This window comes from Diadema antillarum, unplaced genomic scaffold (genome assembly GCF_040938485.1).
Source record: "Diadema antillarum isolate AM-2024a unplaced genomic scaffold, OU_Dant_1.0 seq00002303_RagTag, whole genome shotgun sequence".
Taxonomy (NCBI): domain Eukaryota; kingdom Metazoa; phylum Echinodermata; class Echinoidea; order Diadematoida; family Diadematidae; genus Diadema; species Diadema antillarum.
In genome coordinates this window covers 1-72,089 of record NW_027272925.1, presented here as the reverse complement: position 1 = coordinate 72,089, position 72,089 = coordinate 1, and the positions used below count along the sequence as shown (strand labels likewise).

At 37.5% G+C, this 72,089-nt stretch overlaps 1 protein-coding gene, 1 non-coding gene and 1 pseudogene across 2 annotated transcripts; 2 read left to right on the top strand and 1 right to left on the bottom strand.

Moving 5' to 3' along the window:
• Positions 1-772, top strand: part of LOC139714512 (inosine-5'-monophosphate dehydrogenase 1b pseudogene) — a 2,000-nt pseudogene extending 1,228 nt beyond the window's left edge.
• Positions 773-13,435: 12,663 nt separating this feature from the next.
• On the bottom strand, positions 13,436-13,510 carry Trnaa-agc (transfer RNA alanine (anticodon AGC)). The gene has a single exon. It is a non-coding gene; the product is annotated as a tRNA-Ala (tRNA).
• A 9,214-nt stretch (positions 13,511-22,724) lies between these two features.
• On the top strand, positions 22,725-71,027 carry LOC139714511 (guanine deaminase-like). Its single transcript, XM_071626217.1, has 12 exons — positions 22,725-23,162; positions 30,252-30,340; positions 36,513-36,684; positions 41,147-41,234; positions 42,182-42,284; positions 50,602-50,737; positions 52,605-52,712; positions 56,634-56,731; positions 59,293-59,360; positions 62,067-62,228; positions 68,469-68,599; positions 70,875-71,027. Exons 1-12 carry the CDS (start codon positions 23,025-23,027, stop codon positions 70,908-70,910), a joined length of 1,329 nt encoding a protein of 442 aa, XP_071482318.1. The 5' UTR covers positions 22,725-23,024; the 3' UTR covers positions 70,911-71,027.
• Positions 71,028-72,089: the final 1,062 nt, after the last annotated feature.

Here is a 72,089-nt window from a genome sequence, read left to right as displayed (position 1 = left end):
AATACAGAGGCATGGGCTCTCTTGAAGCAATAGAGAAAAACAGCTCTTCAGCGAGCAGATACATGTACTTCAGTGAACGGGACAAGGTGAAAGTGGCTCAAGGAGTCTCTGGTTCTGTCGTAGACAAAGGATCCATCCAGAAGTTTGTTCCCTATCTCATCGCTGCTATCCAGCAAAGCTGCCAAGATATTGGGGTACGCAGTCTCATTAAGCTCAGAGAGAAGATGTATGCAGGAGAAGTCCGCTTTGAGAGAAGATCTCCTTCAGCTCAAGTGGAAGGTGGTGTTCACAGCCTTCATTCATTTGAAAAGCGCTTATTTTAGGATTGGACATCACCAGCTTTATACCGTGGGATGATTGACTAACTTTGTGTTTGAATCTTTTTTTTAACCTGTTTCCAACAAGTATGAATTGCAAAGTTTTTAGACTACTTATTGTGTCTGTCTATGTCTGTGCATATTTTTGTTACTTTGGTGCAAGGAATACGAAGTACATGTATACATTCTGTGATACAAATTGTTTCCTTCACTTTGTTCTAATCACCTAGTCTTGCGTTTACTGTGTATGTCCATTTTTAGCGATTTTCTCACGGTGTAATTTGACCAAAGAAAACAGTACAGAATTCCAGTCTGTTGTGAAGCATAACATGGTCCTAAGAGAACAGACTGCTGGTATTTTGTGAAACTAAGACCATTCTTCCTCAGTATTTACTTGTTTGAAAGAACTCTATGATTGGCTACCTGAAGAAGTCACCTCAATCTTTTGTTCCCCAGAAGTGCATGTTGAAATCTTTAAAGTTTGAAGCTCTGCTGATCTGACAAAAATGATCGCAAATTTGTTGCTATCAACAGTCCTTTGTGTATGTCATTTGTAGGTGACATAAAACGTAGCTCAATGCTATCAGTTGGCCAGATAACCCTACTGACCCTGTTGCTTGAGGTTCCAACAAGTACAAAGGAGTCAACATTAAATGTGCCTTTCTTTTAATAACATAATTATATCAGAAATGGTGGACTTTGCATTGTTTGCGCTGTGATTTGAGTTTGCTAACTTGACATTCTATTGTGTTTTTGTATATACCGATATATTATATGTGTGTGTGTGTGTGTGTGTTTTGTGTTCCATTTTCCCTTACATTTACCGTCACATTAATGCCCATGTGAGGAACCTGTCCTTCATTTCCGGATAAAATTAACCGTTATTTCTATTCGCGTATGTAGGTTGAAAACAAATATGAGAGCAATCGATCTTGTAAATGATAATAATATAAACAAACAAACAAACAAGATCTAACTTCAGGTTTCTATCATTTATTGATGATGAGATAATGAGAAACCTCCTATGAAATGTGAAAGATCATGTGATTTCAAAAGGTGATAAGATGATTTTTTCTTTTACTCAAATATACCATGAAATGAAAGTTATGAAATTTATTTTCTTAAATATATAGTCTAGTGGGATTTGGGGAAAATATGACTGTTAGAGGCATTTTTTAGTAAAAGTTGGGAACCGATCTATTTTGTATAATTCAAGTACGCTGAATCCAAAAATTCCGGTTCCCAAGCGGAATTTTGAGTCTAAGAGCATCTAATTTGCATAAACAAAATGGCCGCCAATCCATTGCTTTTTAAGGTGATTCGATAGTCTAATTTTCATAAAATCTCCATAGACGTGCACGTCTATGGAGATTTTATGAAAATTAGAACCGGTCTTGATACAATGATAACTATCATCAGAATTATGATTCAGATTCATATATTGCAGCAATGCGTCGAAGAATCTAGAACCCCTGCCAGTATTGTATCCTCTCGTATACCAATTTGCATAGATATTTGCATAAGTGTTATTCAATTCTTTTGAATTGATTGATTGCAGGACGTGCTTTGATTGGACTCTGACGACACCACATACTTTTTTTTTTGCCCGATAACTTGTTAAAATTATTAAAAACAGAAGTGAACAAGTAGGTATAACTATTATACATGTGCATATACGGTAATGCATTGCTGTATCAGCGGCTACTCCTAATTTGCATATGTCACTTCTTAATTTGCATATGTAAGTGATAGTTGTGAATAATTGATAACCTAGCTATTGTCTCTGCATCTTAATTTCTGAAATCATTACTATTTTTACATGCAAAAAGTATTATTATTACCAAATATGTAATATATTTACCAATTTTTTAATGCATATTTACCACCAAAACAAGGTCTTGCTATCAAAGTTGTCAGGCAATCACATCACCATACATTGCTATATAGATTAGTGCAAGGTCACTTTATATTTCCCTGTACTTTGTCTACAGTGTTTACTATTTATCGACCGCACTGGACATCCGCACGGTACGGAGCACGTACACGTTTGCATGTACGTGTAGGGTCTGTGTACAGCACGTTACTTCTGACCAATCCATTTTGATAATGCGAGCCCAAGTGCGAAAAAAAAATGGAGGGGCAAGTTTGTAATTTTGCCCACCCCCCCCCCCCCTGCAATTCCCGAGACGAGAAGATTTTCTTGCTTTTTTTGTCAGAAAAAAAAAAGGTTCACCCCCATAAAAAACATTGGAAGGGCAAGCATAATTTTGCCCCACCCCCACCCCCATAATTGATAATTAGTGAGATGAGAAGATTTTCTTGCTTTTTGACATAAAAAAGTTGCCTCCATAAAATGTTTGAGTGGTAAGCGCACCATATCTGCCCCACCCCACATGATTATGATTCCCGAGATGAAAAGATTTTCTTGCTTTTTTTTTGTTGTTTTGGTAGATATCTGTCCAATTATTTCACCCAAAGTGTGCACAAGATGGCAGGTTGCTGAATTTCAATTCTAAAAAAGCAAAGTCTCAGATCTCTCGTGTGGGAGGGGTATACCTCCTCCCATACCTTCCCCCGTTCGATCTATTTTCCATGTACTTAATACACCTATAGATTGACAGATTTACAAAATTTAATGTTTCATCGAAATGCACCAAATCTGTCTTAATTAAAAAAAAAAACACGCAAAAGTTCCGTCGTGTGGGAGGGGATACTATCTCCTTTCAATTAACAATTAACCCTTTCCCAAATGGCGTAGCCAATGGAGAGGAGGAGGGGCGATGGGGCAATCGCCCCCCCCCCCCCCCAGATTTTGACCGGGGATTTGGAAGGCGGAAAAAATATAATCGAATATGGGAGAGATATCTTCTTACCACCCTCCCATTGCATTGTCCCTTCTATAGACTTAGACTATGACTATAGACTTAGACTGTTAGACAATATTCTGATTTTCCACAAAAAGTGTGCTTCAGATCGCTTTATTTCAATTCTAAAAACTCAAAAGCTCCGTCGAGCGGGAGGGGGATACCCCTCCCACATCCTCCCCCTAAGCTCTATTTGTAATACCTCACTATTCTTTATACATACACAGTGATGATGCACAGTCGGAATAAGAGCCATTAACATTAGTGGTCTTTCACCTGGAAAAAAAAAACAAACTTTTTGTTTAAATTATTATTTTCTGGAGAGGGCTGAAAAATAATTAAAGTACAGTTGTATTGCACCGAAAGTTTGCACCACATCGCTGAATTTCAGGTCTGAAAATACAAAGTCATCTTCGTTTGGGAGGAGAAATGCCCCTCATGTTCACCCACGTGTGCATACTTTTTTCTGTTTGATTGCTTTATAACAGACAGTGTTCATATATTCAGTGTAAGAATTAACGCAAGAAGTTTATTTAAAATTGCACCATTTTATAGGCAAATTGTTTAATAATGATTTACATCAATGTACTGCTACCTTAGTGGGACTGTTTCAAGTCGATAAAACACGCAAAAACCTGCATCAAATTGCACCATTTACAACATCAAAATGCAAAAAGTTCTCACCGTCGGAGGGGGACACCCCCTCCCACATCCCCCCCTCGCTCACTCCGCTCGCTCTTGTTTCGTCGCGTTCATGATATTCAGTGTAAATACAAAAACAGGATGTTTATTTTGATGATACTACAATGTATTTTATAGGCAAGTTGTTCAATAACAATATACATAAAAATATGCTGCTACCTTAAACAAGTGGGACTGTTTCAAGTCGATAAAACAAGCAAAAACATGCATCAAATTGCACCATTTACAACATCAAAATGCAATTTCAGTTCTCACCGTGCTATAGGGGGGACGACCCCTCCCACCCCCCCCCCCCCCCCCCCCCCCCCCCGCCCTCGCTCGCTCCGGTTGCTCGGGCTCGGTCGCGTTCATGACATCAGTGTAAGAATTAATACAAGAAGTTTATTTAAATGATATCATTTTTATCATAGGCACATCGTTCAATAACACTTTACATCAAAATGTACTACTACCTTAAGCAAGTGGGACTGTTTCATGTCGATAAAACACGCAAAAACCTGCATCAAATTGCACCATTTACAACATCAAAATGAAAAAAAGTTCTCACCGTCGGAGGGGGGACAACCCCCTCCCACACCCTCTCCCCTCGCTCCCTCCTCTCGCTCTTGCTTGGTCGCGTTCATGACATCAGTGTATAATTAAAACAGGAAGTTTATTTGGATGATACTTTTTTATATGCAAATTGTTCAATAATAATCTAGAGCTACATCAAAATATACTGCTACCTTTAAAAACAAGTGGGACTGTTTCAAGTCGATAAAACAAGCAAAAACATGCATCAAATTGCACCATTTACAACACCAATATGCAAAAACCTCTCACCGTAGGAGGGGGACACCCCCCTCCAAATTGCACACCCTCCCCCTTGCTCCCACTTCTCGCTCTTGCTTGGTCGCGTTTTTTCATTTTTTTTTTTTGATTTTCATTCTTCTTCTTTCTTCTTTTTCAACAAAAACATAACACAAGATAAACAGGTTTTACATCATAAACAAAGAACATTTGTCTTTGCAATTGATAAATGGTATTAATAAACATAAACAAGCGTTTATGATATTCAGTGTAAATAATAAACAACAGGAAGTTTATTTTGATGATACTATTTTATAGGCAAAATGTTCAATAGTAATCGACATCAAAATATACTGCTACCTTAATAAAACAAGTGCGACTGTTTCAAGTCGATAAAATAAGCAAAACATGCATCAAATTGCACCATTTACAACATCAAAATGCAAAAGGTTCTCACCGTGGGAGGGGGGACAACCCCATCCCACACCCTCCCCCTTGCTCGCAGCAGTTCGATCGGGCTCGGTCGCTTAACAGCCCCCCCCCCCCCCCCAAAAAAAAAAAAAAAAAAAAAAAGAAAAGAAAAAAAGATGAAATCCTAGCTACGCCGGTGCCCTTTCCCTGCTTGGTTTCCCTAAAACCCCTAAAAGTCTGGGGATTGAGAGCTTCCTGACTTCCAAATGTCTGTCCAAAATATCTCGTTACGTTAGTGTCAAAACGCACCCGCCCCCCCCCCCCCCCCCCCCTTGAAAAAAAGCTGGTGACGCCCCTGTATCTGGCAATACGAATAAACACATGTTTTAATGCATTCAATACAAAACAAAGAAATTGATGCTTCCGCCGAGGGTTGTTTGACGGACCATTCTGGTCACCTTGATCTCACTATCATTTTGGTTTAACACGAATTCCATAAATTGAGTATATGAATATAAGAACGACCCAAGTCCAATTTTTGGCCAAATTCAGTTTGACATGGGAAATTGTAGCTTATGCATGGACTCATCTTGTGTGTAAATGATAAATCCTAATTACCCCGGGAAGTGCCTGAAATGAATGAGTTAAATCTTATATTAATGTAAGAATGAAGGACTTGGGTCATTCTTACATTCATATAATAGCGCCCTCTCTCATCCTTCTCCCATCTCTATAGCAGAATATCATGTATATGAATCAAAGAACGACCCAAGTCCATATGAATCAAAGAACGACCCAAGTCCACCACACAAAATGGCCTCTCCACAATTAATGTAAATGTTAATTGTCATAATAATATACGTTCTAATTTGTATATACAATGTTGCCTTCCCATCACAGTTAAATAGAATATTATTGGACAAATAAAAAAGATACGAAGTTTTTTTAGTTTACTCGAAATGATCTTCCATGGACTTGGGTCGTTCTTATATTCATATACTCAATTGTTACCATTGTCATGGCAAACTTACCGGTACGCATTATGTTGCTCTGAATACGAGTGAAGAGCCTTGCCATCTGAGAATAAAGAAAGGTCATTTGTACCAACGTGCACATGAGCTAATTACGAACTGGCTTATTCTACGAGCTTAACTTCCCAATTGATCCTTCTCCAGTCTTAAATATATGAAATATAATTTCCTCTAACGGACTTACATACAATGTAATTTTGTTTACTTGTTGGGGCATCAGTAATGTTTGTTGTAGATTAATGATGGTTTTCTTCGACTTTCAAGAAAAAGTATATAATATATATATATATATATATATATATATATATATATATATATGATTACCATCCTCTGGTTAGCTGAGAAATAGAATTCCCGCCCTGATGCTACAGATTTGCATATTGGAACAATACAATAATTGCACACGAACAAAATGGCACTGATCGATGACATTTTCCACCCCCCCCCCCCATTAAATTGGAGTCATGATTCGCGTAGAGAGAGTTTATATCGATTCGTTTTGCGCATGTCGATGTACTAAAACATATTTTCATTAACAATTTTATGGCAATATTGAAGCTATTTTGTATGTATTATGCAAAGTTGATCAAGGCACATGCTGAATAGATGTGATAGATTAGATGTTTTTATGAATGGTAAACCAGTACAACAACTGTATAGGCCATGTTAAATACTTCGGTTTCATTGTTGATAATAAATTGAAATGGGATGTTCATATCGAGAATTTATGTAAAAAAGCAGGGAAATTAGTGAAGTATTTAGGCAGACTTCGTCATTTCATCAATGAATCTAATCTGAAATTGATTTATCAGTCGATTATCTTACCACTTTTTGATTATGCTGATATTATATTTGAGTCAAGTTATAAAAAGTATCCTTCAAAATCGCGCTGGGCGAATTATCATGAAAACAAACCCTTATGAACATGTGTCTAATTTACAAATTCATTCTTATTTGAGATTGGTCTTCTCTTGAATCCAGACGTAGGAAGCATTTCAACATGTTTGTATTTCAATCAACTCATAATATGTTATCCTTATCTATGAATGATATATTCCAGCCTTCCCGTTACTCATTTCTCTTCGTAACGCAGGTAACATTCTTCTCCCAAAGCTTCGTACTGATTATTGTAAAAGAACAACACATTTTATAGGGGATCAATGCAATACAATGCACTGCCTTATACCTTGAAATTGACCTCAAGTCCAGATATATCTTTAAAGGGATTAGAAAATTGCGTTTCTGATTTTACGTGACTATTGTTTATGTAACGTGTAGTTGTATATTCCGCATTCAGTTTCGTTCTCTGTTGAATGTACGTTGGTCTTTTTTTTTGTGCGTGTGTGTATGTGTGTTTATATTTCATCATCGAAGTTCATCATTGTATATAATTCACAGCTGAAATACTTCTCTGAATTTCTGTATTTTCTTCTTACAAATAACTACGTAGATGCCTGTTTTTTTGTTTGTTTGTATATTTACCATCGAAGTTTATAATTGTATATAATTCACAGCTGATATATTTCTCTGAATGTTTGTATTTTCTTCCTATGTAACTATATTGTTTGTTTATATTTCTCATGTAAGGGACCCCTCTGTAAAACAGCGCTGTTACAATAACAGAGCTGAGTAGGGTCATCCCTCCGTTGAAGGTCTGTTTTATGCAATATATCTTTGTTTTGTATATCTTTTTAATGACGGAAAATAAATACAATACAATACAATACCCGCTGTATGCTAAAGGATTAGAACCAACGCTTGCTGTCGGGCGAAAGCTCGGTGGTCTAGTAGAAATGACGCCTGTCCGGTGATCGGGAGGTCGTAGGTTCGAATCCTGCTCGAGTATGTACGCCCATGATTTTTTACCATGGCTGCTACTAAAACACTGATCAATTCAGTGCATATTTACGTTTTGCCGATTTGGAACGTTGTGCTTTTGCATTCGTCGCAGCTGAATACCAAAATTCAGAGCGTTACGTAACTGACCCGGTGTGAAACTCATTGTTTTGTACAAGTCTACTTTTAAGTTCAGGCCTGTGGCCTTGCATTCGGCTCGGTTCATGCTACCGATTTGACTCGGTCTTGATAAATGCCATTACGGATTCCAACAGCTCTCTTTATGACCATATTATTTGCAGAATGTTGAGTTGTCACGGATGTGTATTATGTATTCATTGTTCATTTAAAACATAGCTCTGGGATCGCCACTCTGGTTTCCCTCACGGTATTCCTATTATCGATTTGACATCTTTGCTGTGGAGCCATCTGGCATATTCTAATTAAGTATCTGTCGTTCCCTCGCTGGTTTGTCACATGTTTGTTGGGTTTTTTATCATTAAATGTACGCTCATTATGTGATTATGTTTGTGTAATGGAAATAAGTCAAACATCTTATGGTAATTTCAGTGAAATTCTGCATAAATTTATAACATAGTGCGAGGGATCTCGTGAGACAATCCTGTGTATCAGCATGTACCCTGTTCAGTCCGACATTGTTTGCATTGTTTGGATTGTCTACACATGCTATTGTTATCATTTCGGAAGCCCACTGAGACACTTCACGTATCCTTGTCTACTTGTGTGTGTTCCATGTTTGTCTTCTTCAATGTTACTGAGTATTCTCGTCTACTTTCTCTTTTCCATTTTTCGTTCTACTCCGCAGGGTTAGCTTGTTCTGATTCTGACGCCGTTCATGTCCGTCAATTTCTCTCGTATTCTGCCACATTTCTTTGGCTGGTTATTTCCTCTTATCACGAATTGATTCATGTCACTATAGTTTTATATGTAAAGCTGATTCTAATACATACCTTTCCCCCCGCATCTTTAATGGCTGATTTATATTACATGAATGCGCCGTTTCATTCCGTTTCAAATAATGACCTCTTTGAAGTATTTAGGCATACAATGTCTGAATCTGGTTCATTTAGTGGGACAGATAGTACACGAATTACCCCTTATGATAAACTTGTCGCTGATAATTTGAATTCTGATTTAACTCAGAATGTTTTGTGTAATTATATCACTGTGAACCAATGTAAAGATAATTATGTACACTAATTTTTTTTTTCTAAAGATACGTTTTCCTTGCTGCATTTGAATATAAGGGGTATAAGTAAGCATTTCGATGAGTTTAGATTTTTACTGGAATCTGATATGAATCAGCCATTTTTAGTCATTGGACTAAATGAAACTTGGTTAACTTCTAATTCTGGAAATTCTTTTGCAGTTGATGGGTATAATATGTTTGCCAATAACAGACCAGATACGAGTGGTGGAACTGTCGCGTTGTATGTATATATCACATACTTTTGAATGTACTATTCTTGATAATATTTCTAGAATGGATAATTTTGTCGAATCACTTTTTCTAGAAATTTGTGTCCAAGGAAATAGAAATATTGTGGTAGGCATATTGTACAGACCACCCAACTCAAGCATCAAAGATTATTTTTTATTCATCTTTCAGATTTGGCGCAATCCCCGGATTTTCGAAATGAGGACTGCTTTTTACTCGGTGATTTTAATATTGATTTATTGAAACTAGATAATGATGATATTTCAAATGAGTTTCTCCAAACATTTTTGTCTTCTTCGTTTCTTCCGCTCATTTCAAAACCTACACGTGCAACAGATCACTCTGCTACCCTTATTGATAACTTTTTTGCAATGTTACTAACCCCTCCCCGATTCTGTTATAATTCTTTTAGATATGACTGATCATTTTCCAATTATGATTTATTTTACTCCTAAAGCCTCACCTAACATTGTTAAATCTTCTGTATTTCCTTCATTTAGCCGCAGAGTGTCGAATGAAAAGCTAGCTAGTTTGGACGCGGCCCTTGATAATACTGACTGGTCGAGAGTGTTAGATAGTGATGATATTAATTTGTTGTTTGATAATTTTATGGAAAGTTTTAATTACCACGTGGACGAAATAATCCCTAAAAAAAAAGAATAAATCGGCTTACAAAAAGACACCTATAATAGGTTACCGTGGATTTCAAAATCTCTTCTCCGTTCTATTAATAGGAAAAAAATCGATTATACTATACAAATACAAAATGAACAGAAATGAGTTATCTAAGAATAAATATACATCTTATAAAAAATATTACACTAAGTTGTTATTATTGAGATATAAGTTTGATATGAAAAATACTTGGAAGGTTTTAAAACAGGCTATGGATGTTTCTAGTAAAAATTCTGATATTGATACAAAGAAGAATGATGAAATAATTCCTGACTATGCTGGTGCACTTGAGGTTATACTGGGCAACATTGCGCCTCTAAAGGCGTAGACAGTGACACTGACTGGCTCCTTTACAGAAGCAATTTTGCTGCAGTCATGGATCAAATAAGCACCACATAGGTGCAACATTATACCTATATAATATGGCACAAAATCGCACCCTCAAGAGAGGCTACAATCTTGGAACTTAGGGTGCTTCTTTGCACCCTCACGAAAGGTGTAAAGTTGCACCAAAAGTAGAGGCAAGAGAGGGTGCAAAGTTGCGCCGAAAATTAAAGGGAGAAAGATCGCACCCTCGAGAAAGGTGCAACTCGGCACCAATTAGTGTGGGTGGAAAGATGCACCCTCAAGAAAAGGGTGAAACTTAGCACCACTTAGTGTGGGTGGAAATATGCACCCAAGGGAAGAACTTCGCACCCTCAATAAAGTGTGCAATGTTGCACCCTCTATGGAGGGGCAAAGGTGCACCCACAGGGTGCAAAATTATACCATTGCACCATGGTGCTACTAAAATTTTTTGCACCAATTTCTTGAGGGTGCAAGATAACACCCATAGGGAGCCACCAGTGTGACATCACTTTGCACCCTTAAAAGGTGCAAGAATGAATCATTTTTTCTTAGTGTGTACCTTGATCGGCATCGCTCCTGCTTCCTTCCCGATAATTTTGGACATGTCCAAAATATTCGAGTAGGAAGCCCGAACACCAACAGCTCGGGTAGTGATCGAGAAGAGATAGAGCTGATCGGGAATCGGTCGTACAGAAATCTAGTGTGGTCGGGACGGATTTTCCCCCGAGCTCAGTTCCCGATCATCTCGAGTTATACTCGAATGCTACACGATTGATTTCAGATCATCTCGATCCAGGATTCATCAGTTTCATGAATAATTCGACCGCTATACGACCGATACAGGACTGCTATCGATTGATACTCGACTAAACTCGATTACGCTTCGACCGGCACTCGATCAAATACCGAGCACTTTTGACAGTGGTTGCAGCATGTGCAGACGTACTTTCTTAGTACTCATTTTTTGTTCAGGTATTAAGAAAAATTACATGCAGTCCTTGGTCACGTTAAAAAGTTAAATGTCGTCAGTATGTTCAGCCACTCCTGGCCAACTGAAGAAAAGAAAAGGGCCACGAAGAGAGAAAAGACAACAAACCCTAAACAGCAGACTTGGCAGAATTAGACTCTCCAGACAAAAATACCAGAAGAAAGGAAACACGACTGAAACTGAAAAAAAAAAAAAAAAAATCGGTATTCTGGCAATATGACTATAACGTGAAAGGAGATTTTCTAGATCATTTACTTTACTTATAGACTGAGAAAAATGTTTCTTGGATTCTTTTGCTAGCTTGTGTGTTTCAAAGTTGAAGTTGGTTACGTTGATATAAAATCTATTTCTTACGCTGACGTGTTAAAACAGCAGTTGTAACGTAGATTCATAAATGCTCAGTGTCTTACTTTACTTCTATTTACGTAGATGTTACACTTTTGCTTCGCTTGATAAGGTTTTGGTTATTGAGAGTTGTATGTACATTGCTTAAAGTCCACCTTGATATCGATTGGCTGGGATGTGTTGACAAAAAAAAAAAACAACAACCAAGATTTTCATCATTTTTTGCCATTATGAAATGATATATTGTTTTATTTTCGTAATAATATGTGACCGTGCATCACAAAACGAACATAAAGTTGCACCCCTTGACTTTAAGAGGACTAAAAAAAGGTGAAATAGGTCAACCGAGTCAATCTTGAGTTTTTCATATTTCATGAAAGAGCTATCCTTCTTCTATGGTATCCTTAAGTTTGGGATCATAACATGAATGGGAAAGTGCGTTTTGAGCAGTTTTGCTACAACCCTTTTTTTTGGGAGAGTAGAATGATCAGCTATGTCTTAGAGGCCCCTTTTCATTTCTTGAAATCCTTTTCTTACTTTTCACTTTCAAGTCTAACAAATTTTAAAAGGATAATGCTACTGCTTTGAAAGTTGGCATTAATTATGGTCAGAATGTGTGAATAGAGCATATTCAATTTCACTTTAATTTGATAATTTCATCATGGTTGTCGCTCCGGTTGTTTACAACCTGTGTTTTGTCCCTCTCATCACAAAGCCAGCACGTCTTAGTAAAGATTAAGCGCTTGAATAGACGCTGTACTTCAGAGCCTCTTTTTTCAGTTCACACGTTTCCAGAGTGTGTGCTTTCTTTCCAGTATTTAGATTGGTTAGGGGAATCCATTTGAATTGAGTTATACATCATTTTAAAGCTTAGAGTCTGCTCTTTCAGAATCTACCCTTAACTAAAATTTCATACTTGGCGACTTTTTGTTTGTTTTGTGGTGCAGGGTCACATGTACTCTGTTCCACATATTAGCACACTTCATGAATTTAGAAATCAATATGATGCATGTATTTTCTTTTACACACTCTTGGGCCTATACTTTATTAATGAATACATATATATTTTTCATTCACTTTTTCATTCTTTAACAATGAGAACAATAATGACAAAGATAAAACGACTCATTAGGGTTGTAGAACAGTCAATTTCTTTCAACTCTATATTATGATGCATTTATGGGCATATAGGCCTATGTTTCATTTTAGATCAATTTAATTTCAGCCCACCTATGTAATGCACTTACGAAGCTTGGAGGTTTGACTTTTTTTTTTCAATGAGACATCAAACTTAGATTTGCTATTCTTCTTATATATCATATTAGTGGAAAAATGAGCAAAGAAAATAGGATTCCATCGGGATTTGAATCCGAGACATCGGGATTGCTAGCCTGGTGCTCTACCGAATGAGCTATAGAAAGCCCTAGTTCAGTGCTCGTCCCAGAAACCCTTAATTCTCAATGCTCGGATTTTCAGAAGCTATAGCAGTGTGTTTGTGTGTGACATACACGCGCACACTTAAACCTGGCATAAACCTGAAGGATAATTTAACTTGGGGATGAATGCGAGGGATCACCGGAGTGATGCAGCTTTCTGATATGTAACAAATAAAGACAGAATTAACTGACCAGAAAAAATATAAATTATTAGTGGAAAAATGAGCAAAGAACATGGAATTCCATCGGGATTCGAACCCGAGTCCTCCGGGTTGCTAGCCCGGTGCTCTACCGACTGAGCTATAGAAAGCCCTAGTTTAGTGTTCGTCTGTGAAACCCCTAATTCTCAATGCTCGGATGGTCAGAAGCTATAGCAGTGTGTTTGTGTGTGACACGCACGCCACTCTTAAACCTGGCATAAACCCGTAAGGATAATTCAACTTGGGGATAAATGTGAGGGATCACAGAAGTGATGCAGCTTTTTGAGTTTGTAACAAATGAAAACAGAATAAACTGACCAGAAAGAATATACATTTTTAGTGAAAAAATGAGCAAAGAAAATGGGATTCCATCGGGATTTGAACCTGGGACCCGAGAGCTGTCTCTTATTTAAAAAGATATGACCGACTGAATGAAATCGTTGCATTATTTGATAGAAAGAACACTTCAAATTTTATTTGACACATTGATAATCAACCTTCGTGCAGGCGCTTTGATCTCCCTGAAAATTTGTGATTTACAAAATCTGTAACTTTGGGCACTGATATCCTACTTGACCGAGCGATAGTGAAGCCATAAAAAACTGATAACGAATGCATCCAAAATAGCTACTGAAAACGGATAAGATGAATGAATACAACTGAATGTATTTTTGTACCTTTTTGAGTGGCTCACAAACAGTAGCGATCAGTGTTTGTCATCGTTTTATAGACCAGCGCAGCAATTTTTGTCGGAAGCTTTATCTTGCAAAGTTGACAAAGTTGTCCCTCAGTCAAGAATGGCTAGGGCGGCAAAAGTATCAAAAATGCAAATCACAAGACTTCAGGAAAAATTATTGTAGAATCGAAACGCCTGCACGAGAATTGATGATTGTGGTTTCAAAATATGAGGTGTTCTTCTATCAACTACTAAAGATAATAATTTCTTTCGTTCATTCATGCTTTTGCAATTGAGAGTCAGTTTCATAGCACTCTTTTGGGCCACGCCGTAAACAAGTATAAATTCTTCTATCACTCCATCACTGTACGAACCTGCCGACCCGTTCGATGCAAGATCTTACACAGATCGAGTCACGTCGACCTGGTCTAAGAAGTCTAGTAGAAATCGAGTATTGACCGTGAAGTGATCGTGTATTGATTGTGTGTAGATCGGGATGTTCGAGCAGAGATCTGTGTGGTTGTCGAGGAGAGATTCTGGAGATGTCGAGAATGGTCGGGTGTGGATCGTAAAAGATCGAATAGCGGTCGGGAATGGATCGTGTTGAAGGACGATCGATCATTATTGGTCGGGATTGCTCTGGTAAAAATAGGTGATCGGGATTGATCTCACTAAATGTCTTGATCGAGTTGATCTGATCGGCAGTGGGAACGGGGTATAAGGGAGAAGAAATGAAAAAAAAAAAAGACGTGTGGCACACATCTACCTATATCTTTCTACATCTGTTATAAGAATGTAACTTAGTCAACTTCCAAGACAGTTTGAACTCTGAAATTGCCTCGGCCAATGCAATCTGCGAAATAAGGGGTTTACTCCTTCCTGTTCCTTTTTATTTTTGTTTTCAATATACGTGGATAACATGCCGCCAGTGATAACCGCCAAGTATGATGCATTTCAATTTATTCATAACTGGACGACGCCACGCTCCCTTGTTTGTCTGACTTATGATATATCTCACCAGGTGTGATTCAGATCATAGAAATGACACTCTCAGCAAACAGGCCTCTAGCTTTAAGGGCCAGTGGATTGTAAGAACTAAAGAATAATGAATACTCATTAGAAACCATGCTAATACATACAGAAGATTCCACTTCATATCAGACGTAAATGGTCGCCATTTTGCCTCTCAATTATGCTTTATCAAGTATAGTTTTTGAATATCCACGTTTCATTTGAATTTCTGCCCAAGAATTAGGATATGGATCTTTTCATGGAGGACCTGGGTTTTCCACCACCTTGCTAACATGAAGTTACTTCTGTTCCCTTGAGAGATAACATCCATCCAATGGCTACCTTAAAGAGGCCTTCTTCCGTGTATAGATACTGTAGTTGTGCTTTTTCTGCCAGACTGATACTGACAGTAGCACTCTTATTAAAGCAAGTGATCAATGACTCACAATCGTCAAGGATATACAACTGCTCGTACGAGAAGAAAACTAAAGGGTTCCAAGAACGTGGTTGTTATCAGTCGTCTTTATAAGAATAAACTTATATTCGATTCAAAAGATGCATCACACAAGCTCGTTTGGCACAATGTCTGTTCCGTCATTTTACCGACAAAAGTATACTGAACGCTCGCGGAAGCAGTTCAACGACAATACTCCTGTATTTAAAAAAAAAGATTATAAAAAGAAAAAAATCCTGCTCACTGTGCCAGACCTGATCTTTCTTCACCAGTAGACAATGGGTGGGAACGTTTTGATCTGGTCCAGCCTGTACAACTGATATATCTAGCTCCAACCCTGCAAAGTTGCCTTGAGATGATTTCATGTGCATGCGAAAGCAATGCAGAACATTTCGATGGAAATGTCACAAATCATGCCTACGATGTACAGCAGTGTGTGCATGTTAGCAACAATTTGATGATGCAAACCTTGCATGAATGTAGATCGATTTAGCTCGATAGAGAAATAGACTTTTCGACTCAGATTACGTTTCTTTTAAGCCAAAATATAAAGGTGTTGATGACTAGAATTACAAAGTTAATCCTTCGTTTCTGTTTCCGACACTGTCCGAGATACCAGGATTTTCCTTACATTTTTTTTTTGCTTGAGCCTGCAGAGTGGGTGAGGAGATAGATAACCCCCCCCCCATAGATTATGACGAGATTTATGAAAATTGCCACTTGATTTTAAATTCAACCTATTGAAAACAATTATAAACCAATCTATCCAATGAAAACGACAAAGTACAGGGAAGAATAAAGTGACCTTTCACTAATCCATAGAGTATATAGTGTATAGTGATGTGATTGCCCAATAACTTTGATGGCAAAACCTTGTTTTGGTGGTAAATATGCATGAAAATGGGTGAATATTTGCATAATTTATTATGCAAACGAGATAATAGATGTGTGTTGTTTAGTATACTTGCAGTTAATTTTTGCATCTCTTAATCACACCAGGAATCATTAACAGGTCTTGATGTTAAAGCTGTTATGAAACATATTCATATATTGCGGCAGTGCGTTGTAAACTCTCGAAACCTGCTTGGTCTACGGCCTCTTGAATATCAATTTGCAAACATATTTCCTTTTAGTGTCATTCAGTTCTCCTTTATTGATTGATTCCAGTACTTGATTTACTTCGGACTCTGACGACATCATAATGTACGACTTGTTTGCCTGATAACCTAACCTGATAACTTTTGATGTTTTAGGGAATATATCCATAGAAATGGCCAACTATTTGTATAATTTATATGCAAATTAGATTATTAGGGTATTTCTGTAATACCTGTTTTTTTTTCTTGTATCTCCTTATCACAAAAGAATCATCAACTTATGTCTTGATATTATAACTATAATGATTCAGATTCATATATCGCGGCAATGTGTTGTAGAATCTCGAAGCCTGTCGCAGTATAGCCTCATGCATACCAATTTGCATACGTTATTGCAAATACTGTTATTCATTTTTTTATTCTGAATTGGTTGATTCCAGTACTTGATTTTCCTCAGGCTCAGATGACACCATGTACACTTTGTTTGACCGATAGCATATCTATTTTTTCACTACGCCAAGGTACATTTTGATAGCAAAACTTTGTTTTAGGGGAAAATAATGTTGAGAAAATAGAAAAACATTTGCATAATTTACTGTGCAAATGAGATGCATGTTTTATTCTAATACTTTAAGTCGGTTCTTGTATCTCTTTATCACACTGGGAATCGTGAACCGGTCTTGATACAATGATAACTATCATCAGAATCATGATTCAGATCCATATATTGCGGCAATGCGTTGTAGAATTTAAAATCCTACCAGTTATGTATCCTCGTGTATACCAATTTGCATAGATATTTGCATAAGTGAAATTCAATTCTTTTGAATTGATTGAATTCTTTTGAATTGATTAATTTTGATTCGACTCTGGTGACACTAAGTACTTTTTGTTTGCCCGATAACTTATTAAAGTGATTAAAAACAGAAGTGAACACGTAGGTAAACATGCGCATATTATCAACATATGCGGTAATGCATTGCTGTATCAGCGGCAACTCCTAATTTGCATATTTCACTTCTTAATTTGTATATATAACTGAAAGCCATGAGCAACTGATGACCTAGCTATTGTCTTTGCACCTTAATTTCTGAAATTATTACTATTTCCTCGTGTCTAGGGAGATTTTGATGAAAATTAGATCATCGAAATACCTTAAAAAGCAATGAATTGGTGGCCATTTTGTTTATGTAAATTAGATGCTCTTAGACTCAAAATTCCGCTTGGGAACCGGAATTTTTGGATTCAGTGTACTTGAATTATACAAAATAGACCGGTTCCCAACTTTTACTAAAAAATGCCTCTAACAGTCATATTTTCCCCAAATCCCACTAGACTATAATACTTGCCTTGAATAATAACCTTTTTCCATTGAAGGAGCATGATACCGGGTTATGTGAAAGATGTGATATACCAGAAACAACGAAACATTTTCTAATCGAATGCTCTAGATTTATAATAGAAAGAACATTATGATTTGAGACTCCTAAATTCACCAGAATAGGCCTATTTACACAAAAAGCAATGGTGGCCTTCGTAAGAAGGACACAGAGATTCTCCATATATATATAATCATTTACAATAAATTGTTGAACCCTGGGAAACACTTTTGAGTTTGACGCGTCAATACCCAATTTCATTTTTTCATTTCATTTATTTCCACATCCTGATAAAAAGCATTAATACAAAGGATACTAGGAACGATACATACACAGTATAACATTGGAACAAAAGAGGAAATGTTGAACCTATTACAATTACACAACAGACAAACACAACATAAAGCAATCATTTCAGTTTGTGGGGGGATCAACATAGACCATTGGTCTTTCTACGGCTGATCCCAAATATTACAGCTAAAATAGATTACATTAATGCAATAACAACAGAAAACTATACAACAGAGAGAACACTATACATATAAGAAGGCAGGAGTCATCAAAGTGTGGTGCTTATACAATGAATAAAACTTGAAATTTATCTAATATCTTTATGAACAAGAAAGAATTTGTAACTTCTTTTAAATATTGAAAGTCTATTAGACAACTTTATTGCATTTGGTAAATCATTCCATAAAACAGGTCCCATATATTTGAAAGTGTATCTTGAAATACAGTACTTAAAATTTGGGATATACAATCTATCAACCTGTCTAGTATTATATTTATTCTTGTTTTGAATAAAAGAAGTATCAAGAAACCTTGGCAAAATGTTATTCATATATGAGTACATGAAGACAGCGAGAAAGAATTTATTCATATCAAAAATCGTCAATAATTTATGTTCTTTGAATAAAAGACCTGTGTGACTTAAAAATGGCCTATTACTTATCATACGGATTGCACGCTTTTGTAAGACAAAAATACGCTTTAAAAGATACTTTGCACAATTTCCCCAAACTATATTACAGTAAGATAAATGAGGCATAATCAAAGTGTGATATAACTTTAAAAGAATTTCAGAGGGCATGATTGCACGTATACTATTGATTGCACCTATTGCTCTGGAGACTTTACAGCATACTTCATTGACATGATATCTCCATGTTAAATGATCATCAATGATAACTCCAAGAAATTTGGTAGAACAAACAACTGGAATTATAAAATCAGCAATCTTAACATCAAAATCATCAGTATTTACTACTTTATTTCTTGGTCTAAATATCATGCATGATGTTTTGTCTGCATTTAATTTCAATTTATTGGCTATGAACCACTGATTAACTTTCTCTAATTCACAATTTAAGATTGCACTGATACTTTGTGTATCTTTACATGAAATAAAAAAACTGGTGTCATCTGCATATGAGATCAACTCCAAATATTTGCTAGCATACTGTAAGTCATTTATATAAAGAATAAAAAGTAATGGACCTAAAACCTAAAACCGACCCCTGATTTAGATTTAATAGGTCTAATGGAAGTGTGAAGGTGAGCAAGCGTATATAGGTACATTATAGGCATGTGCATGTGGATATGAATATTAAAGGACAAGTTCACCTGATAGACATGTGGGTTGAGTGAATGCAGAGACTCCAACCCCAAGCACCTTCTGCATGATCTGGAGATTCTCCCGCCCGAAACCCCTATCAAACGGGAGACTCCAAGTTGATGTGTGCGAAGCGCTAAGTTCCTATAGTTCTAGATGCTTTTGGTGCTATCTAATAAGGCTTATTCTTTCAACATACGGCGATAGCAATAAGTAAGAAATCCTTTCCACCGGGAGACACAGAGCCAGGGAGAAATCAAATCTCCGAAGCAGGAGAACGGGAGATTTTGAAAAAAATGGGTTTTCGGCGGGAGATCTCCCGTCGAAAACGAGAGAGTTGGAGTCTCTGTGGATGCAACAATATCAGTAGAACACATCAGTGAGAGTTTGAGCAAAATCAGACAATCCGTAAAAGTTATGAATTTGTGATGTTTCTGCTCAGTCACGGCTGGATGAAAAGACTACTATAGCTTGTTATGTCATATGAGTTCAACGATATAAAGAAAGAATAAAGAAAATTCAACATATTTCCATTTTTCTCGCATAACAAAATAACACTCGACTTCTCTCTTTCAGAAGGCAGGGGGAATAATATTAACCTTAAAGGGACTGTACAGTACTGGTTGAGGTGGGGAATCATGTTTTTAACATTCCTAAGTGAGATAATGAGAAACCACTTATGAAATATGAAAGAGCATGTAATTTTAAGAAGGATTCAACGTTTATTTGATGAAAATTGGTTTTCAAATGGCTGAGATATCCAAGAAAGTGATGATAGTAAAAGGCTACAGACCACACCTTTTATTAGGATCTCTTTGTTTCACCTTGTTTTTGGGATATCTCAGCCATTTCAAAACCGATTTTCATCAAATAAACTTTTGATACCCCTTAGAATTGCATGCTCTTTGACATCTCATAGAGTGGTTGCTGAATATCTCACAAAACGTTTAAAGCTAAATCCTCACTTCGAACTGTACACACCCTTTAACATACGTCAGTGGCAAGTCGAAGAAATGTGCGCTTTATTCAAAAAGTAAAGTTTTGTGAAATTCTCTTTTTATTTTCCCTGTATAGTTGTACACATGTGACATCATACACTGTAGTAGTCTTCTCTTCCAGCAGTGACTGTGCAGATACTAAAAATATTCGTAACTTTTGAGCGGATTGTCCAATTTTCCTCAAACTTTCACTGATGTGTTCTACTAATATTGCTGCATTCTCTCAATCCTTATGTATATGAAGGTGGACTTGTCCTTTAATGTAGGTATGTATACGTACGTACGTATGTATGTATGTATGTATGTTTGTGCATGTATATAAATGTATTATGTAAACTAAAAATGTAAGAAGTATGTATGTGTGATCATTTGCGTCCCACAGGTAGCCCAGAATATCTGCCTTGATTTATGTTACAATGGTTTCGAAATTACAGGGCCCCTATATTTTGTTTTTGGTTTCAGTGATTCAATCGGAAAAGGAGATCACATTCAGATTGACAGACATCATCCCAGTCTTGGCCGGTACATATTGGAGTGGCCTAGGCTTGCACATGCTCAAGCTGAGAAGCCGGGGGGGGGGGGGGGGGGGGATACTGATAGCGAACCGGGCTGGCCAGAAAATACGCAAAAACGGCCCATGATGGGTGATGACCAAAGAAGTTCTACACTGTAAAAACATCGGTGTTAGATTTAACACCACGGGTGTTAAATCTAACACCGATCAAACTTCAATAGAGGACCACACCCACAGGTGTTAAAAATGCACTGCCATGGTGTTGAAAAGTGTTCGCCTGACACTTCGTGGTGTTCATTTGACACTGTACCTGGTGTTATTTTGACACTGTACTGATGTTAATTCAAAAATGACACCACATGGTGTTGATTTGATATTTGTTGGTGTTCATATCAATGGTTTAACACCCGTCCAGCTTCAATAAGAGACCACACCAGCTGGTGTTACTTTGGTGTAAATTTATTTTCACATTTTTTCAAAAATCTTGTATTTTAATGTAAAATTCTTGATCGTCTTGTTTAAATTAAAAATCAACAAGAAGTGCAGTTACTAAGAAACTCTTCAAAAAAAAAGTTTAAATTTTGGAAATGACACCCGGAGGTGTTAATTTAACACCATAAATGAGCACCGAAAATTTAACACCAGCTCGGTGTTCACTATTTAACACCGGATTTTTTGCAGTGTAGAACCTCTTTGGTGATGACAGTCTGTTTTAGAATCTCCAAAATTGCGGCAATATATAATGCAGCGATTTTTTTCTCCTTTATTATTTGAATTTGTGTTCTTCAAAGAAAAAAAAAGATATTAGTAGGACCCTATAAATTTCAGTAGGTATTTTAGGCATAAATATTCACAACTGAATGACACACGCCTTAAAAAATCAAAATAATAACAACAACAACAAACGACTGAACTGACCCTGCGACGAAGGCAAAGGCTCTGCAGGACAAAATAGGCGTAAATATTCATCACTGAATGATACACGCCTAAAATTAAGATAAGAACGAAAAAAAAAAACCAACAACACAGAATTCCGTGTGTAGAGTTCTGTGGACACAAAACTAATTGTATGTTCGATGTTGACGGCGTCAATATCCAGATGAATAGCGAAATAGTACGGGCAGAGTGTCTGGAAGCCAGACTACTTTTAGCCGTGAAATTAACAACAACAACAACAACAAACGACGGCCAGGCAGGAGACGACTCTCCTCCCCTGATACTTTAATACTGTACAATAAAAGTGATCTAGATCGTGCGTGCATTTTTACGCACGAGTTCCCTTGTATCCGGCCTTGTCCTTGATTGTCTGAAGGTTGTGGTTTTCTTCTATAATCTGGTTTAGTTTTGAATACAATGGTACAGGGTACACTAGTTATGTTGTAGTTACTCTTGCCTGCGGTATCTGTACAGACTAGGAGGATAGCAGTAGACAGTTCGCCTCCGCAACAATTTTAGCAGGTCGCGCGGTATTGTACCACGGACTCTGCACTTGCACTCAGCGTATTGAATTGCTGCTCCTCAGCTCAGTGCAGAAGATCACATCAGTGCGGGTGCGCGCAGATGCGGCAGACCAGAAACGTTATCACATGGGATGAGATCTAATGGAGGCGTCTGACCTCCCTGGTCTTTGTCTATCACCGAACAGCCAACAAGCTTTCTTCAACGCTATATAATAAAAAGAAAAGGACAAACGCCATTTGTCATTGACACTGACAGGCCGCAATCATCGAAATACAGTGTAGCACGTACCGTCGATGAAGACCGGATTTCGTCTGCTGCGTCCAACCTGCTACAGCATCCTGACGGTGGATCAGCCGGACGGTTACGGGTCGGGCAAGCGTGCGTACGAGCTACGGTCGGCCGATCGGTGAGACAAGTCTACATGAACATGGCAGACACAGGCCATGCCAATACTAACGCCACCACAGTGTTTTGTGGCACTCTGGTCCACTCAACTGCCTCCAAGCCACTGGACGTTCTGGGTAATTTCGCCATCGGTTTTGAACATCGAAATGGCAAGGTAAAAAAACAAACAAACAAACAAACAAAAACGATTCTGTCTATCGCATTGGGATTGCCCGATCGGTCACTACCACTGCACATGCACTGTCTATCCTAAACTGCGACCATGACCAGCCGGCCCTATCTAACGCGAGGTGCTCCCCCCCCCCCTCCCCCGGGGCCTATGGGGGTTATAACTTACCGTATTACTTGTAGTAACTATACAGTGCACTCCCGTTATAACGAAAATGCTAGGGACCGGCTGTTTTCTTTCGTTATAACGAAATTTCGTTATAACCGAACAAATACAATATATAACGAAAACAAGGAATCTGTTCGCTGAATACTCATCATACACTGGAAAGCTAGTTCTATGTAAAACGTGATGGGATAACTGTATTAGGCCAAGTAAAAAAAGAAAGTAGTTTCTCGTCCGGGTTTTTTGAGCAAGGCAATGAGGGAGGTCCTTACTATTTGATATCTTACTATTTTTTCGAGGATTGTCAAAATGAAAGTAATATGTGTTTCTCGTCCGGTAATTCTGAGAAAGGTAACGAAAGAGGGCTTTACTATTTTCTATATCCAATTCATGAAATTAAATATCACTCTGGTAGCTGTGTTATGAGAGACCAGGTCCCAAGTGTATGTCTTGCCTGCACTCTGTGCATTTTCAAACAAATAGATATATAATATGTACCATACTTGAAATGAAACTCCATGCATGCAGAATTTTTATACATTTGCTTTTTCTTTCCACTACAGATGTCAAGGGAAAATGACCATCTTAGTACTGGTATTTATAGCGTTGTAATGGCATTTCTGATACCAGTGTACTTGCAATTCTGATGTATTGTGCTATTAATTGAAACAGGTATAAAACATTCTATCAACAAATGTACGACTGACATTCCATGATATTCAAAACACTGCTTTATTTATCATTGGTGTTTGTGACTTTTTGTGTCCCGTGGCACAGCTGGTATGTATCTGCATCTCTTCACAGCACAATTGTAGCACATTCAACTGGAAACTGGCTGGTACAATTGCAGATGGATGTCAAAATGATACAGATATGGCATTATACGACTCACGGCCGTGTCCGTGAATTTACATCGTAAAGAAAAGTATCCCGCAGGAATACGAGACAAACCAGAATCCGTGGAAAAGTTATTTATTTTGTAGATAACCCATTTAATAATTCTACATTTGCTGGAAAAGCGCATTCATTTTCTCAAATACTCAGAACAATACTACATCGCCGTCAGATGCAACGTTACAGAGCAGAGTTCGAGTGTTTGAGCCTCTACACATTCTAATGTGTTCATGCGTGCGTCGCGTGCAGACAGCCAGGGGATGGGGACCCTGACATCTACAGACACGCATACGCGGCCGGCACGGCCACTGCACTGGCACCGTAAATTCCGACACTGCACACACATGCACAAAATGATTATAGTCACAATGACATGAAAATGTATACATACATACTCGATACAATCCTCACAAGCATTTGTACAGTACAATTCATCCGCTTAAAATATGAGAAACGGGGAAAAATACGAACAATGCGTGAAATATGCGTGGAATATCAGCGATTGTTCGCAAAAAATGTTGCCGCTATCGCGTTCACGACGTACCGAGTGCGCTGTACATCACAGCCCGCCAGGCCGGCCCGCGCGCCCATCCAACTACAGTTCGACTGCTTTGTGGGTCATTCCTTCTTGCCGAGCTCGCAGTGTGACATGCATGCGTTAGTACATACGCACTACAGAAGCTAGCTACAACTGTACTCCAGCTAAGTAGAGGACGCAATGCGTGGTATTGCCAGAAGGCAAATCACGATTGGTAGGTGAATTGTCGATTCTTTTTTTTTTTCGGCGGCCGAAAAAATAGTAAATATCAAAAATGTCGATGCGGCAACTGAAAATCGATGCGGGCGGGGAGCGGGCTGGGACGAGAATTATGAATTTCTTGGTATTTTCAGCGCCATTTTGAAAATAGTAAATAGTAAAAAAATCGATGCGGCGGCCAAAATCGATGCGCGCGAGGACGAGAAACTGGTTTCTTTTTTTACTTGGCCTTACAGTAATAAACCCATCAAGTTCCCCTCAGAAACTGTGCGTGACACAAGGAGGGAACACACAATGGTGTGAAGCGTTCACCCATGCAGAGACGCTATAAAAATGCTTGTTCCGCTACATATTTTCGAAAGCAATTCGCATTTCGTTATATTTAAACGGAGCACATTTCTTTTGTTTTTCCTTGTCTGTGGCACTCGGAAAAGACTTTGTTATAATGGAAATTTCGCTATAACCGTGTTCGTTATTATAAGCAAATTTTGCGCCATAGACTTTAATGGTAATAATTTTGGGACCAGAAGATTTACTTCGTTATAACCGTAACGGGAGTGCACTGTAGTATGTCTACCCGTTCATGGGATCTACTGTAGTATACAAAATGGTCACAAGTGCAATGGTACCACTACCACTACCGGTACCAGATTTCGCAAGAGGTGAAAGATACGAGGCGCTCTATTCAACGAGGCGAAGCCGAGTTGAATAGTGCACCTCATCTTTCACCAAGTGTGAAATCTGGTTCCATTGCACGAGTATAGACCATACACTACAGTCAAACCTGCCTTAGCGGCCACCTGTCTATAGCGGCCACTGAAAAATTCCCCCGGAGAAAAGCCCTGTTGAAGACCCTGTGTATAGCGGCCACCTGTCTAACGCGGCCAGCGGCCACAAATTTTGTTTCCCGCAGTAGATTTTAACCTGTCTATATAGCGGCCAAAAACCCTATGGAGCCGTAGCCGAGCCGATAATTCAGTGGTGTTTTTCTCTTTTTGTTGCCGTGCGGGGCAGTAACGTTCAGTGATCACCACCGCTACATTCATCCCTCATTCAGTCATAATAATGCACTAGTGTCAAGCTTTCTTCACAACAATACACATACTGTGCAACAATTTCATATACTCCGGCATGGTTAAATGCATGAAACACATGGTGTGTGAATACGTACACACATACATACGCATGTAAGGATACAATGTGATACATAGTACATGTGAGCAATGTACACAAAGTTGGATTACCTGTCTATAGCAGCCACCTGTCTATAACGGCCACTTTTTCCGTCTCCCTTGGGTGGCCGCTATAGACAGGTTTGACTGTATTTGTTTTATACAACACCTCGAACGTCAACAGATTTCGGTACTCACAGATTCTTGAATTTAGCACAGAAATGGCAACCATTTTCCGTGAAAGACGAATGAGTAGCCTCACAGTTGCAGTCACTGTATAACACTACATGAGTTGTACAATGCGAAACAAAGTTGTTTACAAAAATGAGTGACAAAAGTATGCGCTTGTAAGCGCACTTGTAATTCTTGAGTGCACGTGGCACATGTTTGTTTATTGTGACATCAGAGCGCGTGCAATAGAACATTTTGGTCGAACCATAATTGCACGGTTTAGACAGCCGGAGCGTGTAATAGAACCTTTCACTAAATGTCACATGATGGGCAATTGACCAATCGGATAGCTACACTCTAAATAGGTGTTGTATGATATAAGTACTAGCCTACTCAAGTCGAACTTAAAATTTACGATTGGCTAATGGTACGCTGTGTGTGTCTTCGCTGTTGCTCAACTTTCGTTCTAATGAAAATGAAGGTTTTTTAGACTTCTTTCATGTTGTCGTCATCACGATTACTAGTAATGTAGTAATTACTAGTAATGTTAGGCCTAATACAAGATAAAATATATTTAAACAATCAATGGAATTATTCTGTAAACATTAATGATATTATTATTAATTTGAAGTGTAATATATAGCCAGTTTTGGACGTTGCTGAGTATCCACCTATGACTGAAGAGTAGACGTAGAAGTGGGTGGTGATTCGGCTAATAAAATTGAACAGGGAAACCAGTGGCAGTGGCATACAGGTACCATAAGTTTAGTCAATCTTAAATTAAGTTTGACTTCGAGGAGCTCAATTATGATTGCTAATGCTATGTTGACTCCAATACGAGTTGTCATGTAGGCCTACAATGTACATCAAGCACTAGGCCTACATGGGAAAAGGGGTAAATTAAAGGGTGTGTACAGTTCTGGTCGAGGTGAAGATTTAGCTTTTAACGTTTTGTGAGATATTCAGAAACCACTCTATGAGATGTCAAAGAGCATGCAGTTCTAAGGAGTATCAAAAGTTTATTCGATGAAAATTGGTTTTGAAATGGCTGAGATATCCAAAAACAAGGTGAAACAAAGAGATACTAATAAAGTTGGGGCATGTCGCCTTTTATTATTAGCACTTTTTTGGATATTTCAGCCATTTGAAAACCAATTTTCATCAAATAAATGTTGGATCCTTCTTAAAATTACATGCTCTTTCATATTTCATTAGAGGCTTTTCATTATCTCACTTAGGAATGTTCAAAACATGAATCCCTACCTCAACCTGTACTGTACAGTCCCTTTAATAATACTGTGAGTACATATGATACACGCAGTTTTCATGCAGAAAGAAAACTGATATACTGTATAGAGGAAACTTAATCTTTCAATCAAAGCCATTTCACTGGGCAGCATAACACAACTAAACATGAATGTAGGCCATGAATGCAGACACTTTTGTCTACATTTTTGTACCAGAGTTGACATGGGAACCGGGTACCGTATACCTAAGCTCTGCAAAATTTGTTTGTATAATGCACTTTCAGCACCTCACAATTTCTTCATGATTAGTATTCACACAAATAATGAAGGCTTTCTGCTGGAAACTATGGTGCGACTGTCAATGTATTTACATGTAGGTCTATTAATGTTTTAAAACAATAAAGAAAAATGGCAGTGATTGTCACTGTCAGAGAGGGATAAATCTATAACACCAGTACCTTGCGACGGTTGGTACATAACAGGCAACCATGCACAGGTACATGATTGTCTAATTTATTGTGCATAGTATTTGCAATAAATTATTGTACATAAATTTGTAATATTATTTCTAGACTATGCCTGGTGAATGCCCCTCTATCACTTTTAATAGATTAGCTATTAAGCCCTAAAAGAGCCCCAACCATGTGATGGGCATATAATGTACGTACAAATGTACATTGTGTGTTTGTTGTGTTTCAAGGGCGGCATTTAGATTTTCATGTAGCTACATGTCTTGAGTACCATACTTACTGTTCTGTAAAATGTAATTCAAGATCTGTAAAATACCTTGTACCGGATGGTAGACCCTACTGGTTTTAAACTACAATCTGTACAGTTGTATGCATGTACAGACAAGCATGTACCTGTTCCTCACATTTATTGGTTCGTCTGATAACATTTCTAGACTATGCCTGGTGAATACCCTCCTATCACTTTAATGAATTACTTTTGTAGCTAACCCAATTAAAGAGCCCCAACCACGTAATGGGAATGCTTTGTATGTTTGTAATATGTTTCAAGGACAACTTTAAGTTTTAACTTTTACGTAGATACGTGTCTTGAGTGCTTACTTTAATTGTTTGGCATGTAAGATCTGTAAAATATGTTTTGCCAGATGACCTCATTGTAGGCCCTACTGGTTAACTACAGCTGTATGCATGTACAGACCTGTTCCTCACATTTATTGGTTCGTCTAACATTTCTAGACTATGCCTGGTAAATGCCCGTCTATCACTTGGATCATTGGTAGATCTACATGTAACCCAATTAAAGAGTTCCAATCACGTAATGGGCATGTGCATTGTACAGTATGTTTGTTACATTTGAAGGGTGACATTTAGACTTTCATGTAGATAAATTAATCATTTATGGAATACTGTTATATTATCTGTGAAATAGATTTCAGTTTGCCTTTGTTACTTTTCAGAATCTAAATTTCAGCATTTTCCACATTGGGGCCAAAAATAATTGAGTTATTGCAGCACATAAAGATTTGTATTCTCAGAGATTGTATGTGTTTTGTGGACTTTGAAACTGTATTACAATGAAAAATTGTTGATCAGAGCTGGTAGTTGATACAGTACATAATTGTAAAACTGCAATTCATTTGAGACATCTGACATGATAATTTGGTACAACAACAAATCTCTTGATCATTATTTTACCAAAGTTCAGCTACAAATACATTAAGTTGGCAAGTGGTTTCACTAGTTTACCAGTACATTCTAATCTTACAAAATAATAAGCACATTATTCATTGACTTGATTTTGTACCCATGGTTTAACAAGTGAGCACATGAATGAGTCTGTGGTGCAGAGTGTATTCCCCATGCTGACCCAGTATGTGCATACACAATCAGTGGTATGGCCAAGAGCTGAAACAAAAACCTTTACATAGTATCTTGCTATCAAAAGAAAATAGTATTACATAAAAGATGAAAGACATTAGATACAATGTATGAGAAGAATTGCCTTATCCACAGTTCTGCAGTTCATGTGTCTTGCAAAAAAAGAAGAAAAGAAAGAAGAATGTAAGCATTATTGTGATGTTGGACAGATTAGCATTGTATTGAAACACAAAGTCTTGCAAAGCTTGCACTTGTAGACATAATATCCTTGGTTTCTCAAAAGTGTCCAAACAGAAATGGTGTTGAACAAATACAACATCTACAATATTATGGCAGAAATTAAGTCACAGCAGAACTGCAGTCTATTATTTTGTAGATTACTGCTCAGTGTAGAAAACTATGCCGTATAGACATTGTGTTGCTATTAAACATCATCATTATTAAAGATACTTGTCAGAGTGACACAAAAAACAACAACAACAACAGAACCAAGAATTATTGTGTACATGAATTGAGCTCAGTTTTATACTGATCCACTCAAGGACAAGCAACATGGAGATCAAACAGTCAATACTTAAATGGCATCATCATTGAAGATACTGATGTTTTGCAGTTGTTGTTACACTCCCTCATGACACCATTAGGTTTTCTTTTGTAATACGTAGTACTCATTGTTATCTCTGAAAGTTAGTTACCAATGAACAGAGACAGTCTTATCCCTCTCATCTCAGATTATACATGTATGCAAGTAAAATATTTTGCCTAATCTGCCTATGAACACTGTCAAATTTTGTTTTCATATTTTTTGTTTTGTTTTACAGATTCTGTTCATTACACCAGAGAGTGATCTCGATGAAGAACTCAGAACAAGGTGTCTTTCAGCTGATTGTGTCACATACTTGACAGATTTGTAAGTTTGGATTGGCAAGGAGGTCCATCATAAATCTATTTACACAGTTTAGTTTACAATCTCATATAATGTTGAGTGAAGTGTGTAGAGATTTCATGATCAGTATCAGATTAGACCTTTTTTTTTTTTTACAATGGCAGACAGTCGTGTACTTTGTGCCTACACTCAATAGGATTTTTAAAGGATTTCATAAGTGACTTTATTCCAATTTAAAAATTTGTGGTTTATGCTGAAGTTCATAGTTATTTATCAACACAGGTATATGGGTCATTCTTCGCTAAGTGTATATTTTTGGCCTTACATATTATTGAAGGAAAAAGTGTCTCAGAAATTATGGAAACTCTTTCAAAAAGTTTGAAATCATGATGAATGTTGACTTCAGTAACTACAGGTGCAATCTTTATGAGGTGTTTCTTCACTTAAGATAACTATCAATTTTTAGCGCTGCAGTAGTGAATAACAAATGCAAAATCTAACGTGGCGGAGATGACGTGATGGAGATGACATTTTGTAATCTAATAGCATTAAACAAATTTAGAGTTAGATTTCATATTTAATGCAACTGAACATAAAATAAATAGAGTGCTCAGTTATTATAAAGGACTTCCAATATGATTAACACCATGCATTTTTGTTATCACTTTATTGTTATTTTATAAAATGAATAAATTCCGTCAACATCATCTCCATCACTTTTCATGACGAAGATGATGGGCCCAATGATTAATGGCCTCATATCATCTCCCTAATCCATTCACCTGCTGTAAGAACCATGTGTGCTGATAGAGGGTATGATCTTCTCTCTTGTTACACATGTATGCCACCAAAATTATAAATTGATTTGATTTGATACAATGTAATTTTGAGTGGTCGGAGATGACACTGAGTGAAGCTATGACCTGGCTCCCCCAAAATTATAACTCTCTGGATTAAAATACAATGTATGGGGAAAACAAGGTGAGTCACCTTCAGCATATAACTGTCATACATGTAGAACTAAAATCGATACCTAGGTTACCCAACACTTTTCGTTAGTGGCGCCCTAAATGTTCATGACTGAGATGACGCAAAATTGCGGGACACACAGTTTTTAGTTTTGAATTTAATTTTTACTTAAATAGTTTGATTTTGGTATATCTTGTGCTAACAATGTAATACACGCTTGTGCTTATAGTTACTCTTTGAAATTACATGTAATTCAAAAAGCATTCAAAAACGTTTGAACATGCTTCAATCTTGAAATACGACGCTAGAATTCTTGTTTGTGACCCTGCACCACAAAACCAACAAAAAGTTACCAGTACATGGATTTTTAGTTAAGGGTAGATTCTGAAAGAGCGGACTCTAAGCTTTAAAATGGGTCTAGGGCAATTACCCCCTGGGCAATTACCCCGCACCCTTTCCCTGGCCCTAATCCTAATCCTAATCCTGAACCTAACCCTAACCCTATTCCAAGCTCCTAACCTAAACCTAACCCTAACCCTAATCTTTACTCTAACCTTCAATACCACTAACCAGTATTTGGCCGGGGGGTAATTGCCCTCTGGGGGTAATTGCCCGGATACGTTTAAAATGATGTACAGCTTAACTGAAATGGACTCCCCTAACCTACATGTATCTACATACTGGAAAGAAAGCACACACTCTGGTAAAGTGTGAACTGAGAAAAGAGGCTCTGAAGTACAGGATCTATTCAAGTGCTTAATCTTTATCAAACTGTGCTAGCTGTGCGATGAATGGAACAAAAAACAGGGTGTAAACCACTGGAGCAACAACAATGAAGAGATTATCAGATTAGGCTGAAATTAATGCTTTATTAACACATTCTAGCCATGATTACTGTTCACTTTCAAAACAGTTAGCATTATTCCTTCAAAAGTTATTAGACTTGAGAGTGAAGAATGGGCAAAGGGTTTCAAGAAATGAAATGGGACTCTTTAAAGACATACCTGATCTCACCACTCTACAAAAAAGGGGTTGTAGAAAAACTGCTGAAAATGCACTTTCCCATTCATTTTATGATCCCAAACTTCAGTATTAAATGGAGAAGAAGGATAGCTCTTTCAGAAAATATGAAAAACCCAATATTGACTTGGTTAACCTGTTTCACCTCATGTAAAATTAAGGGGTGTGACTTTTTGTTCGTTTTGTGATGCACGGTCACATTTGTAGTATCACCGGGACGTGGGGTTTTTAGTGGTACAGATCCAGAAAATTAAAAAATAAGTCGGGATGAACAATTCATCCCCTTTTTTGTATGTTATCCTAATTACAGGAATGAAAGTCATCATAAACAGAACAGAAAGTAATGAAATGACCTTTTTTATTTGCATACTGTAAAAGTGGATGTTTTCGCGCTACCTACTCATTTTTCGCGCTTGGCCGGGTGAAAAAAGTTTCGCGTGTTCTTAATTCCGCAGAATCAAGACGTGGAGTACAAGAACATACGGCAAGCAAAAATATTTGCATGCTTTTATTTTCGAGCTAGTTTGTGGTTGCGCGAAATGCGCAAAAATTTCAACACTGCGAAAATTTCCACTTATACAGTATTACGTTAAAACTAGAGGGATACAGAAATATACACTTAGCGAAAAAAGACCCATATATCATATTGGAAGTGATATATAACAATCAGGGTACTAGTATGGAAATGCATAATATCGGAAAAATGAGAAACATGGTGAAGATGTGCTTTTTATGCCTACGCCACGAAGTGTCGCCGGAGGCATTATGTTTTGGGGTTGTCCGTCCATCCGTCCTTCCGTCCATCTTTCTGTCTGTCCTTCCGTCCGTAATCAATTTTGTGGATAGCGTAACTAAAAAAAAAACGTTTGAGATATCGTAATGAAACTTGGCATGTATTAGTGGGCAAAATTGAGCCTATCAACTCTTTGGTGCCCATGCTCAAGGTCAAAGGTCAAAAGGTCAGGGTCAAATGCTGAAAATGTCACTAATTCCTCCATATCTATGCAGTGCCTGAAGGTATTTTCTTGAAACTTACATGTACTACCACATAAAGATAACCCAGAGAGAGTTTTGGGTCATGAGGTCAAAGGTCACGTGAAAAAGTTAAACTTTCACTTTATTTTTCTCCATATCTTTCCAATTGATGGTTCTTTGGTATCTCCATGGAACTTGGTACATATGCATGTACTGCTTGGTAGTGATTATCAAGAGAATTTCGGGGTCAGAGGCCAGGGTCAAAGGTCATGGTCAGCTCCTCAAAATTTCACTACCGTGGTATTTCCCTGATATTCATGCAATGCCAGCAGGATTTTTTTTCAAACTTGATGTACATAATATGCATGTATTACCCAGTAGAGATTTCAGGGAAGTTTCATGACAAAAGGGGAGACTAGGTGAAAAGGTCACAGCTCAAGTGGAAGAGCTAAATTTCACTTTTTCCTTATTCAGGGAAAGTGAACATTCAACACATTTGTGACAAACCTGTCTTTTCATTATTTTGCCGATTATGTGAAACTGTCATCCCACATTGTCAAGACATTGTACTATAGACCTATAGGAGAACCATGCATCATGGCAGAGGCATATCAGTCACCATAGTGACATTTCTAGTTGCTGTTTGTTTTAGCGGAGTGTGCAAATATTCATTTCATGTTAAAGGGATCGTATAGTTTTGGTTGAGACCTAATTTCAGGTTTCTAACATTTTTGGTGAGATAATGAGAAACCTCTTATGAAATATGAAAGAGCATGTAATTCCATGAGGAATTCAACATTTATTTGATGAAAATTGGTTTTGAAATGGCTGAGATATCCAAAACAGAGCGATTCTAATAAGTGTGGGACCCACACTTTATTACGATCGCTTTGTTTTACTTTGTTTTTGGATGTTTCAGTCATTCCAAACCCGATTTTCATCAAATAAACTTTGAATTCCTCTTAAAATGGTATGCTCTGTACTATTTCATAAGTGTTTTCCTGGTATCTCGCAAGAAGTTAAAAGCCCAATTCTCATCTCCACCAATACTGTACTATCCCTTTAAAGAAAAGAGTCAAAATTTTACATTAAAATGAACATAGATTACAATGTAGCATTGTAATTACTTCAGGGTGTCAAATAACATTAAAATTACTAATATGTATGGTAAAAATAATTAAAAAAGAGAAATTTGGTGGGTGTTTTTTTCGTACTGATATTGCCATTAGATGTTCCTGATAAATAACCCTTTCATTTGCCACGATATAAGCACATAACCATGACATATCACTAAGTATGAATTAATGTCATATTTCGGTGATCAATAGTATATAGGCATTACTTTAAATTCATGTAAAACCACTTTCATATGAAAAATAATATATCACTTTTGCCAAAGAGTGAAGGAGATGAAACTTTCAGGAATACATGTATGTAAGAGACATATCACTGGTCATTATTAAGAAGGTTTATGAAAATAGGGCTGGTATGTTGAAAGATATGATATTTTTCATGAAATATTTATCTTTGCAGTTTTACCTTGAGTATTCATACATGTGCACTTAGTGTTTAGATCCATTCTTACATATTTGTAAACACAGATGGAGTAATGAATGTGAGATTTATGTTGACTTGAGTTGATATCCAAGCTGTGACACTCAAACAATGGTGTATTAAGCCAAAATACTATGTTTTTTTGCTTAAATGATACCTTTAAAAAAGGAAAAAAAAACATTGAAATAAGACACTAAACACTCATCATAATGACCTTGATGCAGTAGAAAGTGGGCATGGATCATTCTTATTCTTTCTTGCAGCAATTTGTTAATAATTATATGAAAATGTAAGTTCTTATTGCTCAAATTTGCTAAAATTTTTACGCAATAAATTACTACAAATGTACAATTCAGGGCTGAAAACCAATGATATTCAAGAAAGAAACAAATTCTCTAAAGTTGTCAAATTAGGATACCTTCATGAAAATACTAAAAATGGCTGCACTTATTTTCCTCAGTGTTTGAAGATGGCTCAAAACTCAAAACTAGGTGAACCTTCATTGGCAAACTGCACACTACGTACATTGTAGTGTATCTTCAGTACTTTCAGGAAAAGTAGTAAAATGAGCTGTTTCTCCATTTACAACATGGGTTAAAAGGTCACAATGTCACAGAAATAAGCCAGCATTATACTCCTATGATACCATAACAGGACTTTGGACCTTCTAACTTTCTCCAGCAGAAAGGACCACTGTTTTTTCTTTTATTGCATGCAAGCAATGGCAGGAAAAAAAACCAAACAAACAAATTTATGCATCAATTTGATACCAAACACTTAGAGGTAGACTTAGAATTTGTACCTCAAATCTTGATTTTACATTTAAAAGTAGTGAAATGTTGGGGTTTTTTTCTCTTTTGTTTTACACATTATATGGGTTTGGGGAACTTTTTGGTAATTAATCTTCAGTAATTAACAGTAAATGAGAGGAAATTAGCTTGATGCATTGCATTGGTTTGAGGGACTTTTTGGTACCATAATTGATCTTCAGTAATTAACAGTAAATGAGAGGAAATTATCTGTTGTATTACCACATGTGATTTTTTTATGTCTACTTATGCCTCATGTGAATTTTGTTGTCAGTTGGTGCATTCTTTAATAAGAAGTTACAACAGGTTAAAGTGAGAAAACCATGATTGCATACCCTGTTTGTGCTTATAAACAAGCCATGAAGTTCAGCTGAGTGATATTGTACTTTTCCTTTCAACAACAACAGAATAAAGTAATGGCTTTTTTGACATGGGAAAAGATAAGAACAGTTTTCCAAAGTTGTAACAATTGTAATGTTTTTTTTTGTAATTTGTTTGAATTAGAGAAGGATATTCTCATTTTTGCATAATCTCTGCAATAGTCTATCCCACACATTGTTCAAACATACTTTGTAATGTCCAAATTAACGAAAAAGAAGCAATACTCGGTCTGAAATTTGCTCTTTTATCCCTAACTTTGTAGTTCCAAGCAAATGCTCTAATCATAAGTCTTTCTGGTAATTGAAGACTGCAAACATGTGGAACATCATAAAAGGTGGACAAAAAATGAATAATCAGCATCTGGTTGTCAAGGTACTGTTCATGCTTCATGTCAAAATTATAATTTTTACTTCTCTCAATGTATCAATGTTTTTAACTTCTCTTTTTTTTTTTACTTTTTTTTTTCACAATTTGCGCATACCTTGCAGCCAGTTTCTAATGCCTGGCCTGGTTGATACCCACATCCATGCACCACAGTATGTCTATGCAGGCACGGCTTTAGACCTTCCTCTACTCGACTGGCTCAATAAGTACACCTTTCCTGTAGAAGCCCAATACAAGGACATCAAATTTGCATCAGAAGCCTACAGGAGAGTTGTTGTAAGATGTTTGTCAATTGTTAAGCTTGACGCATTCAAATTAACCATTATAATAACTGGCAAAGACTCTGTCAAGTGTAATCTTCAACTTTCTGGTTGTTTCTTTTTATTTGTGTGTAATTGTCTTCCTCCCCTTTTTTTAATGCCTCTACCATGAAATGTTGTTTTGGGGGTGTTTATGTGGGGCCGGGATTTGTAAGAATGCCAGATTTTGTAAAAAAGCAGAGAAATGTAAACATTTCTCACCGGGAAATGTAAGAATGCTGTTGGGAGATGTAAAAATCATGTACTAATTTCAATGGTATTACCTACCCATATGAACTCAATGTCTAACTTTACCATTTTCATTTCCTTGTAAACTCCACAATAGATTATCACTTGCCAGATAGCATGTTTATGGTGATGTGAAAACCATTTGAGGTATCGTAATGCAATTTGTGATGTGTGTCTTTCCATCGGCTTGCATTGGGGCACAAAACATAGCATCTTGGTCAAAATTTCAACATGAGTTTATTCAACTCAAATTGAGTCCTTGGAATCATTAGTCATTCTAAATATTAATTTCAAGTGAATTTCAAACAACATACTTCATTTTGGAGTTTATGGCTAAATATTGAAATTCATGAATACCTATATGGGGACACTATTTTTGTCGAGCCCACCAGAGGTGAGGGGAGACTAAGGGATCGCCTGCGGTGTCTGTCTGTCCGTCGTCCTTCCATCCGTTGTCCGTCGTCTGTCCGTAACGCTACAAAAACTTCAATAACTCTTTACTCTGGGCTTCAATTGCAATCAAACTTCGAGGGAAGAGGGGTCATACAAAGTTTCACATTTTGCCATATATGAAGGTCACCTCAAGGTCAAAGCTCACAGGCAGGGGTCAATGAACTTTAGGGCCCAATGTTAAGTTTTTATGGCGCATTTCTATTTTGGAACATAACTTTTTATCCATAACTCCATTTGTGACTAAACTTGGGTGGTAGATGTCCCTTGGGGAGTCACGGAGTGGATGGTCACCATAAGGTCAATGGTTACAAGCATGGGTCAATGAACTTTTAGAGCCCAATGTTAAGTTTTTATGGCGCGTTTCTATTATGGGTCATAACTTTTGATCCATAATTCAATTTGTGACTAAGCTTGGATGGTAGATGTCTCTTGGGGAGTGGATAATCACCACAAGGTCAAAGGTCACAAGCAGGGGTCAACAAACTTTTAGAGCCTAATGTCAAGTTTTTATGGCGCGTTTCTATTTTGGGTCATAACTTTTTATCAATAGGTCCGTTTGTGACCAAACTTGGATGGTACAGTCTGTAGATGTCCCTTGGTGAGTGGATGGTCACCACAAGGTCAATGGTCACAGACAGCCCTGGGTCAACAAACTTTACGGGCCCAATAAGTTTTTATGGCATGTTTCTTTTTTGCCATAAATTTTTACCTTTTTATATCTCTTTTTGTCTGTTATATCTCTTTTTTTATCTCTTATATCGCATTCGAGTACAATTTCTTGTACGCGAATTTGTGAGACACATTATGGCACTTGCCCTGTTTTAACTCTTGAGGGATTATTTGGTGAGAATTCCAAATGAAATTGATTAGAACATTATGTCCGCAGAAATGCAAGTTAATATAATGTACATAGCATTTCAATGTGATGCAGTTTTCAAGACTGACTTCTTTATTTTTCATGAAATACTGAGATGAACATGTCAGGGTAGTATCACTATTAAAGTGCTCTTCAAATTCACTATCAAACTTTAATAAGTAGGAATGAAAAAACAAAATGGTTTGTTATAATTTTCCTCTGCATATATTTTGCATGAACCAAAATGGAAAAATTTCAATTATGCAAGTTTTTGATAAAGATGATTTTGGTTCATTAGTCCTTTTTATAGTAAATGGATATGAAGTGAAGGTTACCTATGTGATGTGGACACCGTGTCTGCATCACATAGGTACAATTGTTCAGAGAAGAATTTCATAGTTAACAAAATCTTACTGTTTCAGCAGCTATGCATTCTTAACCCTAAAAAGACTGGGCTATTTTGATGCCTCGCAGGACTGAGGAGGGAGGATCTTGGCCGTTGACCGCGTGATCGCAATGAAAATCGCACGCGCGTTCCACACAAGGTAATCTACCAATTGAATAGGTAATTAATTCACGATTATTCAAATTTATTTTTGATAGATTGATTATGCTAATTCATGCATTAAATTTTTTTTAAATGGTTGTAAATCTGTGATTAAAGGTCAAAAACTGCTAATTTTTGGTCTAGGTACTCTTTGTAGGATTCTTATGAATGTACATTAAAAAAAAGGGAGGTATCAAATTCTTTATGCCTCCGCCAACGAAATGGCCGGAGGCATTATTTTCTTATATTTTTTTTTTCATTTCTTATGTAGTTCCTTGTTTTCGACTTTCTGTTTTTTATTGTTTTTTTCTGATGGAAATCATTGGCAAAACTATTCCGATCATAAACAACATGAAATTAATTGATTTTGATCAGTAAAAGTAAAAATAATGATCGCTCAATACCTTTAATATGAATTTTGGTCAGCAACAGAATTTGCATTGGATTTGTACATGAAATCACGTTTTTGAGCAATTTCGGGTCTGATATGCACTTACAAAATATTGCATGATTTCAGAACCGTGTACCCGGGTGTCGCGAATGTGGTCTCAAAAGTTGCGCAAGACTTAAAAGAAAAATAGTAATAAAACGTTGCAGCGCAAGATTATCGTTACAGGGTTATCGTGAAAAATATCGAGGGGGAGCCCAAAAAGCCCCCCCCCCCCCAGTCTTAAATAGAAGTGACATTGTGCAAAGAGTCATGAATAGAACTTAAATGTATCACTGTCACAATGGTGAGTTGACCAATGACATTTTGGTGGATGGTGTCTACATCACATAGGTACTGATTTCAGGTGGAAGGAGGTCAAAGGAGATCTACAAATGGTCTTTTGAGATATGTAGAATAAAGTGATCCTAATGAAAAGTGTGACCCACTTTTCATTAGGGTCGTTTTGTTTTGATTTCATTGTTGTTTGATATCTCAGCCATTTCAAAACTGATTTTTATCAAATAAACTTTGAATTCTTCTAAGAATTGTATGCTTTTTAACATTTGTGTCCCGCGACAACAGTTTCAGGCAAAAGTCGCAAGAGCAAATTCCCTCCTTGGTGGGGTTCAAGGATTTTGATCATTATTTTTGTTGATTTAGTTTTTTTTTGCAGAAATGGAATCTTCAATAATCTACATCTACACTAAATTTCATAGCATAAGACTATTAAGTTTTTCCTGTATCGAAAATGTAATTTTTAACACCCTAAGTTGGATCGTGGGATCTTGGCCGTTGACAGCATGATCGCAATGAAAATTAGTATGTGCGTCCCCCACAAGGTTATCTACAAAACTGAATGGGTAATTATTTCACAATTATTCAAATTTATTTTTAGTAAATTAATTATGTTCATTTATGAATTAAATTTTAAAAGCTGGCTGTAAATCTGTAATTAAAGGTCCAAAACTGCTAATTTTTGGTCTAGGTACATGTACTCTCTGTAGAATTCTTACTGAATGTACATACAAAAAAGGCAGTATCAAAATTTTTCCCTTATGTATTTTATTGTTTTTTAAATTTCTTATGTATTTCATTGTTTTCGACTTTCTGTTTTTTTTTTTTTTTTTTGATGGAAATTATTGAAGTCACTATTCCAATCATAAACAACATTAAATTGTTTTTGATCAGTAGAAGCCAAAATAATGATACTTTTATGACTTTTGGTCAGCAACAGAATTAGGATTGGATTTGTACACGTTTTTTAGCAATTTCGGGACTGACATACACTTACAAAATATTGTGTGATTTCAGAACTGTGCACCTGGGCGTCACAAATTCGGCCTCAAAAGTTGCGCAAGACTTAAAAGAAAAAAGTAATAAAACATTGTGGCGCGAGATTAACGTTACAGAGTTATTGTGAAAAACGTCGAGGGGGGCCCCAACCCCCCCCCCCCCCTCCCCCAGTCTTTTTAGGGTTAAAGATTTAGATAGAAGTGACATTGTGCAAAGAGTCATGAATAGAACTTAAATGCATCACTGTCACAATGGTGAGTTGACCAATGGTGTCTACATCACATAGGTACTGATTTCAGGTTGAAGGAGGTCAAAGGAGACCTACAAATGGCCTTTTGAGATATCCTATAAATAAAGTGATCCTAATGAAAGGTGTGACCCACTTTTCATTAGGATCGCTTTGTTTTGCTGTCATTGTTTTTTGATATCTCAGCCATTTCAAAACTGATTTTTATCAAATAAACTTTGAATTCTTCTGAGAATTGTATGCTTTTTAACATTTATGAAGTAGTTTCTAATTATCGTGCAAAAATTTAAAAAATTTACTTCCCACCTCATTCCAATACTATACCATCCCTTTAATTTCACTGACATTTTAAATCCTTGCACAGAAACGAACTTTGGCAAGCGGCACTACCACAGCGTTGTATTTTGCAACTCTTCACAAGGAGGCTTCGCTGAAATTGGCTGAGATTGCAGGTGCCATAATTTCGTTTCATAGACTGATATATCAGGAATTTTCAATTGTTGTTTCCGTCTCTCTCTCTCTCATACTGTCTAAAGGGTTTACTGTCAACATTTTGATAACAGTTAGCATGACTATTAGGGAGCATAATATTTTTAGTTGTGCTGAATGAGGCCATTTTAAACATGTTTTTATCAAGTCTCTCCTGTCACTGCGGACATTCAAGTAAGCATGTCTGGTTGGTAACTCCATAATCGTTTAAGTTCTGAATTATAAAAATTAGTGAGAGAGAATGTGGTACGTTTATGTTGTTATTTGTGTTTGCAGTGTTGTTGAAATATTAGCAGACACAATTTGTGTGATATCAGGCCTTTCCTATAAAATGCTCTGTGGTCCACTTTGTACGACTGTTTCATTATTCATGTAGACTTATTGCAGGGCACAAGAAATTGTGCAGTGTTTATACCGTAACATGCCACGTCTGTATATGTTTGACAAGCACTAGAGTGCCAGGTATCATTATCAACACATGGCATAGCCCCACCTTCATGTTGTCTTGTAAACTGCTTACATTGTTAAGCTTAGTGATCTTTGCAGGTCTGATTTTGATGAATATCATTTGATTGAAGTGTTATAAGTGATGCCCAAGAGTCCTACATGTAGTTTACTTGTTTGCCTGTTGATGTGTCATTGCCAGAGGCAGTTGCCATCATTTCTCCCAAGTCATCAGGTAATTCTGGTACTGGAGGACTTAATTTTCTTCAGCACTTCATGTTGCTTGGTGCTTTTGGGTACAGTGATTAATTTGTTTGTGTGATGTCTATTATCTGACATACAAGATTTGTACTTATCTGTCAGACATGCCATGTAATAGTTTTCTGGACTCTCTGTTGCTCAAATTTAATATTTTTTTTTTTTCATACCCAGCATCTACTGTTCTATTTTCATTTCATCTATGCAGTTGAACTGGGCCAAAGGGCTTTTGTAGGTAAGGTGAATATGGACCAGAATTCACCTGATTACTACGTAGAAACCACCGAGCAGTCACTCAAAGACACAGAGTGGTAAGGACACTGACTAAGATGTTGTTATTTGTATTCGTAATGATTGAAATATTGTTGCTGCTACAGTTATCTTGCTCTTTAAGTTCAAGAACAATTATGGAGCCCAAAGGTCACATTTTCATTTTTTTTTTTTGAAAACCCCATGATGGATTTTTCACCAGAAGTAAATATGACCGTGAATCACAAAATGAACAAAAAGTTGCAAACACTGCTTTTGTGTGAGGACTGAAAATTGGTGAAATGGGTCAACCTAAATCAATCTTGACTTTTTCTGAAAGAGCGAGTCCTCTTCTACATTATGCTAAAATTTGGGATCATAAAACAAATAGGAACATGTGTTTTTAGCAGTTGATCTCTAAAAACTTTTTTTTTTTAGAACAGTGTTATTAGGTGTGTCTTTAGAGTCCACTTTTCATTTCCTGAAAACCTGTGTTACGGCACAAATTGTCGCCCCTCCATGATTTGTCGCCTGGCGACCAATTTTACTGCTTGTGCAGTTCCTAATTTTTTACCTCGATAGCGACAATTAATGCTGTCAAATTGAAGCGTAGCTGCACAAATCGTCGTCGGCCATTATGGTTGGGATGGTTGGGTGGAGTGGGTGGTGAGCTATGTGCATGTGTCTGTGTGGGTGGGGGCTGCATGGTACAAAATGTATGTGCTGTGTATGATTTGTAGGTGCATATTATGTGACTTGTGTATGCGTGAACTTGCGCATAGCTGTGTGTGTGTGTTTGGAGTATAATAATACAAAGTGTATGTGGAAACTGTGCATGTGTGGTGGTTTGCTTCTCTGTGTATACGTGTGCCTGTGTGCGTACATGTGTCTGTGTTTTTGTTTTGATGTTTGTGCGAACTAACTTTTTGAACGGCAGCAGGCACTACTGTGGCACTGGAAATGCCTTCAACGTGTATGATCACGTGTTTATATAAGAGTTCACAGCAGCGTTGATTCAAAATGTATGGGTGTGTCAATTTCAGCGGTGAGGCGGGCTAGGAGAGAAAGACCGAGAGAAAAGGCACATGAGGGAGGTACCCTCCCTAAATGTTATCTGTCTTTGTTCATTTTTTTTTTCACTGTATTTATATTCTTCCATCAGTGTTAACTTCAACTTCCATATCACTATATTCTTTGTACCAGAATAAGTTTGGCATACTTTATGCATGAGCGAATAATTTTGACACGCCGTAAATAATTTCGCAATCGTTTGTTGATTTTAGCACAAACGAACTGCCATATGCACACCACAAATAGATACATACGATTATGTATTTATAAACAAACACGCAACAAATCCTCATAATGCATATAAACCACCTCAACACACATTCTTCCATAATATGCAATAACACATGCACACACACGATAGAACACTTGCAGTTACAACTGTATTATGTGCGCGCGCATATACATGTACACACTTCCTTGAAACCTCACCGTGACTTTTTACATGGCTTGTTTGCATGGATGTAGCCATGTAAGTTATGTGTTGGCATTTCAATGACCATAGTCAAGGCGCAGGGACCCAGAAAAAAATGACTTTGTTCAACCCAACCAGCAGAAAAGGTTTGACTGCATGGGGTGGTCGGTTGGACCCTCTGGAACACCCCTAGGTACATGTAGTATGTGATGCTAAATTGTGGTATCAATAAAATTTTACTGGCCATTTTAGTTGCGACAAGTGCTTATTGTTTGAAAAAGGGTCTGCGCATGCCAAGACTACTACACGCAACACTGCTACAGGCGCTAGGCACCAGTGCTAGTGGTGCGCATAGTAGTCTTAGCGCATGCAGACTTTTTCTTCGACAAACAAGGGTTTTTTTTTTGCCTGCAACCTTACTTTTCATACCAAGCTGGGGTCGGAGTAGTATAGTTTCTAGATGTATTTATTACGTCTGATGCCCGAACCGTTTTTTGTTCGCTTTTTTTTTTGGGCGTCGCAATCACTGGGTATGGGCCAGCGGGCTTCTGCACATACACAAGGTGCAAGAGAGAAATAAAGACAAAATAAAAATGGCTAGAAACTAGACTAGGGCCGATGACGCTCGTCGCTATAAAATGACAAAATAATCAAAATTTTTACATAAATATTACTTCATGAAGAATTCATCAAAACTCCATCAAGTTACAGCAAAATTTCTAAACAAAGTCATATAAAAAAACATTTTGAGTAAACGGCCATTGCAAGAAAGATATCATTTTCGAATTGTAAAATGCATGAAAAAGTTGTATCCGCCGTACTTTCAACACAAATTTGACTTCAAAGTACACGCAAATGTCGTTTTTAGCAATGTATGGACACAAATTTCCCTCAAAAATATATGTGAATACAGAGAGCAATTGAGCCAATGATATTCTAATGTTAGCTCTTTTGAGTATTTACAGAGCGATGGTTATTCGAAACAACCTTGGAAAAGAGCAGAGGAAAGGTCCCTGCAGATAACCCGCACATGACAATACCTAGTATAAATCTCGCCCGTAGTTACCCGGAGATGCGCACGCAAGTCCCATTTTCCCGCAGTCAAGTTGAGGCCCTGTCACCTTTCCGGGCAAGCTACGCAGGCTTGTTATGTGTGGGGATTTTCCTGCACGCAGGACAATTTTTGCGGGCGGACAAGGCTTTGGGCGAGTTTCACGTGCGTCCTACATGCTGGTCAGACCCATGCTACTTACGTTCGTCTTAAGTGCATTTTCATGTGACCTGCATGTCAGGCGCATGGGTGGCGAATGAGGGCTGACAACATGGTGAAGGAATCCTTCTAAAGGAATTTGATCTGCATAGATTCACAGGCAACTTACTTACTTCAAGTGGATCAACTGCTTGCAACTTGCGGCAGCTACGGGCCTCCTACTAGTGTTCTGCAGGCAATCTCCGCGATTCACTCAGAAAATGTTTTGGTCATGCTCAAAACTTGGCTGCGGGTGAATGTATCGGATTAGCGTCCGCACCTCGGGGCAAATACGGGCAAGATACCAGATAAATACTGCCAGGTGCGGGCCAACTGCGGGGAGCTCCAGATAGCTTTTTTTTTCCCACAAGTCAACTCGCAAGGCTTCTCCAGGCACGTTTTGACAAGGTCTTGAGCATGCTCAAAACTTGTTGCGGGTGAGTCGCGGGGGTTTGCCCGCAGAGTTACACGCAGAACACAAGTAAGAGGTCCTTACTTGCAGACCTCGCAGGCGACTCCAACGCAGGTACTTTGCAGTCCCCGTATGTCGCTCGTAACTGAAGAAGGGTTGGTTTCGAAGCTTTTATGCAGGTCACACGGAATACACTCAAGTAACAGGTTAGTAGCATGCGTCTAGCAGGTAAGACACAAGTATGGAACTCGCCAACACCCTTGTCCGCCCGCAGAAAATTCTTCTGCTTGCTGGAAAATCCCTACTCGTTATAAGCCGGCGTAGCTTACCCGGAAAGGTGTGACAACTCCGTATAGTTTGCAGGTACAAACCTTTTTTTTTTTTTTTGTCGAAAAAAGCCTGCGTCAAGACTACTACACGCGCCACTGGCACTGTGCGTCCCATAGAGCTTCCTGCAAGTGCCCGTGGTGCGTGTAGCAGTCTTGGCGTACGCAGACTTTTTAACGTTTGTTCCAACATATAATGATTAAAAGTGGCCTGTAAAATTTTAATGATACCACAATTTGGAATCACATACTACCTGGGGATGTTCATGGAGGTCCCATCTACCTCCCTGTGTGGTCAAACCTTTTCTGCGAGATGGGTTGAACGAACTCCTTAATTAACCCGGAGGACGAGTCCCGAGTATACTGGGGCAGGTGTCTATGGGAAATGCTTGTTGTAGCAAAATCAAACTTTCCTCAACACTACTGGTTAAGCCCCTTATAGGAATTAGCGCCTTGACTACTATGTCAAAAATGATATTACCAGCCAAAATGTGCTTTGAGGGTGGGTGACAATTTGTGCCGTCAGCTCCATGCACAAATTGTCACCTGTTTCAGGGGGCAACAATTTTTGACGGGGTGACAATTTGTGTTGCAACACCCTGTCCACACTCTTCAATTTCAACTCTAATAACTTCAAAAAAGGATGATGCTACTGCTTTGGAAGTTGGCATGAATCATGGACAGAATGTGTTAATAAAACATGCTCAATTTCAGCTTAATCTAGTAATCCCTTCATTGTTGTCATTCCAGTGATGTACATCTTAATGTTTGTCCTATTAATCGCACAGCTAGCACATAGTAAAGATTAAGCGCTTGAATAGACCCTGTACTTCAAAGCCTCTTTTCTCAGTTCAGACTTTTCCAGAGTGCTCGCTTTCTTTCCAGTATTTAGGTAGGTTAGGGGAGTCCATTTGTATTGAGTTATACATCATTTTAAAGCTTTGAGTCTGCTCTTTCAGGATATGCTCTTAACTAAAATCCATGTCGGGCAACTTTTTGTTGATTTGTGATGCAGGGTCACATATTGTAGCATCCCCAGGGTGATATTTTTGTTGAAATTAGTTGAAACAGATACAATGCTCTCCTGGAACTAGAAGTGATAGAGCTATATACTATTCTGTAATTACATTGATGACATTATTTTCAAGTTTGTTCATGATGGGTTTTGTGGTGCAGCTTCTTCTTAGAAATGAATTTAAAAAAATACATATAAATATGTCATGATGGATATTCACCAAATGTGACATGTAAAATCCCTAGGGTGATTGCACCTTTTTTTTTTCAAATTGGTCCCATACCCAGCCACCGCCCCCCCCCCCCCCCCCCCCCCATCCTGTGGACTAGGGGCCCAAATACCCAATTCAATTTAGCTTTAGTGCTGTCATTGGTGACTGTAGCATCAAGCTTGTTCATGATGGATATTGGGGTACCCCCTCAGGGGCAAATTAGGGCCCAACTTTCACAATTTTATCTTCTCCTTTAAAAATACATGGTCAAAGTTTAACCAAACTTTGCAAGAATTTGTCCTTGTGGGCATTGTGCCACATAATACCCAAGTTTGAGAATCTTTAAAACAGTCGCTGTCTATAAAACCAAAAATACTGAGAGTAAATACAATTTACATTGATGTAGTGAATGTACATTGTACTTTTGAATACGAGCGTATGTTTATGGCAGATCCTGGGGTGGCCTCCTTGGGGTCAGGACCAAATTTGGGGCCACTTTTTACATTTTGCTCTTCTTTTTGAACACACATGGTCAAACTTTCTGCAAATTTGGCAGGTTTTATTGTCAGTATGATATAGGTTTTAAGGTCCAATATCGACAATATCAGAGCAAGGGTAACATGAGGAATTCAGATGTAAATAGGGAAATGAAATGCCCCCCTAGAAAAACCGATATCCATTCAGGTAAATGAGATATCCATGGCTAAGCCAAATATCCACATAATAAAAATGGTTGCATGCCGTCAAACCCCCGTTTGAGGCGAGACCCCATCACCAAACGAAGCTGATGGGGTGCTATACCCCCCTAACGATTCCTCATTTGAGAATGGGAGTAGATGTATTTGTCCACTGCAAAATAACTTTCTACTCAGGCGTGGCAAACCTGGAGGCCAAGCCAGGGTTTAATGACTGCAACAGCTGTCATATTACGTAAGAGCATGATAAGGATATCTGCCTGTTGCAGACCATTCAAAGTGCACTCAATTTCCTCTATTCTTTCTAAAATTGTAGATATTATATTCTATTGAGAAATTGTATAGTCATCCGTTTTGAATTTCAAACGAAAAAATTAGACCCATAAATAACGAAAATACAGGAATAAGAAGGAGAGCATTGTAGAAGTTTGTCGACACACACACGCACCATGGAGCTACATAGCCCATGCCAAAACCAAAACAATCTCCTCCTCTCGCGGGTGCCCCCCCCCCCCCTTATATCTTTGGTTTTTACAAGTCCTTGATTGCCAAGATATACACTGGCATTATTTACAGGGGTGTAGCTTCTTCAAACGAGAGATTTGCCTCATATGTGATTTCAGGTTAATGAGAATATCTCATCAGTTATAGGTAATTCAACTGTCACATAGGTACTTCAAATATCAGTTGACTCCAAAACACAGGAAAGATGAAATGAAAAAGAAAATAAAAAAAAAGATGAGCACTGCTAAGCATTTTATCAAATGACGACGGTAACATTATAATGCAGAGACAAGCTCTGATGTCTTATGTAACAGAAATGACCAAGTTTTTCTTTTGTTTTTTTCTTTTTTTTTCTTTTTTTTTGGAGAACACAAAAGGGTACATGATTAAATATTTTTTAGAAATCTGAAACTTGAGAAATAATTTGTATTTTTCACAAAAATGGCAGATATGTATTTATCTATAACCTGCAACCAAATGACCAAAAGAGTACAAGAATCTTTTTATACTCTATTGGATGATGCAAAAGAGGTAGGCATCAGTCTCAAGAAAAGTTATTTCTTCGTATGTTTTCAGATAAAGAAAATGAATAGCCACAAGGGGAGTTAAATATCTATTTGTGTGAAACATTGCATGTTTGGAAGTCATATTGTACTATATATTCATGGAAGTGATTTGATTATTTCTACAGTGTGCATTTATGCAAAGATTTTAAGGAATTTCATATTTCTTGCCACCGTAGTCTGGTGTTTGATGTATGGGGCTGTTTACATGCAAGAAAATTCTCAATAATATTATGTTTGTCAGATGTATGCACTGTTTAAAACTGGACATTTGAGATCATTAATTGACTTGATTTTCCTGTTAATTGGACATTGCTGAACCATGTTTTATGTTTATTTGGCTATGCAATATTTCAGCTGCCTATTCTGATATTTGATGTGTACCGCACTCTCCTTGGCCACACTCCAAGTTCGGGGTGTGAAAAAAAAAGAAGAAGCTATTGTCATATTCCTCAACCGCGCACACATGCACGGTAATGGGACAAAAGGCATTTTCCAGGGAGGTTGCCGTGAGATCACAAAGAGGTCGCACAGTGGGCATTGAAGAGATCACATCCATAATGAGATCGTGCCAACTTGCGGCAAGTCTGCTGCGAGCTCAATGTCAATTTCAACTTGTGCCAGATCGCAGGCTTAGGTCGCAACAGTGGGCATTAGGCTTTAGATGGAGTGCAATGAGTGGAAAGTAGGCTGCTGTAGTGAGCAGGCCTGCAAGTCTTTCATTTCAATGTAATCTATTTGTGACCGTGCATCACGAAACGAACAAAAAGTCGCAACCCTTGATTTTACATGACGCCTCAAGAAAGATGACACGGGTCAACTAAGACTCAATATTTGGTCATCCATACTTTCTGAAAGAGCTACCCTTCTACATTATTCGTAATTTTGGGATCATAAAATGAATAGGAAAGTGCATTTTCAGCAGTTTTCCTACAACTCTTCTTTTTTAGTAGAGTAGGGAGATCAGGTATATTTTGGAGGCCCCTTTTCATTTCTTAGTAACCCTTTTTAATACACACTCTTCACTTTCAAGTCTAGTAATTTGTGAAGGGATGCTGCTACTGCTTTGAAGTGGCATTAATCGTGAACAGAATGTGTGTTTATAGAGCATGTATAATTTCAGCATAATCTGATAATCTCTTCATTGTTGTTGCTCAAGTGGTTTACACCCATGTTTTTGTCCCATTCATCACACATCTAACACACTTTGGTGGAACATTAAGCGCTTGAATAGACCCTGTACTTCAGAGCCTCTTTTCTCGGTTCACACTTTTCCAGAGTGTGTGCTTTCTTTCCAATATTTAGATAGATTAGGAGTGTTCATTTCAGTTGAGCTATACATCATTTAAAAGCATAGAGTCTGCTCTTCAGAATCTGCTGTAAACTAAAAATCTGTGTCTAGTGACTTTTTGTTGGTTTTGTGATGCAGGGTCACATTTGGAGCGCAGATCAAGATAGACACTTTTCCGGTATTTGGTTATCAAAGCTACATACCTACACTGAAAGGTGACAAATTTCATACCCTGGTAACATAGTGAGGGTTGGGCTCATCTGTGAAACAGAAACTACAGTTTACATGTAACCTTATGTCTGTTTAGTACCGGTACTCACATTAGAAAAATGCTTATGCAGAGAATATGTGGCACAAATTCTTAGAGAACATTTCAGTTAAGAAACAGAGACAAAGGGGGAAGGTTTTGCTCACTATAGCTGTGCTATTGCCTACAATGTGAGTCCACCGATGTTAGTTAGCACTTTGGGTATTTCATCCAAGAAGAACGTGGGTTATTTGTAGCAACAGCTGATATTGTGATCCATTGTTAGTTGTCAGGTGGGCATAATATTTCATCATCACAGACAGAATCATATGTGGGCTTCTATAATTTGTGTCATTATGTTCCATTATATGCATGTTTTGAAGGTTTGTAAAGCAAGTGCAAGCTCTTCAAAATCCTCTCGTCCAGCCAGTGGTAACCCCTCGCTTTGCTCCTTCGTGCTCTTCGACACTCATGAAGGGCCTTGCTGACATTGCCAAGAAACATCAACTCCATGTGCAGGTTGGTGACAACAAAAAAAAAGTAATAAGATGTAAAGAAAATAAAAGACTCTGAAAGAAAAGTACATTTAATATGTACATTTTTTTTCTTCATATTACATGTGTACTTCATCCCACTGAGGCAATTCAGATGGCATTTGTGTTTTGCTGATCTTGTAACTACTTTGTTGTGTATATAATTTCAGACTCTCAGGTTCTATGTATAGTTATAATTACCTCACATCAGTACACCTCTCCTGTACATCAAATATTGCATACAGTACATATCCCTCTTGCCAGCACTTATTTCAACAATCAAGTAAAGTGGTTAGTGGTCATATGGTGTTAAAATTCTGCAGGTTATGTTTTCTTCTTTATTGGTATTCCCATGCCTCCATCCCAGGATATGAAGCTAACCACTAATTACATACAATACTTAGAGATCTTTTTACCTAGGAATGATCAGAATCTTGGCAATGTTTAGTACCGGTTTGTGGGCATTTCCACAGTAAAAGGTTACTTTTCAGGGGTGTCTCTTTATTTTCTGTTTCCAATGTGCAGTATACCCCTGAATACAATCTGATCTTCCAGAACATAATAGAAGATAACTTTGCCCCAAAATTGCTTCAAACAACTGTTAGAATTTATGCCAACATGAAAAATTTTGGGTGAAAACGTGTGATGCTGGACAGAAATCTTATGTTCTAACATATGGAGGTCAAATTATGAATGTTCATTGAAACTCTGCTGTTTTTCAATTGAATGGCTTAATTTTGATGAGAGAAGATAATAGGTGTAAAAGTGTATCGAACCTTGTGTTTTTTACCATTTCTAGACTTGGTGGTAAATGCACATAACATGGACAGACCAAAATGCGACAAGTCCAAGCAAGGGGAAAAAAAAACTTCAGCGCAATTTTCTGGTGCCAGAAAATTAACCCGTTGAGGACAAGTCCTAAGTATACTCGGGCAGGTGTCTATTGTAGGTATAAGTTTGATACAGAGGAAATTGCACAGACAATAAAATACAAACGAAGCAATTTGAGTACAGCCATTTTTTTAATGTTCTATCACAGTGTTAGACCTTGTTGCAGTACTTTTTTCCACTGAAAATCCTGTGGCTTACATGAGCATACAGTGCACTCCCGTTACAACGAAGAAGGTTATAACAAAATTCCGGTTACAACAAAATAAATATCCAGGTTGCAAAATTATCAGCTCTATGTCTTTTTATTGTTTATTTGTTCGGTTATAATGAAATTTCAATAAAGCGAAAGAAATCTGCCGGTCCCGAGGACTTTGTTATAAGTATGATGGGACTCCACTGTATTGGACCAAAATACTGATTTTGTTTGATTATTAAATCAATTACTAATTAACCCTCAGAGGATGAATCCCGAGTATACTTAAGCAGGGGTCTATGGGAAATGCGTGTGTACTGTAGCAAAATCAGTTCGTCCTCAACGGGTTAAGATGAATTCATTTCTGAATATTATAGACTACATTTCAGGCAGTATGTGTGCCAAATTTGACGGCTGTAGCGCGCTCTTTAGCTGAGATCTCAGGGATCCCCCATCACCCCCCCCCCCCCCATATCATACCAGGCAGCCAAAACTAGCCTAATTCAGTTCATGACATACACAACTGCACCATCAAGGTGTACCTCAGAAAGGTAATACATTTACAACAAGTTCAGATCTATTTTGAAGGTTAGATGCATGTTAGCCTCAAAGCTGTTGTCATTTTTTACAGAGCCCTGTGCAATAAATAATTGCATTGGGCTCACTTTGCTGATGCCATATTGCCTGTTGTAGTTGTTGTTTTTCTCTTTGTCATCCACAGAAAGAGAATCATGTTGTAATCTTTATTTTTTGTTTATGCCCCACTCAGAGTCACATATCAGAAAACATTGATGAGGTGGAATGGGTTAAAGAATTGTTCCCACAGTGTGAGAACTACACAGATGTTTATGACAAACATGGACTCATGACTGACAAGGTTAGTGTTTAATTCACTCTAAACTTTTGAATGAATTAAAGTCAACAAAAAGGAATGCATACTGCTGCATAGAGTGTAGGCTGTCTCATATGTGATCAAGCTGGTTCCTTTCCCCACTTTTGTCTCTCTTTCTCTTTATTTATGCCTGCGCCACGTAGTGTCATCAGAGGCATTCATGTTTTCAGGTTGTCCGTCCGTCCATGCGTATTCAATTTTGTGGACAGCATAACTAAAAAAATGTTTAAGGTATCCTAATGAAACTTGGCATGTACATGTATGTATGAGTGGGCGGAGTTGTGCCTATCAACATTTTGGTGCACATGCTCAAAGGTCAAAGTCAAAGGTCAAATGCTCAAAATTTCACTATTCCCCCCATATCTGTGCAATACCTGAAGGTATTTTCCTAAAACTTAGTGTATGATATTATTATTATTATTATTAATGATATCTTTATTTAACAAATTATTGATTGCAGCAAGAGGCGGAATTACAAATGACTTTACAAAAATGAGAAATATACATACCCTGTACATGTACAGTATTACATAAATACAAAAATGTAAAATTACATTAATCAAGATAACATGCAGGCTCATATCCAAAAAAAAAAAACCTCTGGCACTGCATACATATTAGGGAAATAATGAAAGATTGAATTGACCTTTGACCTTAAAGTTCCCAAGACAATCACTGCCAATCAGGTCATGCATATTCATTAAGTTCTCCTATAAATGAACCTTGAACCATTTCTGAGATATGAAAAAAAAAATGAAATTTTAACATGACTTTGTACTTTAACATTATACATGTACATACAGTATTTGTGTACTACCAAATAAAGATTGGGTTAAGGAATGGGTTAAAGAATTGTTCCCACAGTGTAAGAACTACACAGATGTTTATGACACACATGGACTCATGACTGACAAGGTTAGTGTTTAATTCACCCTAAACTTTCGAATGAATTAAAGTCAACAAAAAGGAATGCATACTGCTGCATAGAGTGTAGGCTGTCTCATATGTGATCAAGCTGGTTCCTTTCCCCAGTTTTGTCTCTCTTTCTCTTTATTTATGCCTGCGCCACGTAGTGTCATCAGAGGCATTCATGTTTTCAGGTTGTTCCGTCCATGCGTAATCAATTTTGTGGACAGCATAACTAAAAAAATGTTTGAGGTATCCTAATGAAACTTGGCATGTACATGTATGTATGAGTGGGCGAAGTTGTGCCTATCAACATTTTGGTGCACATCCTCAAAGTCAAAGGTCAAATGCTCAAAATTTCACTATTCCCCCCATATCTATGCAATACCTGAAGGTATTTTCCTAAAACTTAGTGTATATTATTATTATTATTATTATTATTAATGATATCTTTATTCAACAAATTATTGATTGCAGCCAGAGGCTGAATTACAAATGACTTTACTAAAATGAGAAATATACATGTACATGTACAGTATTACATAAATACAAAAATGTAAAATTACATAATCAAGATAGCATGCAGGCTCATACCAAAAAAAAACACAACCTCTGGCACTGCATACATATTAGGGAAATAATGAAAGATTGAGTTGACCTTTGACCTTGACCTTTGACCGTTGACCTTAAAGTTCCCCAGACAATCACTGCCAATCAGGTCATGCATATTCATTAAGTTCTTCTATAAATGAACCTTGAACCATTTCTGAGATACGAAAAAAAAATGAAATTTTAACATAACTTTGTACTTTAAGATATACATGTACATACAGTATACTGTAAAACATGATATATTCGCGGCATGAAATTTTCGCGAATTGGAGCTGACAGCCCTTTTCGTGGCATGAAATTTTCGCGAATTGCCACTGGTGTTCAATGCATGTAGTGTAGACAAAAACTTTAGCGTGCATTTTGATTTCACGAATTTTGGCGCTCGCGAAATTCGCGAAATTAAAATGCACGCGAAAATTTCTCGTTTTACAGTATGTGTACTACCAAATAAAGATTATCCAGAGAGAGTTTTGGGTCATGAGGTAAAAAGTCAAGTGAAAATTTCACTTTTTTTCCTCCACACGTTTCTCACAAATGGTTCAAGGCACCTTCATGGAGACTTTACGGTTGTAAGACATATTATGCATGTACTGACTGTCAGTGATTATCTAGAGAATCTGGAGGTCATGGTTTAAAGGTCAGGGGTCAAAGGTCAAGGTCAACTCCTCAAAATTTCACTATTTCCCTCATATTTATGCAATGCCTGCAGGTTTTTTCTTGAAACTAAATACATGTATTACACAATAGAGATTCTCTAGGAAGTTTCTTCCCAAACAGTCAAATGTCAGGTGAAAGTGCTAAATTTCACTTTGTCCTCCATATGTATCTCAAAAGTGATTCAAAGTATCATTATGAAACTCAGTACATATTAGTGTATGTTCTACTTGACAGTGATTCTCTTTGGAGTCTTAAGGTCAAAGGTCAAGGGTCAGAGCCTGGTTAAAATACTAATATTTTGCTATTTGATACTGAAATTGCACTTTTTCTCCATTCCTTGAAAAAAATTACCCAATGCTAAAATTATACATAAAAGGGTCAAAAGTAAAAAAATCGTCAAATCCTACAATACTTGCACTCTCAGACAACATTGCCATTTATCCAATTAAACCTAGTTTAAGGAAAGTAAACATTCAACACATTCGTGACTAACCTGTCATTTTAGTATTTTGCCATTCATGTGAAACTGTCATCACACATTGTCAAGACATTGTACTGTAGACTTATGTATTAGGAGAACCATTCATTATGGGGGAGGCATATCAGACGCCATAGCGACATAAGAGTGATTGTTTTTTCATGAAATTTGATACATGTAATGCTTTTTGTCAAATATGCAACATTATTTCTTTGTGCAAAATGTACTGGCAGTTTATTGAGTACAATGTAGTGTTTGTTTAGAAAAGCAGACTCTGATAAAGCAGCATTGTGAATCTTTAGTCCTGTAGTGTTTGCATTAACTCTTTATGTGCCATGGTGTAAACCCTCTGTGTGCCACATTATTCTGAGAATGCAACATACAATGTACCTAATCATACTTTGGCAAAGTATTCTGTTTTTCAAGTCTACGTAACTTTTAATAGATTTTTATACCCTGGTCGTGTAATGAGCAATGTTGTAGAGAATATGCCCAGCTTTTCTTCAATGTAAATTGTATGACAAATCTATGATTGTTTTTCTTTCAAATGACCAGTATCTACATTATTGTAGAGGCATGACTTTTGCACTCAGAACAGTTAACAGAAACCTAGAATTTATTTGCAAATCCAGTAGGGAAAATCCTTTGATAGTCAATCGCCACGTAAAATGCAAGCTACATGTGACAGGGATAGAATCACAAGAAACACTTTACTGTGGCATTTGGCAATTTATCAATCAGTTTGGGTGGGTTTGTGCGTTTGAGCAGAATATGTGAGTTGGCGCACCGCCAGGCATTTGAACACAACACACAAAGAGTTAATAAACAGGTTGGAATGTAGAAGCCATTCAGTAGATCCCATAATTATTAGTTTATGCTTTGAGACTACAGTAGAGGTTTATATGTGAATTTGAAGCATGAGGTGCTCATTCTCTGACAGCTGTTCTTCTTGTTGATTTCAAGGGGTCTTGTGGACCTTTTCAAGTAAACTTAGCACTGGCCACCTGATGCTATGGTGTTCAAACACAGATGGAAACTTCTTGTGAGAATGACATTACAGATGTAAAATTTGGCAACGATTGTGAAATTTTTGTGAGATGACAAAATATTGCATTGTGTTTTTTGACAAAGAGTAAAATCTAAATGATAATACACTTGCCTCAAGTCAAGAAATATAGACCTCACTCATCTTTCAAGGTATGTTTTCTGGAAACTAAGGTGAGAATTTTGTTTTAAATTTCTTTGCAATGGAGACTGTGATGGCGCACTGCATTTACCTGGACGATGGAGAAATTGATGTGTTCAAGAATCACGGCACGGCCATGTCTCATTGTCCTTGCTCAAATTTCTCGTAAGTGGATAACATTTTGAAATTCATATGGGCTTGGTGTTTGGGCTGTTGTTTTTTGTTTATTTGTTTTTTCTTCTCTTTTTTTGCTTGATTAATCTGCACACTAGTCTTTGTGGTTTCTGTCACATATTTTGCCAGTGGAAATTTAGAACTTGAAGAATTTCTCTAATGAAATGACTTTCCAGTTTTTAGGAGAGACAAGGTACACACATGCCTGTAGGTGCAGGTGGCATAGTCTACATCTCTGCTTCTTGATTAGTTTTTGTATTGTGCATACATGTACACTGTGTATACATGTATTCATCTATATTTACCGGTACTCCAGTATTCATGCATAAAATGCCTTCATTTTTCAGTTAGTGATGAATCATTAACCATGCTAAGTGTGATTGAAAGTTGTCCAATGAGAACACAAAGAAAAGTGTAATTTGGAAGTCAAGCAGTCAAGTATACTTCAAACTCAACAATGAATACACTACAATTAAATGATAGAGAGATTCAAGGAGTTAGCTGCAGATGTATTGAAACAAAACAGAAAAAATCTCATTTACATGGATATGGTGCTTGATTTCCAAGTGTTTTTGATTCCTTTTTCCCTCGTTTTAGAAGGGGGCAGGAGTGAATGAATTGTTTTGACCAATGTCAGTGACTGTTGTAGTCAAACTTTGATGTGAGAAAAGGGGGAAATCATGGACCAATGTGACTTCCAGTTTCTGAAAGAACTGAGAACTTTACTGAGATTTTTTTTGTTACTGATGCTTCCCATGAATGCGCCATTGTCCATTGCTTTGTGAGCCCAAAGCTCTTCTTCAAAGCTACAGAAGTATTCCTGTCGAAACCAGAAAATGTCCTCCTTTTAACACTCTTCCTACAGTGTATCTCAACCAACAGGTGTTCCCTTTCAAGGCTCTCCCTATCTACACACACACTCACACAAATTTCCCCCTTCGAGGCCTGCCTTGTCGAGATTGGAATTTGCCCACCTTTAAGGCTCACCTTTGAATATCTACATCAGAAAATGTCCCCCTTCAAGGCTCAATCAGAATATTTCTTTTGAATGCCCACCTTATGTACATCAAACTCAGGAAATTTCTCCTTTCAAGACCCTTGTTAGCTACATCAGAAAATGTCCTCCTTCAAGATTTTTCCTACAAGCTTGTTTCTATTAGAAAAAAAAAATCTTCGCTACAAAGCTCTTCCTAACTATGCCGGAAAATTACCCTACTTCGAAGCTCTCTGTATCTACATCAGAAAATGTTCTCCTTCAAGATTATGCCTCTCTAAACCAGAAAATGTGCTCCTTCAAGATTATGCCTCTCTAAATCAGAAAATGTGCTCCTTCAAGATTATGCCTCTCTAAATCAGAAAATGTGCTCCTTCAAGATTATGCCTCTCTAAATCAGAAAATGTGCTCCTTCAAGATTATGCCTCTCTAAATCAGAAAATGTTCTCCTTCAAGATTATGCCTCTCTTAATCAGAAAATGTGCTCCTCCAAGGCTCTTTCTATCTGCACCAGAAAAAAGCAAACAAAAAACAAAAAAACCCAAATCACAGAAATTCCACAGAATCAAAACATAGAATAGTTTTACAGTCATGTACCAAGCCAAAACATTCACTGTACTTTTATTTTTGTGCTATTTTCTTGTCTTCCGAAATGCACAAAAATCTCTGACACTGCAAACAATTTCCACTTTTGCAGTATTTTTCTTTTAAGCACATGACTATAAAATCAGGAATAACTCAATCTACATATTTATGTCCACCACAAAAGCACTAATATGGTCTTAGTTCAATGACAAAGTATTGCATTGCCATTTTCCCTTTTTGCAAACAGTCTCACAAATATTTCTTTATATTTTATTTTTTTGATTACAAATGAATGCTTCCTCCTTGAATCTGTTTTCTCATGACAAATGACATGATGGGACATTTGGCAAGTTTACAAAATCATCAGAGCAAACTGCCATGGTCAAAGCTGCTCCAGTTCTTACGAATTGCATTAATTAGCAAGTATATACAACTCGTATCATACATAGAAGTATACATGTTGTTTTCCTGTTTCTATGAATCAAACTGACTTCTTACCAGCATTCTTGCTGTACAACTGAAGACAGGATGCAATGTTAGTTCAGGGCTCACTTTTACATGTACAGCTGTACCAGGTAGTTGACTGTTAGTCATTGATGTGTAGCAGGGTTGTATGGATGTAGGAAGAAGCTCTTTAGAAAACACTCTTACTGTTCGTGGCTCTATAAGTTCTTCTTTCAGTGAATGTATGCCTTTCCATGAAAGCAGTTTGCACTATTGATATCTGAGCACATGAAAAAGTCTGTGTTTTAGCTTCATTCTTGTAGGTATTGGGTGCATCTCATCTGATGTTCAGCCTGACTCATTGGACAATGTACAGATGCATTCTTCCATTATCATCCAAGTCTTCCATGTAATTACTAAGTCCATTAATCTCATATTACATATAGAAGAAGTCAAGATGATTGAAAGTGGTAAAAATAGAGTAGTACAAGTAATGCATTTTTCACCCTTCATTTCAAATATGACACAGGTTGCGAAGTGGAGTCATGGACAGCAGGAAAATGATTGATCATGGAGTGAAAGTAGGCCTTGGAACAGGTTAGCAAGCTCTTTTTCGGTTGACTTTATGAGAAGGTATTGGCAGGGGATGTGAAACTTAAACCAAGAGCTACATTTTGTGACCAATAGTATTGCACATAAATACATTCCCTGTTTTGCACTTTTCTGTAATACATTGTTTTGGTTTTTGTTTTTGTTTTTTGTTTTTTTTTTTTCCTAGGAAAAACTGAACTTTCCAATCATACAGTATGTAATCTCTATTACTCTTTCAGTGAAATACTGTCATAATGATCAAAACTGGCCATGTGATGGACTAAATATTCAACAGTACCTTATGAGACCTTCCCCTAATCAGTGTACTAATTCTCTCTCCTAATCGTCCCTCTATTTATATCCACATCAGTTCATGTATCTGCATCCATCCCTTCTTTTCCTAGTAATCTAGTATCCAGCCTTATGAATACAGCAGTCATGTACCAATAACAAACAGGAAATTGTGTTTTTAGCAGGTTTCCTTGAACACTTTTTGTATGTAGTGTGATTAGTTGTGTCATAAAGAGTTCCCTTTTCATCTCTTAAAAACCCTGTATGCACTCTTCACTTTCCACTCTAGTGACTTTAGAAAGAATGATGCTTCTGCTTTGAAAGTTGGCATTAATCATGGACAGAATGTGTTAATTAATTATGCTTAATTTCAGCTTAATCACATTATCCCTTCATTGTTGTTGCTCTGGTGGTTTACATTCATTTTTTTGTCCCATTCATCGCACAGCTAGCACGGCTTAGTAGAAAGATTAACCCCTTGAGCATGGACTGATTTTGCTACAACACGTATTTCCCATTGACACCTGCCCGAAATGCGTGTTGTAGCAAAATCAAACCGTCCTCAACGGGTTAAGATACTTCAGAGCCGCTTTTCTCAGTTCACACTTTTCCGGAGTGTTTGCTTTCTTTCCAATATTTAGATAGGTTAAGAAAGTCCATAATTTGAATTGAGTTTAATACCGGTATATCTCATTTTACAGCTCAAAGTCTGCCCTTTCAGAATCTGTCCTTAACTAAAAATCCATGTCTGGCAACTTTTTGTTGGTTTTGTGAATGTTTGTCTGTTTGCAAAGTAACTCAAAAAATTGTGAAGGGATTTGGCTGACATGTACAGGCAAATTTGAAAATTTTGGTAGTTATGTGGGAATTTTTTATGAATTTTTGAAGGTATTTTTTTTTTCTTTTGACAAATAGGGTCAATGAACTTGGGAGTTCAAGCTGGGCATATTTAAGATTTGCATACGCGCATGTGTGCTGTGCTCTAGGCGCCAAGCAGTGGGAAAGCTGATGAGGTACTGTAAACACAAGGCTCCTTCATCTTGTTGTTTTGTTTTTTGTTTTTTTTTTCCCAGGGGAGGGGGGAATTTGTGCAATTATGGCACGTGTGTATGAGTGGAAAATCAGCTCCTTGGCGGAGGTCTGTACTCTCTTAGTGCTTTTCTAGTTGATACTGTGAGCACGAGATTGTTAGCATTGAATGTACATTCAAGTACTGTATCTGTACCAGTAATCCACACAAACACCTAGATAAGATTCACAGATACCTTGGTCATGCTACAGAAACTTCATTGGCAAAGTGTGTTTAAAGCAAAGAGAGATTTTAAAACAAAAATCTTCCTTATGCTAGCAGTCCCATATGAAACTAGAGAAGCACTGTGAAAGTGCAGACCTCTGACAGGAGGTCATTTCAACTAATGATCTTGTTCTTCCATAGAGATCAGTGACCCATATGTACATGCACACTGAAAATCGTCCGATTTCCCAAGATAGAAGCTTTTTGTTACATCATCGACTTTCAGCTGCGCAGCGCACGTCGCCCTAACAGAAACTACAGCACGCACTTTAGTGCGCATATACAAAAACCTCAAAAAATGTGTAGCTTGAACCTCAAAGATCATTGACCCTACCTGCTAAAATATGGAAAATCCTTCATAAATCAATAAAAATTCCTGCATCACTACCAAAATTTAATCATCTGTTCTTTGTGTCATTCTTAACCTTTCTTGCAAGTTTCATCAAAATCCATTCACAACTTTTGTAGTTATTTTGCACACGGACAAATTAACCAACAAATGAACAAACCATGATAAAAACATAACCTCCTCCCTTGGCGGAGGTAACTACCAGTCACCAATTGCTGATGCATTTCTACTGAAAAAATATATACAGTTCGACCTCAATTATCTGGCCTCCTTTTATCCGGAAATCTCTGTTATCCGGACGCGTTCACGCAGTGAAGGACTTTTTTTTCCATCTAAAAATTGAGAAAAAACAGTGACTTTAAACTCAGTTAAAACTTCTACAAAACTCACATGATTTACTTACAATATTCCCGACAGAACTAACATAAATTCACACCACGTTATCATCATAAAAGAAAGGACTACAATTTTGTGCAGGCTAGCGTAGATTACACCACTGTTGCGGGGTACGCTACCTGCCTAGCTGCCAGTGCACTGGGACGGCAGCTTGGACGGCAGCTACATGTATATATACATTAACAATGTGTCTCCTATATTCGGCCAATTCGCTTAATAATATCCAGAGGAGTGCCGGTCCCGACATGGCCGGATAATCGGGGTCGAACTGTACACCTGTATCTCCTGTGCTAGTGTGTTTATTGATTGATTTGACAAAATCACTGATCTACATATACTTTCCTTGATTGCAAAGCTCTTTCTTCCCTCTTTGTACATGTAGATGTTTCTGGCGGTTACAGTCCTTCAATGTTGAACGCCATTCAAAATTGTGTCACCGCATCTAATACCATAAGTATCATGGAGCAGCTGAAGCAGAGGAAAAACTATCAACATTTACAGTTTGCAGAGGCCTTCAAATTGGCAACACTTGGTGGTTGTGAAGGTGAGTCTGATAAACAGAAATGATGGTATAATTCACAAATCTCTCCACATCCTGAAAAAGAAATATCAAAGCCTCCCTGAATTTGAAAATAAGTATAGTATGCAAGCACCTCCTTGAAAGCTTTCTGAATCTTCTTTAGAACCAGAACTGTTAGAGCTATTAAAAAGTTTAATGGTGTTTTGAGGAATGACATTGGTGATTATAGAATAAGTCAAGAAAATTTGGCAATCTCATGGGTCGAGAGGTGTCTGTGGAGTCTTATTGGCAGCAGATGTTGCTAGATGTTTATTTCATAACAGAATTGTTGATATTTAGTTTTGTGATACAGTCATTTGTTGGCAGAAGAAAATGATGTGTGACCATGCACCACAAAACCAACAAAAAGTCGCCCAGACATGGATTTTTAGTTTGGTACAGATTATGAAAGAGCCAACTTTAAAAGCACATGGTCCCAGTGATTTAGTCAAATGTGTACGCGGGCGCACAGCACAAGTTTCCTATAGAGAGCTACACTATAGACTCCTCTTTAGCGCTTTACGCTGTGACCCATTCTCCGAGTCCGAAGAAGTCCTATCCACTGTAGTCAGTGGTCCGATCACAGTTCGGCTCATGATTCAGCTGAAGGGGATGACAGCTTTAGCAAACTTCTTTTGTGATGTCATAATAAGAAGGTGATTATGCACGCACCCTGGCATTACTACAGACTGCATGATGCGCAGAGAAGACAACGAAGGCAACGTTACCTAGCAACACCTACACGCTTTACTCTTGATGACAGCTCAACTTCGCCAATCTTCGTATCAATAGGTATCAATACTAACGGTGATCGGCAGTATCATCAACAGCGCCCTCTACACAACAGGGACTATGTGCCTTTAAACTTTAAAATGATATATACTTGTAACTCAATTCAAACTCAACTGGTTTTCCTAACCTATATAAATTTTGGAAAGCAAGCCCACACTCTGGAAAAGTTTGAACTGAGAAAAGAGGCTGTGAAGTTCAGGGTCTATTCAAGCATTTAATCTTCACTAAGCTGGAGGTGCCATGAATGAGGAAAAAAAAAAGTAAACCACTGTAGCAACAACAATGAAGGGATTATCAGATTAAGCTGAAATTGAGCATGCTCTATCAACACATTCTGTCTATGATCAATGTCAACTTTCAAAGCAGTAGCATCATCCTTTCAAAAGTTATTATACGAAAATGAATAGTGTGCAAAGGATTTTCAAGAAATGAAAAGGGGCTTCTAAGAAAAATCTGATCACACTACTCTACCAAAAAAGGGGTTGTAGAAAAACTGTTGAAACCCACTTTCCCATGCAATTTATGATCCCAAACTCAAGAATAATGTAGAAGAAGAAAAGCTCTTTCAGGAAATATAATAGAAAACTCAAAGTTGACTTAGTTGACCCGTTTTTAACCTTTCTTAAGTCCTCATGTAAGATCAAGGGGTCCGACTTGTTTGCTTTGTGATGCATGGTCACATATCATATCAGCAGTGTATCACAGAAAGAATGCACAGAAGATGAAGTTATAGTACTTAGACAGGTGAGCACTAGACCCCTGGGTTCCTTGTTTCTTTCACCATGTGTGCCTGGGGATGTAGGCTCAAAGTTTTGCATGTACTGGCTGCTGCCAACCAACCATATCATAAGACTTATGATGTTGTATACTTCCAAGTTGTACAAGACCCAAAACAGTGCTTAGGTTCACAAAGTTAATAAATGCAAAATGGATGAAAGAGGTGTTAAAGTAGGAAGTTGTACATCAGAGAGTGATGGAAGGCTGAATTTTATTGACAAAGACATAGGATGAGTTTGCAGATAGCAGATAGAAAGAATTGTACATACAGTGTAAGGAGAATGAATGAGATGAGAGGGTGGAAGTTGTTATGGTAAAGGAGCTAGTATCTAGAGAAGGTTGGTTAGGAAGATGTAGTGGTTTCAAAGTTTCAAAGTGACCCCAGTTTTTACGTAGCTCCTCTTTTCCCCCTTTTCTATGAAATTGCACCTCTTAATTTTCCTATTTCAATAACTTTTTGAATGAATTAGGAGGGTCTGATTTTAACAAACTATTGTAAGCTTGGTGTTGACTCTTTTGAACTATGTTAATAAGTGGATATTCAATTTGGCCTACTTTTTGTGGGTTTTGAGCAGTGGTATATGGAGATTGATATTGTATGTGGATGACTAGGTTTTGTTGAGCAAGACAATAGAGGAATTGAGGGAGAAGTTTCAGAAGTGGAAGGTGGCCTTTGAGAGTAAGGGGCTGAAGGTAAGCCTCAAGAAGACAAAAGTGATGGTGAAAAGATTGGAAGAAGTGTCAGTGAGTATTAGATCCATATGTGACCCTGCACCTCAAAACAAACAAAAAGTCGCCAGACATGAATTTTTAGTTAAGACCATATTCTGAAAGAGCAGACTTTAAGCTTTAAAATGATGTATAACTCAAATCAATTGGACTCTCCTAACCTACCTAAATATTGGAAAGAAAGCACAAACTGAGGAAAAGCGTGAACTGAGAAAAGAGGCTCTGAAGCACAAGTGTATATTCAAGCGCTTAATCTTTACCAAACCTTGCTGGCTGTGCGATGAATGGGACAAAAAACAGGAAGTAAACCACCAGAGTAACAACAATGAAGGGATTATCAGATTAAACTGAAATTAAGCATGCCTCATTAACACATTCTGTCCATAATTAATGCTAACTTTCAAAGCAGTAGCACTATCCTTTCAAAAGTTTACTAGAGTTGAAAGTGAAGAGTGTGGACAAGGTTTTTCAGAAATGAAAAAGGCTTTTAAAGACACACCTAATCACACTATTCTACCAAAAATGTTCGAGATAAACTGCTAAAAAACACGCTTTCCTGCCCGTTTTATGATACCAAATTTTAGCATAATGTAAAAGAAGACCCGCTCTTTCAGAAAGTATGAAAAAGTCAAGTTCGGCTAGGTTGACCCATTTCACTTATTTTCAGTCCTCACGCAAAATCAGTATGTGCGACTTTATGTTCGTTTTGAGGTGCACGGTCACATATGGTGTTTGTGGATAGAGGGAAATGGCAAATTTGATGTTTGATATGTGGGGAATGGTCTCATGGCAGATGTGCCAAAATGGAGAAGGTGGCCACAAGACTGGCAAGAGATATATGTGGAAGATACGAGAAGAGAGTTAAATAAAGCTGGTAAAACTGATGGAAATGGTATGTAATGAGATCAAAATAGTAAGAGGGTTAGCTATTTTGCGGGTAGGGAGCCTCAGAGTAAATACAGGTGGTGGCTGTGAAGTACAAGTTGTACATGTAGCTGTGACAGCCAGAACAAAATATGGCTGGGAAAGCTTAGGGAGTGTGTAGAGTTGTTATCTGAAAATAGGCTCTCTGTGAAGATATAAGGGAGAGTTTATCAGTGTTGTGCAAGGTCTGCAAATCTGCAAATCATAAAATAGCAATTTTGAGAAGAATTGAGAAAAGCAATGGTGATAACGATGTTTGTTGTAAAACTAATGGAAACAAGGAAGACTGAGAGTTGAAGGAATCAGTGGAACACCTGGCAGGGGTAAATGGAATGCAGTGATAAAGGCATGTGTTGATGAAGGATGATGATCATGTCCTGAGCAAAGTGCTAGATTTAAAGTGAATGAGATGCAAAAGGGAGGACAACAGAAGATGTGGAATACACAGGTGGAGGAGCTGTGGAAGGTGTGCATGAAGAGAGGAGGATGCACCATATTGGGTGAGATGGGGAGTTGATGCTGCGTAGTGCAATTGGTCTTTACAGAGTACTTGAAAGATAAATCTGGCCAACTTTGTTAACACGGAAATCCAGTTTGGATGATGATGATGATCAAAATTTTGGAGTTGACTCTTAAAGAAAGAAGCTAAACAAACTTTAGAGAGCCAAGCTCCAGAGATAAAATGGTTGTAGTGTAATTATGTCACATAGCTGCTGCACAAACAATCTGTTTTTTCCATATAATGATCCCCATAAACATGAAAAAGTTGCAGTGAATGATGAGAACCTCATGTTACAGGGAGCAGGGAGAAGTGTAGGTATGAACCAGACACAATAACAGGCTCTAATTATGATGGCTGGCATGGGCTGACATTACGACTCATATTCTTCATGATACATAAAAAACAATGACTGTAACAGGAGAATCACACAAAAGCTGAGTAGATAGTTTGACAGTTCTCAGCTGAGTGAATGGACATTGATGTGGTGAAGTTATTTTTGTCCCCGCCAAACGAGTTTGAGCAGGGGACTATGAAACGGACTCCGAACGTGTGTGTGTCCGTGTGTCCGTCCGTCTGTCTGTCCGTCTGTCCGCCCGTCCGTCCGTCCGTCTGTGCGTCCGTGTGTGATCAAAATTTTCAATTTGCTACTTCTCTGTCATTTATGAGCCAATTTTGATTCTGTTTGCTTTATATGATAGCAATACATGGGAGCTTTGAAACTTCTACACAGAATTTCAGTTGTGACCTTTGACCTTGACCATTGACCTATATTGTACATTTTGCTTCAAAATGCTACTCCTTCGCCATTTCTAACCCGATTTCGATTCCGTTTGCTTTATGTGATGGCACTAGGTGAGGGCTTCAAAACTTCTACACAGAATTTTGACCTTTGACTTCTTTGACCTTTGACCTTGATTTTTGACCTGTATTGTACATTTTGCTACAAAATGCTACTCCTTCGCCATTTCTTACCCGATTTCGATTCCGTTTGCTTTATGTGATGGCACTAGGTGAGGGCTTCAAAACTTCTACACAGAATTTTGACCTTTGACTTCTTTGACCTTTGACCTTGATTTTTTACCTATATTGTACATTTTGCTTCAAAATGCTACTCCTTCGCCATTTCTTACCCGATTTCGATTCCGTTTGCTTTATGTGATGGCACTAGGTGAGGGCTTCAAAACTTCTACACAGAATTTTGACCTTGACTTCTTTGACCTTTGACCTTGATTTTTGACCTATATTGTACATTTTGCTACAAAATGCTACTCCTTCGCCATTTGTAACCTGATTTCAATTCCGTTTGCTTTAAGTGATGGCACTAGATGAGGGCTTCAAAACTTCTACACAGAATTTTGACCTTTGACTTCTTTGACCTCTGACCTTGATTTTTGACCTGTATTGTACATTTTGCTACCAAATGCTACTCCTTCACCATTTCTAACCCGATGTCGATTCCGTTTGCTTTATGTGATGGCACTAGGTTAGGGCTTCAAAACTTCTACACAGAATTTTGACCTTTTACTTCTTTGACCTTTAACCTTGATTTTTGACCTATATTGTGCGTTGGCTACAAAATGCTATTCCTTCGCCATTTCTAACCTGATTTCGATTCCGTTTGCTTTATGTGATGGCACTATGAGGGCTTCAAAACTTCAACACAGAATTTTGACCTTTGACTTCTTTGACCTTTGACCTTGATCTTTTCACCTATATTGTACATTTTGCTACTGAATGCTACTTCCGGCGGGGACATATATTACGCACCGCGTAATTTCTACTTTTCCTTGTTAACCATTGCAACTGATTGACAAATTACTCTGCATCAATGTACATTGTAAATAGGTTCAGAATTGATAAGTGATTTAGAAGTAGCCATGACAGACTAAATCATTGGCATACACACTCAAGCATGATTCAAACCTACGACCTCCTGATCCCGGACTGGCGTCTTACCCACTAGACCACCGAGCATGCAGCAGGAACTGCATAGTTATTCAAATTGATGAAATTCTTCCATCCAGTTGTCTTTATTGCACCTGACTGACAAATTGCCCTACAGTGACATAAAGAAGCACTGAATTGATTAGTGTTTTAGTAGGAGCCATGACGATTTACTCAAGGAGTATTTGAACCTATAACCTGATCATCTCAGATGGTTGTCTGGTAATTAATCATCAATCAGTTGCAGTAAAAACTTGATGGAAGAAATGTATCAATTTGAACTTTTAACCACAAAGCATCTAAACTGCCTACATCAGCACAAGACCCACATGTGTTTGTGTTTATGTGTGCAGGTGTTTGAAAACGTCAATTTCTCTAGATCATCCTGTATAACTAGTATGCTACCCCAACAAGGTATATTCAACAGTGTTTGATAAGAGCTGTGTTTCCTAGTGAGATGTTTAAGTGTACATGATAGATGTATTGCAAAATAATTCTATGTGCACACAGGTTAATAAAGTTATACCAACTCTGTAATTTTCTCCTCGTCATTACAGCACTAGGGATCAGTGACACTGTGGGTAATTTTGAAGTTGGAAAGGAGTTTGATGCACTGCTAGTCAACTTGAAGCCTTCTGACAGTCCTCTGGATGTCTTTCAAACAGAGCAGTACTCTGATTCCAAAGAGGTGAGGAGATGAATAGTGCCATGATACTTTTTGATACATCTTTGTGCAGTAATGCAGAGAAGCAAAATGTGAGAAACGGGGTCAATTCCAATCATCATTTCAAGAGTTTCATTTCTTCTTCTTCTTCTTCTTCTTCTTCTTCTCCTTCTCCTCCTCCTCCTCCTCCTCCTCCTCCTCCTCCTCCTTCTCCTCCTCCTCCTCCTCCTCCTCCTCCTCCTTCTTCTTCTTCTTCTTCTTCTTCTTCTTCATGGATACTGTCCAACATCCCAATATACCCATAGGCCAACCAGAACGGGTGTGTGCCCATGTTGATGGTGCAGAGAGAGAAATTAGAAGTGAATTGTTTTGCTCAAGAATGCTGCGGAGAACTGCTGTTTTGAGAGTATCTTTGTTTTTGGCATCTGTGATTGCCGATGGCAGCACTCATATATTTTTAGATGAGTAAGATTATTTTGGTGAAAATTTTATATTGTTCTTTACAAAATTGATGTTTCAAAAGTTGTTGAAAAGTGTTCCACATCTTGATGAACAGATTGCACAATGTAATGTGTACTTTGCATCCAAAATTCCCCCAGAATTATAACATGCTTGGAGCATTGATCTTTCATTGATGGCTAATTGGTTTTTGCACAACCATTTGATATCAAATGTGCAGAAATGTATACATGATGTTAGGATCACAAGCAAGATTAACACCCTAATCCAGTTTGAATATGTACATAATACAGGTAATGCAGACCTCGAAAGAGTTTATGAATGTGAATACCTTGGTGTCATTATCAATTGCTATCAAATTTGTTCTCAGCAAATTGAAAGGCTTAGTGTAAGACTTGCAGCCATACAAGTTGACTTTTTAATTGATAGTTGGAAAAAGCAATTAGCATTAATTCTCATCTTCAAACTGCTCAACAATTGTTTTTACCAGAATGATATGTGAATGTGTAGAGAAGAGAGTAAGTCACTATGATTTATGTAGCCATTAAGATATCCTTAATCTAATAAAGCCAGAATAAAATATTCTTTCTTAACCCTAAAAAGGCCGGGGGGGGGGGGGGGGGGGGGGGGGGGTTGAATCAACCCCCCCCTCGACATTTTTCGCGACTACTCCGCCGCGCGAAATTTTTTGACCGCGCCGTTCGCTGACTTTTTACTTTCAAGTCTCGCACATCTTTTGACACCATTTTCGCGAAAATCGCGCATACCGTTACGTCGCTGCGCGACCTTTTATACATGCCTGTCAGACCGAAAATGGCTCAAAAACGTGATTTTGTGTATAAAGTCAATGCAAATGGAATTTTCTCTTCTTATTCATAAAGATATGATTATTTTCACTTACATAGGCTGAAACTAATTACTTTTAGCATAATTATGCTTGAAATAGGTTCTGTCATAAATTTTGAGAAAAAAGAATGATAAAACAAAAGGTCGAAAAAACAAAGAAATACATAAGAAATTCATAAAACAATAAAATACATAAGAAATTTATTTTGATACCAGATTTTTTTTTCATGTACATTGTTAGGAATGCTACAAAGAATGCTTTCACCAAAAATTAGGATTCTAGGAGCTTTAATTTCTGATTTAGAGCAAAAAGTATGATTTTATGCATATATTAACATAATTAATCATTATGATGAAAATTTCCATTTTTTGGGGTATTGTTTGGTAGATTGCGTCACAGGTAATGTATGTACCAATTTTCATGGCGATTGCGGCGAGCGACGGCCGAGATCTCAGGGGGGGGGGGGGGTTGAATCAACCCCTCCCCGGCCACAGAACGCCCCAAAAAGCCCGGCCTGGTTAGGGTTAAAAATAACACTCTATATTCAGCATTAAGATTATTCAATACAATTACCAACAGAAACAATTACCTTTGCAAATTGATTGACTTGATTATGTCATTTTTCTTTTATTCCCAAATGTCTGTAATTACCGTCTCCCAGTGACTTGTCAATTATGTTGTTTGTTGTTTTTTTTCATCTATCTGCACTTGTACTAGATGACTCTTTATCTCTCTTTTTTTTATGATTTTGAGTTCCTTGTTGGTTTGTAGGCATTCTTTTCATTGTATGATTTCCGTGTTGTATTTTTGTTACATAATATGTTATCACTTCACAGCCTCGCTGAAAAATAGCTTATGGACGATAGCAAGCTTTTTTTTTTTACCGTGGTAAAATGAATTGAATTCATCTCAACTCAGTATGATTTAGACTGCTTTGAATAGACATGCATACTGCTATTAGTTATTTTCCTGTTCTCGTAATTGATATTTCAGGATATGATCCAGAAGTTCATCTTCCTGGGTAAGTGAATTGAGGGTCTTAGAATACCACCAGCACCACAACAGATCCAGCTTTGAATGCCACACATTGTCAATAATGTTCTCCACCTGGGTATCCCCTCTCCACGGTCAATTGTATGTGCCATCAAACAGTGCAAAGTATCAGTCGAACTTTAGATATGAATAAAGAATGTGCTGGGCTCTTTTGTATACTAAATTGGCATTCTCATGGAGTCAGCAAAAGTCAAAATCTTTTAGTGAGCTCAGCCTTGATCGCTACGTAAGTCTTCATACAAGTTTTGTAGCAAGACAAGTGCAGTACTACGCTGGAAGAATGTAAATTAGACCAAAATACACACAGTTTAGATTGAGAAAAAGAATAGATGTTGATAAAAGAAGCTCTACTCTTTTGATAATAGTAGTTTTTCTGGTGAGCACAACAGAAATAAACATCAATGACTTTAGGCTTGAATTGTAGGCATAATTTTCTATACTTGATAAGAACTTGGTATATTAGGTTCCCGTATATGAGTTGATGCTTTAGGAACCTGTTAAGATTGATGCTGCTGAAAAAGAAAGAAAATTATATATGATATGAATGTATGTATAAATTGTAGTAATAGCTTCATTTTTTTTTTAATGTATCAAGTGAGGTATCGTTGCAGAGATGACCTTACCTTTAAAAAAAAATGATAATAATGTTTTTAAAAAAATTAAATTAAAAAAAAAATGGAAAAAGGTGCTAATAGACTTTTACATTCAAACTCTATCATCAATGCACTATACTGGCAGACTGCCAGATTAAATTGATAGTTATTTTACCCACTGGTCTTAGCATATGATTTTACAGGGAATACATCCTGCAAAGAAATCTTTGTAATTCTTTTGTTTGTTTGTTTGTTTGTTTGTTTGTTTGTTTGTTTGCTTGCTTGCCTGCTTGCTTGTTTGTATTTTACTGTAATGGAAGAATTTCCCAAGGAACACAATTTCTACCAGCTCTACCAGCCAAGCAGTTCTAGTGGCGTGCCTCGGGGCAGCATTCTCGGGTCGTTGTTTATTTACACTAAATGACATAGCCATAAATCTGTTAAGAAGTGTTCCCTTCCACTCTACGGGAATGACACTTGTTTATATTGTGCCATCAAAGACCGAAGAGTATTAGAAAAGGTTATCAATGATAATGTCAAATGGTTCTTGGATAATAATTTT

Coding starts and splice junctions, on each gene's coding strand:
- LOC139714511 (XM_071626217.1), top strand. CDS start 23,025: ATGAACATGGCAGACACAGGCCATGCCAATACTAACGCCACCACAGTG. Junction 30,341..36,512: donor GTCACATACTTGACAGATTT/GTAAGTTTGGAT, acceptor CATACCTTGCAG/CCAGTTTCTAATGCCTGGCC. Junction 42,285..50,601: donor TCACTCAAAGACACAGAGTG/GTAAGGACACTG, acceptor CATGTTTTGAAG/GTTTGTAAAGCAAGTGCAAG.